Here is a 72,089-nt window from a genome sequence, read left to right on the forward strand (position 1 = left end):
TATAAGTGCATTCTGTACATATTTTTTGAAAAATTATGTATTAGATTATTCATTATGAACTGAACAATTAATCTTGTTAATTTTTAGTATTAATGTATATTGAACTACTTATCTAATTTTTAATATTAATCTATTTTAAACATTTTTAATATATTATATTTTTATAACAAAAATTACAAATTATCATTAATTCAAATAACTTTCAATTTATCAAGCTAACTTTTAAAATAATGTATCTAAACATAAACTTTATTATAACAATTAATTTTTATTAAATTAACTTTTGTCAAATGGACATTTGATAAACTAACTTTTACTTAATGAAAAACCAAACGCATTTTAAGTCTTTTACCAAGTAAGTTTAGACCTTAATACTAGAGTTAATAATATGAATTGGACTCATGAACCAAACCCATTTAACTCGTCAAAATGGCAAGTTGGGTTGGCTAAAAGCCGACCTTTTTAGAGATAGAACACTTATTTAACCTCCATCTTAACTTGAATTGGATAAATAGGGTGGCTCACTTTTCTTTTTTGGAAAAAAAAAATCTTCATTTTAATTTTGTTTATTTTAAGCTATGTAAATTCAAAACTCTTTCCAATGACTCTCTCTTGTCATCATATCCCTTCATGCCCCCTCCCTATTAAAATTCTCTATCATCAATATATATTAATAAATATTGTAAAATATTATTGATTGGTTAGAATCTCTATCATATTATTGGTATAGTCAACCTTAATATATTTTTAATTCTTCCATGTCATTGTTAATTTTGTTAAAAGATTTTTTTCACTTGAGAATGAGATTCATTTTTTTTTATTTTTATATATTTCTCAATTTTCCATTATGGGAGTAACGAGTCTAACCAATATATTTTCATATATTCAATTTTTAATGGCCTTTCAAATCACTTTTCCAAACCGAAGATGTCGATTCTCCCAGTCTCATTCCTCAGCTCTCGCCAGTTGTAAAGTCCGTCGTCTCTCGCTGTTCAAGGTACTCCATGCTTTTTCCTCTTCTTCTTACTAATATATATTTCTTGCGCATCGATTTGTCGATACATTGCTTAAGCTGTGATAGTAAAACCCTAGATCTGTGGTGCTTCATCTCCTTAAACGACGAGATTCTACTCAGAACAAGGTAACGATTTGTTAGAGCTTTTCCCTCAAGCAGAGAAGTATTTCAACGTTTTCTTGCCAATTAGAAATATTTGTTGTCATTTTTTTGCTGAGTTTCTCCCATGTCTCCTGTAATCAAGGGTTGGTGGAGCGAAGGTTTTGAGTATGGGCTATGGATTGGGAAGACGATGCACAAAGAAGAAGAAGAAGAATTAAAAAAAAAATTCCAATGAGTTCATAAAGAACATACCTGAAGTTCCTATTTCCGAGATACAGGGGTCAACTTATCTCCTGCTCTGGCAATCTTCGCTTCACTGTTCGTGCTACTTCATTGTTCCACTTCTTGATTCATGTATCATAACTCATGCTGATGATGCCCGTCACTTGAGTAGTCTGCAGGTATATATTTTTTCAGCTGTCTATTTTTGCAAGTATGTATCTATCTGTAAATTTTTTTTAAGGAACTAATCACTACCTGAATCATTTGCTTTATTTTTCTGTATAACCTTAAATATGCAGTCCCTACAAAATTTCAAGTTCATGACTAGCAATGCAGACATTTTATGATTTATTTTCAGTCCCCATAAGATGCAAAAGACACAGTTTTACTTCAATGAGAATTTAGGACCAGCTTACCCTAAAAGGAAGACTAGAGGATTCGTAAGCTTACTGATGAACTGTTTTGGAATCTCTTGGAACATCACCAAAATAAGGCAGCATCAAATTTTGTGTTAACGCTTCTGTTACCCCTCATTAGTAACTTTGACTGACTCAGTGGATTCTCCACAGGACATTTTGATACATACTCCAGTTACTCATTGATTTATGGGTCTGTGTATATTTTGGCTTGATTTTTGTCTTTCTTCAATTGATGTTTGGCACATGTTATCTCAAACTTGAACACAAAAATATCTTGCAAGTAGTTGCTATGACAATTTTGCAATTGTCTTCTTCTACAACTAAAGCTCCTGCTTCACTAGAATCTTGCAGGAAGTTGCTATGACAATTTTTCAATTATTAGCTATATGCACAATAATTTTGTATTAGCCAATTAAGAGAGTCTTTTGTTCATGGTAAAAAAGGTGCATGAAGAAAGTAGGACCTGTTAAAATCATTGCATAGTTTAATTTGAACCACCTCTTTATCCAATGGTAGGCTTTATATGTTGTACTTTTTCCTGTTAGTATTAACTGTCTCTTTTACTTGCACAACTTTCATTTGAACTTGTGATTTTAGTTTCTTAATCACTCTTGCCGAAGGTAAAGAGCAGAGACTTAGCCTAGCTTTTGGTCATACCTATTTTTACATCAAAATATAATAACATTCTTTTCAGGAGCAACTCATCTCTTCTTTGGCAATTAAAATTTCTGAAATCGTATGTTGGTAAGATTTTGCTGGTGCTATAAAACTCTAGAGGTTTTAATTTGTTCTACTATTATGTTGTTATTTTATTTTGATTTTAGAATCTGTTTGTTAATCTTTTAAACAGCTCATGCTTAGTCTGTGCTATTATGCACGAAACATTCTTGAATCTTTGACATTTGATATGTATCTGATGTTGCATTTAGAGATTTTATACGGACCTATGGGAACCAATATGCTTGCATTGATGAGCGTAAACTTCTTATCAATCGATCAGTTTTTAAAGATGGTGGAAAGGAAGAGAGAAAGTAGGACCCAACATCATTAGCCATGAAATGTTATTTTGTTAGGACATAATCTTGTGCATCAATTGATGAGTGGGATTCTTAAAAATTATCAATATTTGGCAAGTCAATTCTTGAAGTTCGATCTTTATTTATGCATGCTCACACATTACCCAGCTGGGACAAGTTTATGGCTTCATAGATGCTATTTTTAGTTTTATATCTTATGTTCTTCTTCCCTTCTACACCAAAAACAGTTGATCCAAGTTACTGACATCAAGTATTTTGTCCTCAACCTTAACAGTTGATATTGGCATGGAATATGTGGATGTTCAAACAATTAAAGATGTTTTTTTTTCAAGTATGATCAATTATTTTGTCACCTGTATATGGACTTTTTTTACCCCTTTTCTGTGTATGAGAAAACTGAGTTATGTTTTCATTTCCTTGTAGGATGAAAATGATGAAATTGTTTATCACAATGGAAAAGCACATATTCATACTGATGAAACTGGATTTATTTCTAAGGATTTAGTTGTGCTTTGCCCTAGAAATGTGTTTATAACAACATACTCCTATTTTTATCGGTATTACCCATGTGCTTTCTTCATAGATGACAATAATGCAAATGCTTGGAAAATTGTTCCTGTATTACTCATGCTAACTCAGATATCAGCAAAGGGGTCAGTGGCTGCATCATCTGGTTGGGAGATCTAAATGTAGAAGACAGGTTTCAGCTGCTGGGCGAGATCTATATATATATCCGATTGGCTGTTTCTGAAATATGTTTGATCCTTTATCGGTCATATGCTGATTATCTTTTGACAGCTTAACTACTTTATTTTTCTGTGCATTGATTGTTAATTTGATTAAGTGTAAAGCTAACCTTGAAGATATGCATTTGTTTTGTTCTGATCATGTGGAAATTTTTAGTAGTTGATTGTCTAATTGTCTTCTCTGTATTGAACTCCCATTTTCCATTACCCAATGATATGTTTGTGGTAGATTTAAGTTTCAAGGTTTAATATTGCCGATTAGATTTTACATCAGTTTTCTACGTTTTTGTAAATCTTATTTTATTATGTGGTGATTTCCATTTCGGCCAATAGCTTAGAGTGCTGCACTATTTATGTCATGCCTTAAAAATATAATGTGATTGGCATGAGATATATGCATAAACATACATCCAACTATAGGCAATGTGAAGCATCCTATATTGTGTTTTCAAAACATAATACATAAATTTTAGAATGTACATAAAAGGCAAGATATTCTCAAAAATTGATCTTCTAGTAAATTCAACAATGAGCTCGTCAGAGGTCAGCAGCAGGAGGTATAATGTCAACTATGTTATTTGAGGCTAAATAAAATATTTTTCAGTGAATAATATTCCAATATTTATCAATTTAAAATGATAAAATGAATAAATAACAATGATTATAAAAATTAGAGAGACAAAAATTTCACATAAAACATTTCATAAACTTTGAAATTAAGAAATTTTATATAGCATTAAATAAAATGTCAACCCTTAAATTTATAATATCAAATATCCTTGTCATTTAATCTTAAGAAGACAAATAAATATCGCCACATTTACTAATGAAATCAATGGAGTAGGTAATAACAAAATAATATAAAAATCATGTTTATGAGGACTTATTAGAATAATTAACAAACGTGGATATACAATCTATAAGGGTAAATAACCGAACACGGCTTATGTCATGAAAACAAACGTGGACACATAGTCCACAAGGGTAACCAAATGCAGACTGAACTATGAAATAAATGTGGATGTACAGTCTACAAGAATAAGTAACCAAATGCGGCTCGAAACCATGAAAAACAAACGTAAATGTTAGACCCATGAATAGCAAACGCGAGAACAAGGTTTACAAAAATCAAATTAGGTAGTCATTAACCATAGCACAATAAGGACTAATGGAACTACCATTAGCAATCAGTGTTCTGTATAAAGTTTCCTCCAAAACCATTTTTAAATATGTAAGAAAATCATTACTACTAAAATATAGTTTTCATTCTCAAAATCAAACTCGCATGAATAGTTACTACTACAAAAATAAGATTTGGTAGCATGCATTTTATAGCAATTAAAAATGAAATGCCACTAAAATGAAAGTTGAAATATATTCGGCAATAAAACAACACTGCTTATTAATTATTTTTTTATTTATAATTTTTTTAAAATAATAAGAGGTGTTGTTTCCTTTATGAAATGCCACACCTTGTTATTACTGAACAATTTTGTATGATAATATTGCAAAAATAATTTTATTTATTATGGTAATTATAATTATTACTACACTTATTAATACAATTATTATAGTAATTATTAAAAATTATTATTAATTTTAGAACATATTATAATATAAATTAAGTAGTTCATTAATAATCATTATTAATATATCACAATAATTTAAAACTAAAAATATAAAAATTATAAATATATTTTTTCAACATTTATTTCATAATAAATATAATATTTAAAATATAATTTATTTAACTAATCTTAGGTGGCGATCTTCTTGAGAAAATGCCACCTAATAATTTTTCTTTATTTAATTTAAATATTTATTACTTTTCATAATTATTTTGTAATATATATGATACTTAGTTCATATTTTATTTAATTAATATTAGGTGGCATTTCTTGAGTGAAAATGCCACCAAATTAACTTATATAAATATATATTATTTCAATAATCATTTTATAGTTTAATAGATATTTTTTTAAAAATAATTGTTGGTGTGTTTCTTACAATAGGGAACGCCACCAAAGAATTTTATTTTTTTGGTTAATTATTTTTTAAAAATATTTTTTCAGTAACTATTTTATTATAAGTATAATATTTAATAAATATTTTATTCACTTAATCTTATATGGTATTTTGAACGTGGTTTCAATTAATTTTTCTTTGATAGTTAATTCTTTTATTCTAAAATTTATTTTTTAATAAATATTTTATAATAAATATGATATTAAATAAATATTTAATAAATCTTAGTTGGCGTTTTTTGCTTGATGAAACGTCACCTAATAGTTTTCAATTAATTAATATTATTTTTTAAATATATAGTTATTAAATTTTATTTATTAAATATAAAATAATATAAAATTATTTAAATGAGAGACACTACAAAAAAAAAGACTTTTGATGGTGACTTTTAACGGCAGCAAAAAAGTCACCATCAAAGGTCTACTTTTAGAGGCGACAATAGTCGTCGCTAAAAGTTGACTTTTGGCAGCGACATTGTGTCGCCGCTAAAAATCGCCACAAGTCAATTTTTAGAGGAGACATTTAATTGTTTCCATCAAAGGCTCCCTTTTAACGATGATATTTAATTCTTGCCGCTAAAAATTACTTTTAGCGGTGACGGTTGTATTTTCATAAAAAATAATTTATGTAATTAATTTTTAGCTGTGCCAAATTATCACTGCCAAAAGTATTTTCATAAAAAATAATTTAAAAAATTTTATAATTACTTTTAACAGTGACAAACCTTCATCGCCAAAAGTATTTTTATAAAAAAATAATTAAAAAAGTAAAAGTAATTTATCTGATTACTTTGTAGTGGCAACAAATTGTCGCCGCTAAAAGTATTTCTATAAAAAATAATTTATGTAATAGCTTTTAGCGACAACAAGCCAAAAGTATTTTCATAAAAAATAATTTATGTAATTATTTTTTAGTGGCGACGAACTGTGGCTGCCAAAAGCTTTTCATAAAAAAATAATTAAAAAAATTAAAAAATAATTTATGTAATTACTTTTAGTGGCGACAAACAGTCACCGCCAAAAGTGTGTTCATTAAAAAATAATTAAAAATTTTCAAAAATAATCTTTGTAATTACTTTTAGCAGCCACAGTTTGTCACTGTCAAAAGTATTTTCATAAAAAAATTAAAAAACTAAAAAATATTTTATAAAAACTTTTAATAGCAAAATTTGTTGCCACTAAAGGTATTTATATGTAGAATGAGAAATAAATAATATTGGAATGTTAAAGTTATACATAAATATTAGAATTTTAAAGTTATATTAATGTTGTAAGATACAAATGGCATTACAGACCACTTGACACATTGCGCACTTGATACTTGACTTGGTATACAGATGGTGTCTACTTTATTTGCTGAGGTTTACTTTTCACTACCACAAGATTATTTAAATAAGATGCTCCATATTTGATGGTTATTTAAAACAAGCAACAAATAAAATAGGTAGAGACTACTTGACAATTTTTTGAATTATGAATGAAATTATGTATAAATCTATTAAAATTTGTTTATTTTAAATTGTAAAATTATTGGGAAGTATTTCCTATTAACTTAAGATTGACTCTAATAAAGAGATTTTAATGGAAGTCTAAACTAATTTAGATCGAGTCAAGACAATATTCCTTCTATTTTGATTATGAAATATCCACTTAAATTTTTAACTTGGAGTTTTTTGTGTTTAGCATCTACTTTGAGTTTATCACATGTTCACCCATTTTCTATCTCAAAGATAATAAAGAATAATTATCCAAAATGACTATTAACAAAATTTATATGATTAAGATAAATTTTTTATTAAAATATTTTTAAGATAATTGAAAATTATAGATAAAATTTATTTTTAATAAAAGATAGAGAAGCATTTAACTTGGGAGAAGATAACAGTTTAATAATTTATTTATTAATTTTTTTAAAAAAATATGGAAAAAAGTAAAAGATGTTTAACTTAAACTAATGTAATACATACTTATAAATAAATTATACACTTAATTATTTTCATTTAAAAAATAAAAATAAAAATTAAAAATGTTAAAAATGTTTATAAGAAAATTATTTAATATTTAAAAATTATTTCATTTTAAGTTCATTTTCCTAACAAAAATAATATTTTAGTAAAAAATATAATATATATACACTCAGAGAAATTATTTTAACATATTAATAAATGAATATAAAATAAAATATATATGTATATATTTTTAATAATATATTATTTGATATATGTGTATGTAGTTAAATAATATATATTTAATTTCAGATATAATAATTGCAGGTGCATTTTAGCTAAATTGGCAACAAAAGGGGACTTAAGACTTAGGAAGTGGAGGTCAAGGGCTTAAATCCTGACTTGGATATATTTCACAATGAATATGTGACATGGCATGTGGTAGCGATGTGACATGATGTGGCACAAGTTGTCAAGTAACTTGGCATAACATGGTGCACACATGGTGGGGTGATGTGGCATGTGTCGTGGCACGAGGAGGTGCATATGTGACAAGTGATGTGACATAAGGTGTTATATGATGTGGCATAAGGAGGCACTGACGTGATATGAGATGGCTTTTTTTTTTGAAAAAAAGTTGACTTTTGGCAGTGACTTTTTGCCGCCAAAGGGTCACTATCAAAAGTCTTGTCGCTAATAGTTTTTTATGGTGACAAATATAGTTGTCACCAAAAATATACCTTTAGTGGCCAAGGGTAAACTTTTGGTAGCAAAAAACTTGTCGCCGTTAAATGTATACTTTTGGCAGTGACTGTATTTGTTGCCATAAAAAACTATTAGGGACAAGACTTTTAATGGCGATCCTTTGAGGGTCAAAAGTCACTAGACTTTTGAACTTTTGTCATTACCAAAATTCATATTTTTTTTATAGTAAGAGGTGGTATTTTTAGGTAATAGAATTGCCACCTCTCTCATATATATTAAATTTTTATTAAATTAATATTATTTTTAAATATGTAGTTATTAAATTTTATTTATTAAATATAAAATAATTATTTAAATTGGCACTTTTAGGTGATGGAAACAGCACCTCTCCCTTATAGACTAATCTCTTTATAAATTATATTATTTTTTAAATATATATATATATATATATATAATAATGTCTACCGCATATTAAATATAAAAAATTACTTAAAATGAGAGAAGTGGTGTTTCCAAGTAATAGAAGCGCCACTTATATATATATATATATATTAAAATTTGATTAATTAATATTATTTTTTAAATATATGGCTATTAAATTTTATTTATTAAATATAAAATAATAAAAAATTATTTTAATGAGAGAGGTGGCGTTTCAAAGTAATAAAAATGCTACCTCACATAATATATATATATATATATTATATTTTTATTAATTAATATTAATTTAAAATATATAATTATTACTTTTTATTTATCAAATATAAAATAATAAAAAATTATTTAAATGAGAGAGGTGACATTTCCATCACCTCTCTCTTATAGATTAAGGGTGCATTTGGTTTCTTCACTTTTTACATTTAAAAAGCTATTTTTCACTTTGAAGAAGTTAAATGTTATTTGGGGATCATTTATGACATAAAACTGACTTCCCAAATGTGCTTTCCGGATGGGCTGAAACGGAAAAATTTGAAAAGCTCATATGAGTAGCTTTTAGAAAGTATGTTGAAGGAAGATGCATTATTAATGATACCTATTATTTTAAAATGACCATGATACCCCTCCCCTCATGTTTGTCTTTTTCTCCTACTCAAGCTCATGTGCATGTTTCAGAACCCATCTTCGTTCTCTCTTCTCTGTGTGTTGCTCGTCTTGTCTGCCTTGCTCCGTCGTCAGTCCACTGTCTCTCCTCCATATCTCTAGTGACTCTCGTCCTTCTCTCCTTTATCTCTCCCCCACCATCTAGTTATAGATCTGAGTCCATTCTTCCTTCCCCGAGCTCATGATCTCATTATGTTGTCCTTCCTTGCCATTCCAGTGGCCATTTTTTCGTTTGTAGCTCACGGATTGAGCTTGTTTTGGGTCTTGGTCGTCATTGCGAAGCTAACAGATGTGAAAACACCTAGGACCTGTTGAACTAAACTCGAACGCTCGAAACTAAACTCGGATGCTCTAACCCAATCTCCGATCTGCTCTTCCATCTAAAGGTATGATGTCGTCTAACCATTCTTTACTAGATCCAGAAATGGTGGTCCTCTGTTTTGGAAGAATATATGAAAATATATTGCCTGTATCTTCGATCGGTGGTCCTGTAATTTTTTCTCCAGATCGGGTTATGCTCTTTTTTTCCATTAAAGGTAGTTCTGCTCTGTTTCACCCGTTTCTTCCACTTGTATTGCTAATCTGAAACTTGAGAGCTTCTAAGAGAATCTGAACATTGAAGAAGCTAGTTTTGCTCTGTGTGTATGTTTCAAACTTTTCTTATACTTAATGAATAGGAACTGGAACATTGTGAATTTGAAAGTAGCTTGGTTCTGTTTTCAGCTCTTGCATTATTTAGTTCTGCTCTATGTATATGCTTCTAAGTTTTCTTATAATCAATGACTGATTAATTCTGGGTTTTGATCTCTTTCTTGAGAATGTATGTTTTAAAGTTTTCTTGTGCTCAATCAGTGGTGAATTATTTTGGGTTTTGATCCTTCTCTTGGAAATGTGTGATTATGTGTGTGTTTCTAAGATTTCTTGCATTCAATCAGTGTCGAATTTTGTGTGTTTATGTGTATATTTCCCTTTTTTTTTGCTCAAACCAATGTTGACTTATGGGTTTTGGTTTGGTTTCATAAATGAACATTGGATGGTTTTACTTAATTAATTAATAGTTGCTTTGTTTGCTATTAAATGTGGGTTGATATATAGGTCTAATTTATGTTAATTAATTATTGAGAATGTAATATTTCGATAGTAAATATAAGTAAAGAGAAGGCATTATGGACTACTGAAGAGATCGAACTGTTCATCAAATTAGCTCTCTAACAAGTTAAAAAAAATGAGGGTAAAGGCTTTACCTTATCAAAAGAAGGTTGGGAAGCGCTAATGCAACAGTTCAATGCTTTGAGCTCTAGAAGCTATGATAAGAAGCAGTTGAAGAACAAATAGGACAATTTGAGGAAAGACTGGAATATATGGGATAAAATGCTAAATAAAGAGACCGGCTTGGGATGGGATAGTAAAAAGAATACTGTATCAGCACTTGATGAGTAGTGGAATCAAAAGATTAAGGTATACAATTATATATGGCATGCTTATATATTTGATGCTTTATTTTGTAAATATATTGAACTCAGTTCTTGTAAATGTGCAGGAGAATCCTGAGTATAAAAAATTCACACATTAACCACTTCTATATGTACAAGAATTGACATAGTTGTTCCAGCTAGTTCCAGCACGGGGCACTTACATGTGGACACCTACGACAGATGACTCGCAAAATGTGTATAGGCCTCAACTGGATTTGACCGAAGGATCAGGAGACAGTGATGATGTAAGAAACATTATTGGAGGAGCTCTCTCAGAAATTAGGCAAGTCAACTTGAATAATGCATACAGTGGTAGTACTAATTCGAGGAGCAAGAGAAAGAGAGGTGAAAGTGGTCAAAACAAGAAGGGAAAACGTCTTGCAACTGTGATGATTGATTCAGTGAGTCGATTGGTGTCCACACAAGAGGATAGGGTGTCAACACTGAAGTCAATTCTTAATTCCATAAAGGGTGGAACAAAACCAGTTGATCAAAATGTGGTGGATGTTGCAAAGGAACTTTCTGGAATCGAGGATATTGCTTGTGATGAAGCGCTCCTTGAATAGTGTGCTGTGGCCTTGCTAGATAAGACCGCAAGGGACATGTATATTAGGCTTAGGGACAATAGAAGAGCATTAGTGGCCTATTTGAAGTGCTTGGCCAAAAAAGCAGATTAGACCAATCCTAGCTTGCCTTCTTAATGTTTAAAATCTAGCTAGTACTATTTATGTTGTTAACTTGTTTTGAAACTAACTATATTATTTGACTTTTGTTTTATGTTCTTTTAATGTCAAGTCATGAACAATGGTATAATAGTTGTTTAATTATGCTATGTAGTTTTTATGGATGAAAGTACGCAATCTCACTTATTACAATTACTTGTACATGCAAAAGACGATGAGGTTGAGGCTATTACTACAATAGTATCTAATTACTCAATAACTTTATTGAAAGAGCCTTGTAGAACCAGTTCATAATTAGGTCATGCATGGTTCAAGAAATTTTGCAAGGGCATCCTTAGTATTGTTATGACATGTTTCGCATGGAAAAAGATGTTTTTCTTCAACTTTGTGATGAACTAGTACAACATGGTTTGCGTCCAACTAGAAGAAAAGGGATTCATGAAATGGTCGATATGTTCCTAAATATTGTTAGACATGAGGTGGGGAATAGGATGGCACAAGAACGATTTTAACATTCAGTAGAGACTATTCACAGACATTTTAGAAATGTATTACATGCTTGTGAGAAGCTAGCAAAGAAATATATCCAACCAAAAGATTGCACTTTTCAAGATATTCATCCAAAAATTTTAGGTGATTCGCAATATTGGCCATTCTTTAAAGATGCCATAGGAGCAATTGATGGAATACATATCCCATACGTGGACAGTGTTGAAAAGAAGGGGAAATATATTAGAAGGAAAGGTATTCCAACACAAAATATAATAGCCACATGTGATTGGGATATGTGCTTCACTTATGTCATGGCTGGATAGGAAGGGACTAGCCATGATGCTCGTTTGTTTGACTATGCACTCACAAGGCCGGACATGAAATTTTCACATCCACCCCAAGGTATATTTCATATTTATCTAATTTAAAATAATTTTTTTAATATTTTTTGGGATCTTACAATTTTTATTTTTTTATTGATAGATAAATATTATTTGTTAGATGCCAGCTATCCAACGCCATGTGGATATTTATGTCCTTATAGATCTCATAGGTATCACCTCCCAAATTTCAAGTGTTCATCTAGATTTGCAAACAATAATGAGGTTTTCAATTATTATCATTCAAGCTTAAGGACCACGATTGAAAGGACTTTCGAGGTTTGGAAAAACAGATTCACAATCTTATGACACATGCTTAGCTATCTATTTGTGATGCAAGTTCGTATGGTTAGTGCAACAATGGTAATACGTAATTTTATTAGAAGAAAATCTGCAATTGATTTTGACTTTAGGCATTTTGAGGATGAAAATATGGTTAATACTAACGATGATAATAATGAGCATGCATTTTCATCAATAATTCCAAGTGTAATTTCAAGTGTAGCTTCTGATAGAGAGATGAATAGGGTTCGGGATTCTATTAGAGATTAGATTGTATATTATAGATTGAACCGTTAATCATGTAACCATTCAATATTAATGAATGTTTAACTATTTATTACATAATTTTTTTTCAAAATTAAATTGTATATTTTTTCTTATTATTTGACATTTTAAATTTTATTTTATTTTAAATTTATTTCACATTTTTTAAACATTGTTAATATATTATATTTGTATAATAAAAATTATAAATTATCATAAATCAATGTCCTTTTTGGTCATTAAATATTAAAAAATACATGTCAAAAGCACAAATTTTTATTAATCTAAACAACTTTCAGTTTGCCAAATTAACTTTTGAAAAAATGTATCCAAACACAAATTTCATTACAATAACTGACTTTCACTAAACTGACTTTTGCCAAATAAACTTTCATCAAACTAACTTTTGACAAACTGAAAACCAAATACACACTAATTTCTTTTTAAATTAATATAATTTTTAAAATATATATATATATATATATAAATAATTTTTACCAAATATTAAATATTAAAACAATTATTTAAATGAGAGAGATGGTGTTTTTAGGTAATATAAATGCCACCTCTCTCTTATATATTAATTTTTTTAATTAATATTATTTTTAAAATATGTAGTTATTAAATATTATTTATTAAATATAAAATAATTTTTGATTAATATTATTTTTAAAATATATAATTATTAAATATGATTTATTTAATATTAAATATTAAAAATTATTTAAATGAAAGGGGTGGTGTTTCCAAGTGATGGAAATGCCACCTCTCTCTTCAAAATTATTTTTTATTAATTAGTTTAATTTTTTTAAAAGTTATAGAGGTGGCGTTTCTTCCACGAAGAAATGCCATTGCTGTGAGTTTTAATTATTGTTAAAAATTGGGGATAGTTTATAACTTTTGTTAGAATTTTCAAACCCTAATTTTTTTTATTTTAGTCATTCTTTTAGTCTAGCTGCTCACTCTTTTCTCTTGCAATCTACAAGTTATCTATTCTCTAATTGCTAAAGGTGCTCTCATCATTTTCTCTAGCTAAGGTTGCTTGTATGAGTATACTAATAACATGTTTCTTTTTTTATTTTTATTATCTCTTTTCTACCTATCCATGTGTGTGTGTGTGTGTGTGGGGATCTTCACAATTTTGTTGTTGTTTATCTTTAGTTGACAATTTTTCTTTCCATTATTGAAGGGTTTATTCTTTTAATTTGCTAACAAGCATATATGTTGGTAAAAATAATTCTCTGGCTATAAAGCTTTATTCAGTTATGGGAAACAAACAGTGAAATTTTTAATCTTTATGCTTTCAATGATAAATGGTTTGGTTTTATTGAGTTTTAGATTTTCAAGAAGGTAGTGATGATAATCTTTGGTTATCATTAAGGAATTTTTTTTTAAACATTAGTCATAATTTTTTTTAATTTTATTGTTTATTTATTTTTGATGTAAGTATTGTTTTTTTTACAACTATATTGTGCGAACATTGTTGATAAATCTTATTATGTCTCTTAACTAATATTTAATTTATGTTTTTTCTTTATCTTTGATTTTTTATGACCTTGCCAAATTTATCATAATTTTATATAGTATGAAATTGATTATTTATTTTTGTTAATTATATGAATAAAGTTTATTGTATAAATTAATTATGTATTTACTAAGAAAATTATGTATATAAATTGATAGATATATAAGAAATTATATGTGTGTGTGTGTATTAAAAAGTGGTACTTTCTAATTTAAAAAAAAATAAAAGGAAGAAATGCTATCTATCTCCTTTTATTTTTTAAAATTAAGTAGAGAGGTGACGTTTCCTGCAAGAAATGCCACTTCTCTTCTTTTTTATTTTTTTTAAAAGTAAGTAGAGAGGTGGTGTTTCTCTCTTCCTTTTTATTTTTTAAAAGTAAGTAAAGAGGTGGCATTTTTTTGAGAGAATGTCACTGTTGTTGCTAGCTTCTTGCGGAGTTTCATAATTAATGAAACGTCATTTAAGATCTAAGATAGCATTAAATTTATAGCATTTTATAAACATCACCAAATTAAAATTTTGAATGTCATTAAAACCCATTTCTGTAGTAGTGAGTTTTAAACATTAAAACTTGCTGGAATAAAATATTTTGACTAATGTTCATGCTTGCATTTATTGAGAAATCAAAATTACCAGAGCTAATAAAAATAATTTCATCAATCTTAAAAGTGTACTTCATAAGGAAAAATACATGTGCATGCCATAATCTAATTATTCTTCACCATCACTTTATAATTTCACAAGATAAAAAAATTAAAAAAAAACCAATGCTTGACATGGTTGTTATTAAAATAATCTACAAAAAAAATATAATATTTTAAAAAAATAATTTTTTAGTAAATTAGTTGGGACATTATCTACTTACCTGATAGATTCTCAATATTCAAAATTCCCTCCTTACCCCTTCAATTAAGATTTCCTTCCTCTAAATCCCCTATTCAAAACAAAGGAGTTTTAATAAACTTGTCGAGAAGCGCGCACATACTTCATGCATATATTCAAGGTTGTACTTGATGGTCTTACTATCCCCAGTTATCATAAAGAACTTCAAGCTAAATTGTGCATTCATGAGTATCTTCTCCTGATGCCTAATCATCTATTTAAGATCAGGTTTGTGCTTGAGGTTAGACGTGAGTGGTGGCCCGTGGTTCAAGTTCGAGGTTAGTGTTTTGTTACAACATTAAAATAATCACTATTAAGAAGTATGACTACTGTTGTACCCAAATCGTGCCTTTCTCCGAAGATAAAAGATCGATAAATGTAGGAAAATGAAAGTCACTAACCAAGTATAGGAAAACCTTGGAAAACTATATAATGGAAACTGATAGTTTACGAAAAGGGTTCGGGAGTCAATTGTGTGTGGGCAAGGTGTTAGGCACCCCACGACACCCATTCATAAGGATTGTTACCCTAAGTTAATTGTGTAAAATTAATTGGCCTTTTAATAATATCTTAATTACCCTTTAATCACATGCAAAAATAAAGATTAAAAAGGAAAACATATTATTTATTTACAAAGGAGAACTTGACCTAGAAGTAAAGCTTAGGGCCTACATATCCTGTGATAGAGATCAAAATCTATGTAGTTCGAAATATTATTATTTAAGTTTTAAATTCTTTTAATTAATTTCTTTATTGAAAAGATTGATATTTTGTGTTATATTATTATATTTATTTGTTTTAAATAACAATTTGTTCCAAGAAAGTACCATTGGGTAAGAGAAAAATAATCAATATTGGAACCTGCGGTGATTTAGTTTCACTCACAGTCCACTGATTGACACTCTAAAGGCATACAGTGATTTAGTATCAATCATGGTAAACCCTAAAGGAATAAAAGGAATTTTCAAGAATAATTTTCTAGAAAATATTTTAATAAGGAAATTTTAATAGACATTTTTAGAGACCCATGATGACTTAATATCACTCATGGCATGACCCAAAATATGCCAATAAGGTTGTTATTTTTACCTGCGATGACTTAGTGTCATTCATGGCATCTCATTTGATATTTTTTTTTGGGATCCACGGTGATTTAATATCACTCATGACATAACCTAAAATATATTAAAAATTTGTTATTTTCAAGAGAATTTCTTTTGTTTGACGATTGCAATGATTTAGTATCACTCACGATGCATCAAAGTATTCAAGGTGATTTAGTATCACTTGTGAAAAATTAATAAAACAATTTAAAAACCATGCATCGCTCCTTTTATTATTGACAATACAATGAAGTAGGATGAGATCTAGGAAAAAGAAATTGTATTCCCATCCTGTTAATCTACATCATGTAAATGCATAGGTATTCTCATCAAGATTCATTATAATCAATGGCCATCAAAGGATGAAAGCAAAGTAATCTCAATGTCAATCAACGAGGGCCTTACACAAAGATAGATCCAAAAGCAATAGAGCTCAAGCATGTGGCCAGCCACTTTCAGATTTTTATTTTAAAATAATCACAACAAAGAAACAAATCATACACAACATGCAGGACCTACGTTAGCTCCACACACAATGAATTTGTATGCTACACCGTACTTTGTAGCCTTACTTGCATTCAAGCATAACCATTTCCTATTGAAAGAAGGAAAAAGTGGTGGCTAATCATTAGAGATGAAATGTTCACAGATGGGGAAAATGAACAAGAATTAATATGCGTATGATAACAACATACCTAGAGACTATTATGTGCTTTGCTTCACTGTCCCTTCGTCCATGCCTTTTTACTCCAAATTGTCCTCAATTTTCCTGTCAATTTTTTTACCATCCTCCTCTTGTGGCGTCTTTGCTATCCCTTTTATAGAGACTCAATTAGGGTTTTTTTTTCATTAATAACCCAATCAATTATAGTCATATCAAATCACTTATAAATTTCATTTGACTTTTGCTTTAATTATTTCAAATTCAAATTATAGCATTTAATTTAATGGGACCATAATTGTGGGGATTTGAAGGCCTCCAAAAAGGAAAAAAAATTTCTTTTAAATTATGAAGATATTATTTTTTTTATAAAATCCTATTTTTCCTTATTTATTTTATTCATTTAATTTACTCAATTTTATTGGGCTTTTTATTTATTTTTAATTTACATCTAGAAGCCCAGATAAAATATGGTGTTCATAAACTACCTGTAATTGTTGACTTGGTTTTTTTCCCAAATAATATAAACATGACAACACATTCTAGATTAGCAAAATACATGTAATAAATCATAAAAAATACATTAATATTAATATTAATAACAAAATTTGAAAAGTTAATTGCTTAATTTAACAATAAAGGCATGCTACCAAGTACTAATAAAGCTTGTAAGGGTTCAAATAATTTGAAAGTAAGTTTAATAATATATAATTGCATAATCCCTTCACAAAAAAGATGAAAATTTCACAATAAAGTTCAAAACATCATGTTGTCAATTTTTTCTCATTCCCTATTCTTCTTGACTCTCTTGATTGACATTGTCATTATCATCCGAAGCTACATTTGAACTCTCAATGGGCATATCAACGGGTGAAATATCTTCAGATGATTTCCTCTCATTTTCAATCACTATTTCATTATCTGCAATAAATGAACAAGTTTAGTAATATAATTTGATGAAATTTGCTTCCAATCAAGAAAGAAAAAATATACAAAAATAATCATATATTAACATCATCATGAAAACCACGCAACCAGTTACGGGTGCAAATAAAGGCTTGAAAATTATCAAGAAAAAGAGTGCTCCAGTATTTTGTAAGAACCCGTGAACCAATACTAAATGTAGACTCACTTGCAACTGTAGTGATTAGAATGCTAAGTATATCAGCTGCCATTTTTGAAAGAATTGAAAATCTACATTTATTAGTATTCCACCAATTAAGGACATACAACTCTTGATATACATGAGGTTGAAATATTGCTTCATCCAGATAAAATTCAAGCTTAGACTTGCCAACAGACATAAAATCCATACTTGTATAACTAATCCAATCCTGCATCATGCATAAATTTAAAGTAATATATGTCTTAAAAAATTAAAATAAGATTAAAAATATAAAAAAAAAACTTACATCTAAAATCCCTTAAATATTGCTTGTTTTTGTTGAAGCACTAGAAGTAATGAAGGATTGAGCTTGATACCCATGTATTGGCATTATTGAACTTGATCTAGCCCCAACATCGGAAATAGAAGTCATCTCTTTATATTGATTAAAAATATATTTCAATTTGCTTTGGATATTCCCAATCCTCGCATCGCAACTTATAGGATCAATTTTGGCATACATATACCATATCATTTGAAGCTTCATTCGTGGATCAAGCATAGCTGCAATTGCAAGGATAGTGCTATAATCATTCCAATACTTATCAAACTTGACTTTCATTCTTTTGGCCAGTTCACAAATCACAAGATCACCATTGAATATATTTTCATCCAACAAGAGTCAAATTTTTGACACTTGAGAGAAATACAAATTTGAAGTGGGATAAGATGACCCAGACATCAACCTTGTTATAACATCAAATGGCCTCAAGAAGTTGCACATCTCCTCTCCTCTCCTTCACTTTTCATGTGTTGGGCAAGATGTGAAACTTGTATCATGATAAGATAAGCTGGTAAAAGCATGGCGATATTTTAATGCACTTTCAAGCATTGCAAAAGTTGAATTCCATCTAGTGGGCACATCCATTCGCAAGCCCATTAAATAATCAATTCCACTAACTTCTTCAACACATTGCTTGAAAGCAATCATCCTTGCCTCTAATCCTCTCACATACTTAATGCTATCCCTAATCTTGTTTAAAGTGGTACTTGTTACTTTCAAACCCTCTTGAACTATCAGGTTTAGGATATGGGCACAGCACCTTATATGAAAAAACTCTCTTTCACAAATCAAGCTTGCACTGTCTTGCAAAGCTAGCCTCTCTTTCAATTTCTCCTGCATATTATCATTTGCAAAGGCATTGTCTAAAGTGATAGAAAATACTTTCTTATTGATCCCCCACTTCACCAAACAATCATACACTTTTCTAGCCAATTCTACTTCAAAATGTGGGGGTTCTATGTGACAAAAAGAAAGTATTTTACTATTTAACATTCAATTTTCATCAACAAAATGAGCAATCAAACATAAATACCCTTCAAAAGTTACAGCTGTCTAACAATCAAATGTCAAGGAAATTCTTCCAACATTATTTAACAATTTTTGTTTAAGGCTTCTTTGTGTCCATGATATACTTTCATGACATCACTTACTACTGTTTTTTCTAGTAATGCACTTCACACTAGGATTCAAGGTAGTAGAATAATGCCTAAACCATTTATATTCAACAATAGAATAAGGCAAATCATGTTCAATTATCATCATAGACAAAGAATTCCGCGCCTCCTTTTCATCAAGTTTCCTAGACCTCAACTTTCCTTCTTTATCCATCAATATTAACCCAACATCGTGATACTTAACTAGTTGAGGACAATTCTTAGCATGTCATGCTAGATGAGACGTGCCATTAGCTCCAGATCCTGCTAGATCTTTATTACAACCATCACATCTAGCCTTTGTTTTTCCATCAATTATAACTTTAGAAAAAGACTTCCAAACATCAGACGTGCAAGTTTTGACTCTTTTACTTACAAAAAGCTTCCCTTCTTATTCAGAAGCTATTCTTTTACTAGCACAAACAAATTTTTCCTTCTTATTCTGGGATGCAGACACAATCACAACATTATCCACTTTACTAGCGTGCAAATTATCATCCACCTTACTACCACTAGCGGCCACATTTCTATTACTAGCAGAACCCCCAATTTCAATATGTTTCTTTTGACTAGAAGACATTGTTTACTGCATATAATGGGACATATAGGATAATTAAATAAAATCAATTAGCCACCATTAGCTCACTAAACAAGTTAAAGAGAGAGCATGAAAAGAAAACATTTCATTCAAATTTTTGTCATCAATCTAATCACAGCTTAAGCTCAGCAAACAATTACAATTTCCATGCCAGTAATCAATTTATATAAAACATAATTGTTACCAATCCACATTTTTTCTGGTAATCAAACATCAAATTATAACTTGGTTGGAAAAGTCAAGTCACTGCAACTTAAATTAAAGCATATGTAAGGATTAAAATTTCTAATCCACCAAGGACACTAAATGCAGCAAGAATCAGTGAATCACATACCGATCAACCAAAAATTTTTATGTTGTTTGTATCCTATCGAGAATCACAGATCGATCAATCCATGAGATGAAAACAAAAAAAGAACTTAAAAAATTAGATGAAGAAAGCTCACTTGTGCTCCCAGGTATAGCTAGCAGTGATGCGAGGGAGATATGCCTAAAAGAGTATAGAGCCAAAACTAGAAGGAAAAGAGGGCAATGGCGAGGCAAGGAGATCTGAGATTTGCGACAGTGTGATGCAAGGAAAACTGCGATCTGGACAGGCCCAAAGAAGAGGAGAGTCACTGAACTCACTGGAGAGGCTGAGACGAGTCTTTTGAGATGAGAGGAGAGTCACAGAGTCACAATCGACAGATCTGCATTATCTTCGAGTGTCTGAGTCACAGTGAGAGGCTTGGCGATGGTGGCTTTAGCTGTCTCGGTCGTCTATGTCTCTTGTTCTTCTGAGTTACTCAATCTAAGCCATCGAGGGTCTGCATCGTGCTGTTGTCTATAGTCTCTCGTTCATCTCTACAAGGTGCTTGCTTTGCTTCAGTGCTTCTGGCTAGTCGTGTGTGCTTCTCACTTCTCAAGTTCTCTTTTTTTTTCCCCATGAGTGTGACTAAGGTCTGAGGCTCTGAGCACTGAGTCTTGAGTAGTGAGCTGACTGACTGTATGTGTCTGACTAAAAGCAACTAAAAAAAATAGATGGTAATGCGGGTATTTGGACTTGGCCTGAATTTTGTTGGGCTTATTCGGGTAGCCTGAATAAGCTCGAACATTAAAAAAATATTTTTTTTATTCGGGCTCGATCCTAAAATTTTTGGGGGGGTTCGGGTTGGCCCGTCATGCTTGGTCCAAATTATCAACTCTATATGGTATGCTCTTTTCTATCAGGGTAAGGTTTTAAAGTAATATCTTTTATTCTTTTCATTATATATGGTAAACCTTTTATTACCATGTTAAGGATTTGTAAAATTAACTTTTATTCTTTTCTACCATGTGGGCATATTAAAAGTTGAGTTCTGGGTTAATTATCATGTTTAGTGGAGAAAATTGGTTTGAAAATTTAGAGTATTACACCTTCTGTAACTTTCACGTGAGTCTTCTAGCGCGGTTACTACTGTTACGCAATGCTATCGGTCCCTCCCAATGCCAACTGGCACCTCCACATGTCCTGCTTGGTCATATGTTGCATCCACTCTAGTGGCTTCGTCATCAGCTTGATATATAGTCATGATAACGAAATTCAGTTTTTACCTGTATTGTAAATTAATTAGTATCCAAACATCAGTTCCATAATTATGAAATCTCCCCATGAATGTGAAAAGCATGACAACCATCTATGTGGGCTACGCTATTATAGCATTGACACACACATATACATTCCCTCCTATCCTAAATAACATGGAGAAAAATTTATATCAAGTAGAACTTTTAAATAAAAAATTATTGAAGAACTCCTTGCCTTATTGTCAACCAATAGATGGCGTTTATGTCTCATACTAAGATGGTATTTAACTATAATAATTATGTGTTTATGTCCTGTGGTTGCTTTCTACATGAACACACATAGTTAATTATTATACCTAGTAATGTCTACGTTAGAGTGATTTGTGTTTCCTCTCTCTTTGAAATAGCTCGTGTAATATGGAAACTACCTGACAAGATTTTATCTTATACATATACTTACTGTGCGTTCAAACCGAAAATAGCTTACTAAGTTTATATTGTCTACTATCATCAGCAGCGGCTATGAGCTATACACTCATTGGTAATTAATTTCTGTCATGCTTTTGTATACAGAACAAAATTAAGGGGGGGTTATTGGATGGTGAGTAGATATATTTGGTCATGCAAAGACTCAATTGTTCAAACCGATGGTCTTTTTATATGAAGATATAATGAATTTAATCCCTCAGGTTTCTGTTATAAGACAACTCTAACTATCTCAACCTAATTAGGAAGAGGTAAGTTATGAAATTTGTCTGAAAAATAAATTTTTAATTTTATCTCTATTTAAAAATAAAAAAATTCAAATTTATATTATATTGTTAATGAGTTTAAATAGGAGTAATATTAAAAAAATACAATTAATATCTCATCAAGTGTCTCATATTAAGAATTAAAAAATATGTTACCCCTCTATAGTGTAAAAAGCCTTTTTTACTCCTCTATAAATCACTTTGTTTATTTATTTTTTGCCAATGGTCTTATTAATTATGTTGTAGAAATAAATTAATAATAATTAAAATAAATTGATTCTAATTGGAAAACAATATTAACAAGTATAGTAATAATGTTTTAACAATTTTTAAACTATTTTAATTATTGTTTTTTAATTCTTGTGAAATAGTTAAAAGTGTATTTGAAAGGTAAAAGGGAGTTGATCACCACCATTACCTACCTCACTAAAATTAATTAAAGAAAAAAAGTTAAAACAATTAAACTCATTAAATTGTTATAAATTGTGGTTGTTTTCAAGATATGCCCCAATTAAATGGGTAAACTTCTACAATTAATTCAATAATCCTTAATTAACTTCAATAATCTCTCTAGGTGTTGGTGATGAAATTAGCATATTTATTAAAGGGCATGAGTGGTTTATCAAAAAAAAAAAAAAGGGCATGAGTGAAAACAAGACTAGTAATTTAATTTTTCATACATTGAGATTAATGATTCATAATTTGGACCATTACAATTCTCTCTCAAGCTAAGTGCAGCATATTTTTTAATGAAAAGAGACACATTAATTAAAAAAAATTACACGAAGTACTTCAATACAAAAGATCTTTTCGTCTCATCAACCACCACACCTCTACAGTAAGGTGGGATGTTGTCAACCAATAGATGGTGAAAATCAAAAGATTTATTAGGGTTGAGGGTTATATATATATATATTTTAAATATTAGTTATTATTTGATAATGTACTTTCTCAATTGAATCATTTGGGAAGCAACTTATAACTAACACCAATTGATTTTAGTGTCATCGGACCACAGATATGCTGGAAATATTTAAGTTATAACAAAGATACACAATTATAATATCTAAATGTTTTCATAAACATAACAGTATCGTATTAGTATGACACTACTGGTATATTTTGACAAAATCTCCGTTTAGAATTCTTAGTACATACTAACTGCATGAAATCAGTGAGTTAAATTTAACTATATTCAGTCAAAAAAAAAAATTAACCATATAAAACTCACTGATTTCATGCAGTTATTATGAATGACAACGGTCCTTCTTATAAACCTTATCCAATTTGTAACTGATAAAAAAATCCAAATGCAGGATGGAAGAACATGGACACAAGTTTTACAGTTTTCTGAAATATAACAAGGCATTATGAAGATAGTGACACCGTTTTTCACTACTCTCTCTCTCTCTCTGTCTGGGGATTATATTTTTTGAGCGCTGAAGGTGTCACTACATAATAATCCGCTTATAATAATTGTTATGATCATATTTCTATACCCATCGCCACGAACTTGGTTCCTTCTTCTTCTCTTCTCTTCTGCTGCCGCTGATACTGATATTGATTATGATTGTTAGAATGATCATGTGTAAGAGGATTTGAGTAGATGTGGGAAGTACGATGATGATGATGTTGATGAAGCCTCGTTGATCTCTCGACCATGACGTCCTTCTCTCTCTGATCTCTGATCATTTGATCAAGCCCCTCTTCCTTCTTCAAGTATGATCTTGACCCTTTTCCCGATCAAAATCCTATACTCTGTTCACTCTTCAACATCTCTTGTCACCCGTTCACTGCTAGAAATGGAAGCATCACAGGCCACAATAGCAATCTGCGTTGCGGTAGCGATTCAAGCTCTGGTATGGGCGTGGAAGATGGTGAACTGGCTGTGGCTGAGGCCGAAGAAGCTGGAGAGGCTAATTAGACAAACATGATACTACACACTTAAACCTCATTTGTAAGGAGAGGCATAAGGTTGTCCATAATGTGGATTATGTGAAATTTCATTATGTTGTATATTAATGCAAACCCACACCGTTTGTCAGTGACCCAACCACAGGACTAATTGGAGTTATCTTTAAAACTAATTTTTTTAAAAAAATATTTAAATAAAAAAATCTCAAGGATAAGTCATTCAATTTTTTGTGAGAGCAACAAATTGTCAGTGACAGCAATTATTTGGATAACTCCAACTAGTCGTGTGGTTGGGTTAATTAAGACGTCTTAAAATTTGACACTGGGGTTGCAAGTAAAAACCGCATTCTATCCAATAATCTTGCTAACTGAGATGCTTTATCCAAATTGTAACATCTTTTCCTGCTCTATATCTTAATGCAGCTGAAAACGACTAAGCTAAGGTCCTAGTCTTTACAGCTAAGGGACAAAAATATTAACAAATCAAGCTTAAAGAACTTCAATAAGAGCCTGACTAAGATTATTTATGCATGTAGGCAATTGTGGTGAACAACTTAAATATTATCAACATAACAGTATCGTATTAGTATGACACTACTGTTATATTTTAAGGTAAACTGAAGCTAGGGTTTTTTTTCAAACTGTGTCTATTGTTAGCTGTAAAGACACATTCATTAAAACAATTAATGTGTATTAATATATATCTACGTTAGAGTGATTGAAAACTTATATAGCCGACAAAACTTTTAACCTAATGATGATAATATAAGTTTTTTTTTTTGGACAAAGATGATAATATAAGTTAATGATAACAATTTGTAAGGTTTTCAAAAAAAATTTATAGTAATTTCACATAATCCACATTATTAGTTAAAGTTGAGGTCAATATAAGGGCATTAATGAAACTTAAACTTCATTTTCCCTCTAACAATTCTCAACAATTGACAATTTCCATCTACCGCAAATAATTAAGTTACAGATTAAGTGAGTTACACCGTCTATTGGTTGGCTTGATGATATTTAAAATGGTATCATTTCACTTAACATAGTAAATGACAGCGGTTCAATATTAATGAAAGAAGATGAATCCAAATAAATGTTAGAGATTTTCTTGAGAAAATTGGACGAATTATATACTGAACACACACACTATTAGACTCTATATACTATATCAGAGTTCTCAAAGTTCTCTTTCACATTTATATGTAAATAAATATCCATATAATTTACTTGTCTTGTAGATGAAAGGTCATTGATGAGCATTCCCATATTACACGAGCTATTTCAAAGAGAGAGCTCATTGAGTACAGACCTTCCCACAATTCCTTTACTCGTGACTCAACAGAGCACTCATCATTTTACAGAAGGTTCTAAATTGGGAGAAGGTGGATTTGGTCCTGTTTATAAGGTGCGGACATATTAAATCTGAAAGTTATGGTTATTTAATGGTTTAGTTATTTTGTTTTTCTTCAGAGAAAATAACATTTAAGGACCCTACTAGAACATTGATTACAATTAAGGATAATAAATTTTGAAAATTAAAAAGATACCAAGATCCTTTGATGGAATCAAATGTTGAAATGAAACTTACATTAAATTAAACTTTCCCCTTTCTTATTTCAAATAATTTAGATAATGTTAAAGGGCACTAAAAAGAATTAAGTTAAAATTTAGATAAAGATCTAAAATTAATGGAACAACATAATTTAATTTTATGACGGGTCAACGATGAGGGATTAATATAGAGATGAGAATTTACAAAGATGGTACAGAAGTTAAAATATTAAATAATTTATGTTGGTATTGACTCTCATCCATGTGTAGAGGTCAAGTAACACTAGAGATCTTAAATTTATTTATTGTGCTATTTATTCCCTCAACTTTTGAATTCATAGCAACCTCCCCCTGACATTAAGTAGAAAGCATCTGTTACTTTATGGTGGTGGGGCTCACTGGTTCAAATGGCACTCATTTTTACCTGACATGTGGTGGGCCCCTATCATTTAAGTGATAAATCATGTGTTTTCTTACTACAAAAAAAATTGACTTTTAGTGGCCACAAAAGTCACTGCTGAAAGCTGAAAAGTTGTCACTGAAAGTTTTTAGCAGTGAAAAAAATCGCCGCGATGTCATTGCAAGAGTTGTTGTCACTGATTCTATCTGCGGCGGCAATAAAAGTTGCCACTGAAAGTTGAAAATCAACGATGACAAATGTCGTCGTAGAAAAGAAAATTTGCCACCGCAAAAATCACATATCAGCGGCGACTATTTAGTCATCACTGAATATTAAGTATCAATGTCGCCATAGAAACTACCAATCAGTAGCAACTTTTTTGTTGCCATTAAAAAGTAATGTTAGTTTTACCTACCCTGTGGCACCACGTCACCTCTCCATGTGGCGCCACATTACCACACATGTCGCCATGTCACCCCCACGCCATGTGGTGCTATGTCACCTCTATGTGTAGCCCCCACCTCACGTCACGTGTCATCATGTCATCAATTTATATTTTTATTTTTCAAGTTACCTCCTCCAAGGTTTGAATCCATGATCTCCTCCTTTTGTGTCCCACCATTTTTCCCCTGAGTTGGAATGAACCTTGTCACCGTAGAAACTGCCAATCAACAGCGACTTTTTTGTTGTCATTAAAAAGTAATATTAGTTTTACCCACCCCGTGGCCCACGTCACCTCTCCATGTGGCGCCACATTACCACACCTGTTACCATGTCACCCCCACGCCACATGGTGCTATGTCACCTCCATGTGTAGCCCCTACCTCACGTCACGTGTCATCATGTCATCAATTTATATTTTCATTTTTCAAGTTACCTCCTCCAAGGTTTGAATCCATGACCTCCTTCTTTTGTGTCCCACCATTTTGCCACTGAGTTGGAATGAACCTGCAGTCTATTATTACATAATTAAATACATACATACATACATACATATATTATTAAACTATACAAACACACACATATTAAATATTAAATATTATAAAATATCATCACTATCATTAAATACTTCTATTTAATTCTTTTAATTTATTAAAATTGTAAATTATATTATTTATTTTGTCTAAAGTAAACTTTAAATATAGGTCGTACAATATTATTTGTATTATTTATTTTAACTTTTTCTACTTCTTGAGGTTATTATATTATTTATTTTAATATTCATATTTATAATTATAATATAAAAAATATCTAAGAATAAATAGTAAAAATATAGATGATTATACATTAGTTCATAATTATTTATTTTTCTAGCTAGCTAATTTTATTTAAAATTTTATTTTTACTTTTAATTAACAATAACTCTTAAGTAATGTAATTGGCTTGTTTTTACATTACACTTTACTTTTTTAATTAGTTTTCATTGTTAAATTATAATTTTATAAGAAAATTATACACTATATTATCTAATTTTTTTTAATATTTATCTTGCAAGATAGCATCAGAAAAAAAAAAATCATATCGCATCACATACATAGATATATTTTGTATATTGTAAAAGTGAAAAATGAAATTTTAGTTATCTCATTTTTCTTCTTTTCATCTTTCTTTTTCCTATCATTAGTGATCAAATTAGGAATATCTAAACTAGTATCAAGCTCTAAAGTTACTAGTATTAAATGAAGAATTTGAATTGAAAAATTATATTAGATGAAATATCATTCAATGAATGAATAAATTTAACTATCACATGGCTAATTATTATAAATAAGTAGTGTTATTATTTAAAATATTAATTTAATCATAAAATATTTTAAAAATAGAGACTCAGTACCACATTATATGCATTCCAAATTAAAAAAAAATCAAACATTAAATTTTTAAATGAATTTATCACTTCACATAGGGATACCCATTGGTCAATTCAGTTAGATTTGATGTTAATTGACCAAAATCAATTAACTAAACTAGCCTAAATAATTGGATTGAATCAAACCAAACATTACTTAATAACAAAAATTGACATAAAATAATATGGTTTGATTTAATTCTTTACTCTGGCTCATTAGCATTAAATAATACCTTAACCTTATCTTAAAATGATTTTATTATTTTAAGTTACAATTTAACCATAAAATATATTAAATGAAAACTCATTATGTTATTTTATATATTTATTATAAAAATAAAATAATATAACAAAATCTCATTATGTTATTTTATATATTCATTATAAAATTACAATAATACAACAAAATTAATGTCTTAAAAAGTTAAATATTAGATTAAACAAAAATAAAAAATTAGGATGAAAATATAAAATCAAACTTTCAGTGGTAACTTATATGTCGCCGCTGAAACTTATAACATATTTATTATAACATAATTTTTATGAAATTATAACATATTTTAAAATATGTTGACAATCAATGGCGACTCTAAAAAATCGCTGTTGATTGTTAACTTTTAACGGTGACAAAAACTTAGACCTTCAGCAGTGACATGCACTTGTCACAGCTAAAAGTATGACAATCAACGGCGACTATAAATTGTTGCCACAGAAAGTCAGCCTTTTTATTGTCATCACAGAAAGTCAAACTTTCAACAGTGATTTTTTAGAGTCACCGCTAAAAGTTGTTGTTGAAAGTCAGTTTTTTTTTTGTAATATATTAGCAGTTATTTAAAAATATTTTCTTATTGAATGTAAAACATTTAAAAAACAAAAATCATAACTAGGGCTATTAAGAGATATAGTCAAACTATTGAGTTTCTGACCTACATTATAAAGATAGGGACACCGTTTTTCACCACAGAAACAATTGGGGTTGACGTGAAAAGTGGATAAGCAACTTATGACTAACACCATCTATTGATTTTAACTACATCTATTGGTGAGATCTCGCATGTGTTTCATTTGTTGTATTCAATTGAAAAAAATACATTTTAAATATTAAAAGACTCACCTAAATATATATATATATATATATATGACTAACGCCATCTATTGGTTGACAATAAGGCAAGGAGTTCTTCAAATCTTTTGTAAGGCATATTTATAATAATTATGTTGATCTTTAATTTGGTACCCACTCAAGACATAATTTTTTATATCAAATTATTTTCAGCATGAGACAACCATCTATTCTCAAGCGAGCAAAACCAAAACCGTGGGAGTTAAAAGTGAGGCAAGGCTGAAAAAGTTGGTCCATTATGAGATAGGTTTGTTGGTTCATAGGATTTGGGAAGCAAAGAAGATAATGGAAGTGAGTAGAGAGCAAAGTAAAGTGAAGTTCGGTTAGGTGATAGAAAATCCAGTAAGTGAGGAAAGGCGTAGGACACATGATAAAGTACTTGGGGGCTGCAAATAAATAGAAGAGGGAAGGCACCTGAGAATAGATGGTTAAGTGGGTTGGAGATGAAGCGATGCATCACCAAAAGGGTGAAGAACAATAACTTTGCCACTGATATGAGCCAATGAGAGTGATAAGGAAATCTCGAAAAAGAAGAGTGCAGCTTGAGTGAAGGCTTAGAGAAAGAAGAGCCGACCTGGGTACAGGTAATGAAAGCAAATAATGGTTACAAAATGGGATTAATTGGTTTTGGGAAGAAGAGGACCAATAAGGGAGTAGGAGGGGTTAGGAGAAAGATAAATACGGCAAGTAAAGGATCCAAAAGTTAGAGTAAGCCTAATGTAAAAACAAAGTAGAGTGTTGATAAGGGGTGAAATTAGATTGAAAGAGGGAACTGATCGGAAAAAAAGTTAGGTTGATAGATGAACAATCAAGAAAGAAGCAAAGCAAATGCTCTTCTCTTTTTTAGAGAGAAGGGAGAGGTTACGTTGTTCTCTCTCTAGGAGGTAAGTATTGATTGTTGTTCGTGTTGACCAATCATTCTCAGTATAATATTAATATTGAGCTGAGCCCATTATCTACATAAAAAAAAAATAGTAAGATTCATAATATACTAATTTGAACTACACTAACTTGCTCCAAATTCCTCTCACGGTCTCACTTTTTGTTTTCTCCTTTTCTTATTCTAAAGTCTAAAAACATTGACAAATATCAGTATCAAGATCTTGTATAGTTTTGGACCATCAAGGCGACATCTTTAAGCCTTATTAAAATCTTATTGATAATATATATATATATATATATATATATTTAAGTTTTATTGGTTTTTCACATTAATCATTAATATTATTAGTCTTAATTATATCATTTTTATGTATTGCCACCTCATATCAATATTAATATTCACATTTTATCCCAATATATAAGATGAAGTAGGAGCACTTTGCCAACACTAATTTTCATCTCACTATTGAATTAATTTAGTATTTTATTAGAATCACTATATTATAAAATTTTATTATATGATTTTGTAAAAAAAGAAGAGTGGATTTTTTTTGAAGAGGTAATTACACATGCTAGGCTTTACTAATAACTTCACTTGAGGTCTCAAAACTTCTTCACACGGCCCTGAATACCAGCATCTCTATTAACATCATTAGTATTTCACGTCAAATAATTTAATATAGTTAGTGCCACATCATCTTTCTAGCAACATTTAAGAGTAGATGGACTAAATTTGCATAGAAAAAATTAGAAGGACTTGAACATCAAAAAAACTACAAGGACCAATGATAAAACATTTTTTTTTTCATTTTTAATTCTTTTTCTTGGTAATGGTGGGATCCTAATATCTTTGTAGAATTGTGGGCATATGACAAAGAGACGATCTATCGAAGTCTTCATTATAGGCACTCATTATGAATATGCATGAGTACTTTATTTTATATATATATATATATATATATAGGGAGAGAGAGCAAATAAATTCTTAGGTAAAGTCAGAGCACCACCTCATTTATGCACTGACCTACTAGAGTATGACATAGCAGGCAATTACTTGACATTTATATTTCTCTTATTCATCCTCTTTCTTCCAAGTCAAACTAGTACTCCCTGAGGTTAATGGTGGCGAGGCAGAAATGAAGAAGGCAAGGGTCAACAGAGTAAAAACGATGCACATAACCATTTGGAGCATTATGATTCCCATGGCGGTGATGCAGGACATCATCATTGTCGCTGTGATTCATGGGAATCTTTGATTGGATATATTTGTGTATGATTGATTCGAAGTAGATCTTGAAAGAGTACAAAGTTGTGTGTGAAAATGGAAATAATGGCTGTCACGCCCTAGTCGTGACATCCCTGAAGAGAGAAAGGTTAATACAAGTAGAAAAATAGAAATCATCACTAAAATTTTTAAAAAAACCTTAAAAAATCATATAATGGTAAAAGGTGGCCTGTGAAAAAGGTTCGAAAGTTAATTGTGTGTGGGAAAGGTGTTAATCACCCACGATATCCGTTTATGAGAACGGTTACTTTAAGTTGATTATATAAAATTAATTAACCTTTTAATAATATCTTAATTACCTCTTATGGTCACATGCCAAAATAAAAATGAAGAAATAAATGACAAATTAATGAAAACAAATTATTTATTTATATAGAAGGACTTGATCTAGGATCAATATCTAAGACATACATATCCTATGATAGGAATCAAAATCCATGCAGTTCAATAACTATTAATTAAGTTTTTAATTCTTTTAATTAATTTGTTTTATGAAAAGAATGCTATTTTGGATTATATTGTTATACTTATTTTTTAAAATAAAAATTTTTTCCATGGAAATACCTTTAGGTAAGAGGAAAATAACTAGTCTAGAACCTACAGTGACCTAGTATCACTTGCAGTCTACTGGTTGACACTCTAAGTATACATGGTGATTTAGTATCACTTATGACAAACTCTAAAGAAATTTTCAAATTAAAGGGATTTTAGAGAGACCTTGCAAGACAATAATTTGATTATATTAGAAAATTTTAATAAGAAATTTAATACCAGCGATGACTAGATATCATTCACAATATCTTGATCAATATTTTTAGGGATACATAGTGATTTAATATCACTCATAACATAGCCTGAAATATGCTAAAAATTTTGTTCCTTTTTGTTAAATATTGCACAGAGAGAATTTTCTTGACACAATTGCAATAATTTAGTATCACTCACATTATGTATCAAATATTCATAGTGATTTAGTATCACTCATGAAAAATTTAAAAAACATAAATATTTTTATATATAATTATATTTATTTGTTTTTCACAGATAAGTGATAATGAGATTGCTACTAAAACAAATAGAGCATGATTTGATTTCACTCATGCTACATTAAATAGCAAATCATGCTACATTAAATAGCGCCTTATGTGCCCTCGACAAGTAGAAATAAGATTCAAATGAAAGGCTAAATGTATTTTAACGAATCCGATGTTTGCTCAAGTATACAACTGAACATGTATCACATGGGCTAAAATGAGAAGGCACAGAACCTGAAAACATCTAAACTTTAGCGACATGATCATCACATACGTATAGCCAACAAGAGGGACAAGCAAATGGGGAAGTGAAGCCATGATGATATTTTTATTTTTTAATTTTATTAGGCTTTTTATTTATTTTTAATTTACATTTAAAAGCTCAGACAAAATAGAATGGCTGAGAGATGATTGGGGATGAAGGAATGCTGATCGGCGGAGGCGCCAGAATATCAAAACTATAAAAAAGAGCTGATGAAAAAAAAATTAAAATGGTTAAAATAATATAGCTTAAATAAGAGAAATATAAATGCCAAAAAATGCTAATCGATTCCTCTGGCTGATCAGTGCGTAGATAAGATAATGTTCTGAGTCTACCTAAAAATTCCTCCTAGTTTGTGATTTTATTTCCTCAATTGGAGTTAAAAATTGGGGTTGTAAATACTCTGAAAAGATTTCATAAATCAACTCTTCATTTTCCAGTAATAATTAAATTATTGAATTGGAGTTGTAAATTATACTTTGAACACATTTGTAATTATTGGTATTCTATTTCATTTATTACAACAATTAATTAATTATTTTAATTTTCAATATGCATATATTTAGCATTGACATAATCTCAAATTGTACGTTCCCCAGAAATAAATCGCAAATGTTGCATAATTTGTTCCCCCCCCCCCCCCGGCGGGGGACGCTAGTAGTATTCTGGATCCAAGTAACCAACACTCCCCCTTTGACTAATGTGCTTACGTGAGACTTGGACATCCCTGTGGGTCCTATTTTGGACAATCCAAAATCAGAAACCTTAGCCACCTATTTCTCATCTATTAAGGTATTTGTGGATTTCACATCACGGTTAATGATATTGCGGTCGGCACCAGTATGAAGATAATGCAGTCCACGTGCGGCACCAAGGCACATCCCCAACCTTTGCTTCCAGGAGAGTGGAGGGTTACCTGAATCATAAAAATGGTCACAGAGGGTCCCATGAGCCATGAACTCGTAGACCAGGATCAACTCGTTGCCATCGTTGCAGTAACCAATGAGAGACACTAATTAAATGATTTTGATGAAGTTGAGAGAGCATTTCAATCTCAGTTTGAAACTTATGCAACCCTTGTTGGGAACCTTGTTTGAGTCGTTTGATTGACACAGGGAACGTACCGTCATCAATGTAGCCTTTATAGACATTACCAAACCCTCCAACACCCACAACGAAAATATCGTCAAAATCACTCGTGGCTGCTTTTATCTCATCTATTGAAAAGTAGTGACACAATTTGGACGGCAATGATGAACCATGAGATTTGTTCTTTTCGACAATTCTACTGTTTTTTTTTCCCCACCATGAACTTCCTTCATTGACCAGGTCTCTAATCAAACGCCAGAAAATCATCAAAACAATAAGAGACAGCACAACGGTAAAAACCCAGAAAAAAGTAATTTAATTCAAAATTCATGACAAGATATATTAAATATATTTTTATATATTTTGGGGTAAATTTGTCAAGGAAAACTGAAGGTTTAGTGGCAAGTATTATTGATATTGTAATAACTCAAAAATTTTAAGTAAATTTATATTTGTCTTAATGTATTTTAATTATAATTATATTAATTCTTGGACTATTACGGCAAAACGAAAAAGCTGGTACAGTGAAAGTCATGCAAGTAAAGTAACTCACACTAGATCCCAGGTTCGAATTGAAGGCCAAATGGGGTAGTTTATTTTTACTTTTTGCTCTTTAAAATTACCGAATTGCCCTTTCTTTAACTGAAGTATATTTCCTCCTGTTCTTCGATCATTCCAGACCTGTCAAGAAGAGAGAGTGCTCTAATGTTTTTTTTTTTTATTCCTTCGTTCTCTTCTGTACCATCACCTTCTTCGCTTTCGTTTTTTAACTGTCGCCAGCGTGAAGCTCGCCGCTATTTCGTCCATCTGCCGTTGATAGGGGATGAAGTTCGTTTGCCGCTGCTGTGTGACTGCTAAATTTCCTTGCGGGCTCACCGTGAACCACCTTGTTGAGGTGCAGATCGTGGGTCTGTTTCCTTGTGTGCCATTGGTTTGAGTGAAGATCTGAGTTGCTGAAGCTGGACGATTCTGCTCTTGAATTTTTCCTCGCCTGTTCAGTTGTTGTCTCGCCTACTTCTCTGCTTCCAACTGCACCGAACAGGTGAAGAAGTTTTGAGCCCACTTATTTCTTATACTTTCTGTGCGTGAATGCCTTAATGGTTAATTGAAGTTGCAATTTCTCCCTTTGGTGGCTGCTATCCATGCTCGTGTCTGTTGTGCAAGGAGTGCAAGCTTAGTTGAAATTTGCAGTTAAAAAAAAAAAAACAAGAAGAGGAGAAGATAACGGTGTGGATTTGGGCTTTAGTTGAATTTGATTGGATTATTAGTTATAATACTAATAATGTAAAATTTTAAGAAAGTAAAATTAAAAGGAAAAAGTTAATATTTGTTTAATGATAAATGTCCACGTAGTGTTCGAGGAGAGTTTTGTTCAATTTTGATATTTTTTTTAAAATTCTGTTGATTATTATGAGAAGTATGTTTAAAATGGGTGTTGTTATTGATCTATAAACTTAGAAGTTACAAGGGAGATGTGACTAAGGAATTAATAATATGTTATTATTTGAATTCTTGAAAATGGATAGTTTATTGAGAAAATATTTAAATGCTAGAATTTTTATGAGTGACTTGAAAATGAAATATATAATCAATGCTTTGACCAAATGGTTAGGATGATTTTAAAGTGTAAAGCCTTGATTTCTAAAGTCTCAAATGTATTATAATTTAATATTGGTGGTGATGAGGTCGGAAAGGAATTATTATACTAATTAAATATTTAATAAAAAATCTTAATATGATTTATAGGGTATTTGGAAAAGGAGAAATTTGATTGAAGCTAAGTGATAAATTTTGAACTCTAATAAGAATTTCAAGTACGTAGATAGTGTTCCAACTGATTTATCAATAAGATTCTATCTCCAAGATATTTTTTAACATAAATCATTCAATAATAATTATGTTACGTATTTAATACTTTGTTAATTAAATTATTTTTATCTTGGAAAATTATAAAAGATGTTGAAGGATATTTGAATTATGGCATGTGTATGTGTTTTTCCTTACCAAGGGTACTTTCAAAATTAATGAGATTATTTTTATCAACTTTGGTTATTTTTGGGTTACTCAATAAATGCTAAGTATGGACATTAATTATGAAATTTAATTTTGAAAAGTTTTTAACACACAAAATTATTCATGCTTGTTTGACTTGAAGAATGAGAACTGTATTTTTATAGTGATGAATTTCTTACATATTTGAAAATAGATTTGAAGGGAATTTTATACAGAACACTGATTGCTAACGACAGTCCCATTAGCCCTAGGCACGTCATGTTCAATGATTAGCTAGTTCAATTTTCGTGATCTTTATTCTCACGTTTGTTATTCGTGGGTCTTGTATTTATGTTTGTTTTTGTGACTTCAAACCACGTTTGGTTAGTATTACCCTCATGGATTGTGTGTTCATATTTATTTTATAGCTCAGGTTGCGTTTGGTTACTTACTTTTGTGGATTGTGTGTCTATGTTTGTTTTTGTAATTTAAGCTGCGTTTGGTTATTTATCATCATAGATTGTGCGTCTACATTTGTGAATTGTTTCGATAAATCCCCCAAAAAAATATGTGAATTTTTAATTAATTGGTAATTTCATATGTAATGGCTTTTAATTTAGTAAATATTATTATTTTTATTATTTAATCATTTTAACCTGTCAATATGAAATGTTAAAGCTGCTTTGTCATTATATATTTAAATGTTCTTGTTATTAAAGTTATATAGACCTTTTATTCTAAACTTTTAAATTTGTTTACAAGGAATTGCTTTCTAATTTAATTTATATAACTATTGTATTTTATTTAATTTGATTCTACAAAATGTTAAAGTTGGGACGTTATTCACTGAAAATTATTATTTTGATCTCAAATGCATTAGCTAATACTATGTCTTCCATTGACCATTGAGGGGCTGTAGTACCCAATTGAAGTGAGGAATTGTAGATTTCTTTTAATGTAAACTTAAATCCATGTATTATATTTTGTTAATTCTTATGTCAAGTGCTCCACATAAGCGATAGTTTGGGTCCTCATCCTTATTATTTATATTTTTGTTATCTACTGATGAAAATAGAGTTTCTTGCTGCTATTGTTGTTTTGTAAAATGGTTGTTGATTTGTTTTTGGGAGGCTTTTATTGAGAGGGGAGATTTTGCTGAAATTTTTACAAAAAGTCTGGAAATCTTTAATTTATATAAAAGTATTGCAATGAATTCCAATCTTATGTTAAATAAATTAAAATATCATATAAGAGTTTTCTTGATCAAGCCTTAAGGGATATATGTTTGTGTATATCTCATGCTGGTCACTTCTAATTTTTGGGACGTGACATATTGATATCAGAAATTAGGTTTCCTATAGCTATGTGGAATAAGAATTTTTTAAATGGGTCTCAATTATCATTATAAACCCAAGGCATAATCATAATTGAGGCATTATTGAAGTCCTTATAGAGGGTTCTTGAATGTCATTCCTTTCCTTATTGTTTGCCCCCTTAATATATAGTTTTATACCTTGAGCTAAACATTTCCTATTGATGCTCACAAATATGTAATGAATTCCGTAAGTGTACAGTTCTTAAAATAGTAAGTAATTAATTAAGGTTGATTTCATAGAGAATCAAGTTAATCAATAATTAGGCAATAAATTTTTTATTTTCATTTAAGTCAAACAAAAAAATTTGAATTTGAAATTGCAAAATAAATATTGAAATTAGAAAAATGCACTAAAATTAAAATTTCAATAATCACAAATAGTCAAGGCAACTTAGGGTGGTTAATTTCTTCTTCAATTCATAGAGTATGTAATTACCCAAATAAATTCACTTAATATTAATTTGTCAATCTAGAGTATTAATAGGAATAATTTTCTTTTAATTAATTACACCCTTCTCTTGAATTAATATGTTATTCCTAACATAATTACCTAAGAGTCAAAAAGGCACAAATTCACTCTAATGTGATTATATGGGTCTAATAGATATATTCCTATCCTATTAGCAAATTAGAATAAATTCTAATCTCACATTACTCAATTTAATGGTCAAATTTAGATTTCCTCTTTCAAGGCAAAACTAAACCACCAAATTCACACTCAATGATGGCCAAGCATTAAGTAGACAAATAAGCACAAGATTAAGTAAATAAAACTAGTATTAAGCTCAAATAAATGGTTCAAACATGTTCTAATTTAAGAATTAGTTCATAACTACCCTATGTTAAGAAAAAATCAGTCACACATGGCTTCTATGAGAGCAAAATCGGCAATATATATAGCAAAGTAAAGAGAAGGAGAAGAAAAGCTTAATCGAAGCAATCTTGACCAAAAGCCTTGATTTTCCACCAAACCCAAGATTCTCCAACCCTCCTTTGGCTCCTTTTGCTCTCCTTGGACGTTCTGCAGTTGCTAATGCACAAAAATGAGGTGTCAAAACCCTAAAAGTTTGCTAAAGATCAAAACTGTGTGTTTTATTAAAATCACGCTTCGCTATAGCGAAACATGTTTTCGCTGTAGTGAACATGCCTTATTTAGATTTTCTTTTCAGATATAATTTCTTTGACTTGGGTTCTAAATTTTTCATCTTTGGGCCCCTAAATTGGGCCTCCCTACATGCATAAAACCTATATTAATGCTAGAATTGGTCCACTAATTTCTAACATATTTCTAAGCCCATTTTCACACAATATTATCCACTTCATCATATTTTTGCTAAAAAATTTAAATAAATGACTTCTAATTACATTGAAAACACCAATAAATTTAATAAAATATTGGAAGTCATCACTTATGTCTTTTTGTGTAGTGAGAAATCCCTTCTAGACACTAAGTATCAAGTAGAAGGATTTGTAGCTAGAGAGTTTCTTATAGACCCTGAACCTAATTTAGTGATATGTTCTTATTTTTTAAACTCATGCTCTTCTTATGTTATAAATTATGTTGAGTCTGACAATTTTTGTATTTTTATTTTAGTGATCAAGGTATATCCAAGATCACAAGTGCTATAGGGGCACAACTAAAGTGGTAAAACTCTAGCACTCTTAATAGAGGCTTGTTCTCAAAGTGCAGAAGGATCTCTCCTCAATGTCAATATAGAAATACAACATTTACTCAAGAAATAAAAAGGCAAAAGGTTTATGTAGGAATTATTACAATTTATAATTGTAAGAATAGCTCTGTAAATCAATTAGTTTTCTTCCTATTTTGTAAAAGTGGGTGCATTAAACCTCGACTATAGCTCTTTAGTTGTCCTATGGTGTGTCAATTTGATGGTGGTAGGTTAAAAAGTTTCACCTTCCTTTGTTGTGTTTATGTGAAATGTTATTTATCTGAATTGTTATCTTCTTCTCTTTTCTTCCTTGAATGTCGTTGTTGTGTGTGGATGTCTTGGTGTGCCGCTTGGTCTCTGTTATTTCTATTTGCTATTGTAGTTTCATTTGAATAAGTGAAGGAATGAGGTGGATATTCAAGTGAGGAGAGAGAAGGCAGGAAGGAGCTTTTAAAGGTATTATTCTTCAACAGAAAAAAAAACTTATATATATGTGCTCTAGTCTAAGAGGAACAAAAGGAACTTGAGTTTTGTTCTATGATCATAAATTAATATATGCTAAGAATTGCAGTTTAAGAACTCTTGTGACTTTGTGTTAGTAGTTGAAGGTTATTTATTGGTTTGTATTTTGAAGATTATAAATTAAGTTATAGGTAGGATTTTGGGTTGCATGCCAAATGTTTAATGAACTAATTAAGTGAAAGATGAATCTTAGATATATTGAGTCAACCAAATGTGATGAAGGTATCGTTGAATACCTTATGAAATTATAGTTAACTATTTTTCATGGTGAAGCTAAGGAATTGCTTAAAGACATATAGATATGTATTGGAAAGTGTTAAGGAAAAATTATAAAAATTGTTGGTTCAACTTGGGTTTTGAAGCGCATTGGAATAAGGAAAAGAAAAGGGAAGAAAGAAACCATTATGCTTGATGAGGTTAATTACCTTGAATTAAAGGTGATCTGAGAGTTGTAAGTGTAGAATAAGAAATTATACATGCTTTGAATATAGTATACTTGTAAAGAATTGTTCAAGAGTCTTAATAACAAATCACTTACTCTATGCCAAGGAGAGGAGGTATGAGTGACATAGAGACGGAGAATACTTTAATATGTCTAAATAGGATATTGGATTAGTGAATATTTGTGGGAGATTAACTAAGCCATCATTACTTGGATAAGAGATTTATAAGTTTGAAACACCAAATTTTAGGCCAAGAACAAATCGTGGGGAATGAAGTTTAGAAATTTAGACTTTTGGTATATAATGATGCTTCAAATGAGTTTGTTGAGGGTTAAATAGGTCATGTATGATGTGAGAATAAGATTTGGAATCCAAGTGATGAGGAACTCAAATTATGGCTTAAAGTGGATTATAGGAGCTAATGTGATTTATTATGAATTATTTATTATTTAATACTTGTTAGTGCCATTCAAGTGATTACTTTGAGTTATAATGCCAATCTTAAACATGGAGCTAGGTTTAACTGTCATGTGCATGTTTAGAAATTCGTTTATGATAAAGAATTACAAGAGAATGCAAGTTCAAGTATTTGAGCTTTCACAATAGAACCAAATAACTAGGAAAACATATATCCACACTTAATGGCCCTAAATATTGAGTTTGGAGCTGAAATTTGGCATGAGCTTATAAGACATGATACGTTTCTTTCACCCAAATATGGTAATTTTTTTAGCTACATAAAATATTTTATGAATTTTTGAATTTGGTTCATAAAGCTGTCATAAAATAGTTTTGCAGCTTTTGTAACAAATCTAATATTTTAGGATTTTTCTGGACTAAATGGACTTCATGATTTTAAAATTTTAACAGTAGATATTACATGAATATATCTTTCTAGGGAGTCCTAATTTGTTTTAATTGGATGTTTCTAGTTCAAGTTATGATCATCCAAAGTTTAAGATCAATTATATGTTTATAACATGCTAAACTAGGTGAAGAGGAATTAAGGTTTATTGTTCTTTATATTGGTTACTACTAAGATGCTGTAAGCATCATAAGTGAGTTGACATGGTCTTTAGTGGTAAATGGTGGAAAGAGCAAGTGGGTAAAAAACAAAAGAATATATGAGTATGAGCAAGAACAGTAATTTTTATGAATGGGATGAGTATGATATTTAGATAATTTCTTGATAAATTTATGATAAAATGCATAGATGAAACTTCGACCTAATTAAAGGAGTCCATAATAATTTGAACAATATTTATATGCAAAATTCTTGAAACATGAATTATGGTATGTCAAGTAATCTTTTATGTTATGTTATGCCAAAGATGGAATTGCTCATGGTTTATGGTTGCACTATTTTTGTCATTTTGGAAGAGCTAATATAATAACAAATTATTTAAGCAAAAAATCTATGAATATCTTGGAAGATATATAGTAGTTGTGGTAGCAAAGAGCTAGATGATTGATAAAAGAGACTTATGAGTTATAACAAAATGGAATAAATTTTAAATTTGAGACAAGAGTAGTTTGATTTGTGTGAAAACTGATTCTTCTTTAGTTGGCAAGGTTACACGTACTTGAATTGCAATCCAAACCTATGCAAGCTTTCGATAGTGGAAAGAGAATGGAGTGATGTTAAAATTGTTGTAACTAGAAGGGAATATTAAGATGTAATAGTAGAATATGGATGCCATAAATGGAGAGTATTGTAAGGAGTAGATTGAATTCATTGTAGATCAAATAATATTCACAAGGTCAACAGAGGTGTACTAAAATTTATAAAAGAAAAAAAAACTATATTTGTATTGTGGGATAGTATGAGGAAGGAAATATTGGACTTTATCTTATATTACTTAGCTTGTGTGCAAGTTAAGGTCAAGCATCAGAAAATTTACATGAATGCATGATTAGAAGAATTTAGAAAATTGCATAGAATTTCACTATCTTAGTTTCGGATCAAGGATCTCATTAACTTTGTGCATTTGGTAAGTCTTTCAAGAATATTTGGGTACCATCACAAATTAATGATTGATATGAAGGGATAATTTGAATTTTATACAATATGTTAAGATCTTGTATTTTGTCCTTAGTAAAAGTTGGAGAACTAAATGGCTTTGGTGGAAAGTGTGTATAATAATAGTTATGCATTTCTAATGTTGAGGGTTGTAGAATAGGACAATGAAGATTTACATTTGAGTGGTGTATTGTAAACAAAGTTGGAATTGAATTTGATGCAAGATTGCCATTATAAAGGTAAAGGTAATAGAAGAGAGGCTCCTAACAGCTCAAAATTGTCAAAATTTGTATGTTGATAACCATTGTCAACAATTAGAATTTATAGTTGGAGATGAACTATTTCTTAAGGTGTCTTCTATGAAAGGTGTAATGAAATTTAAAAAAAAAAAGACAAATTGAGTCCAAAGTATATCAACCCATTTAAGATCTTAGAAAAAATTGGCCCTATTGCTTATCTTTTGGCATTGCAACTTGAGTTATTAGGCATTCATGTGTTATTTTGTGTTTCGAAGATGTAGAAATTTTTGTACAATCCATCTTATGTTATTGAAACTTAAGAAGCTTAAGTTAATGATCATTTATCATTTGAAGAAATTCATGTAGTCATCTTAGACGAAGAATTAAGTAAATATAGAAGAAAGGAATGGTTTTCATGAAAGTGTTGACCATTCTCAATAAGTTACATGGGAAGTTTAAAGTGAAATGTGTACTAAATGTTCATGCTTATTTGAAGACTAAGATAAGTATATATTTAAATTTAGAAGACCGAATTTTTTTTAAGGAAAGGAGAATGTAAAAACCCAAAAAAAATATTATTTAATTCAAAATTTATGACAAGATATGTTAAATATATTTTTATATATTTTGGAGTAAATTTGTCAAGGCAAACTAAAGATTTAGTGACAAGAATTTTTAATATTGTAATAACATAAAAATTTTAAGTAAATTTAAATGTGTGTATTTTAATTATAATTATATTAATTCTTAAAAAAATTATGACAAAATGAAAAAGCTGGTACAATGAAAGGTACGCAAGGAACTCACACACAAGCTCCCAAGTTTAAATCTGGTGGAGGCCAGATGGGGTAATTTTTTTTTTTTTAATAACTTTTTGCTCTTTAAAATTATTGAATTGCCCTTTCTTTAAATCTGAAATCTATTTTCTCCTCTTCTTCGATCATTCCAGACCTGTCAAGAGGAGCGAGAGTGCTGTAAATTTTTTTTTTTTTCATTCCTTCGTTCTCCTCTGTACCATCACCTTCTTCCCTTTCATTTTTACCTATTGCCAGCGTGAAGCTCGCCGCTATTTCATCCACCTTCCGTTGATAAGGGATGAATTTCGTTTTCCGATGCTGTGTGACTGCTAAATTTCCCCTGTTCTTCCCAATTTCGGGCTCACCGTGAACAATCTTGTTGAGGTGCAGATTGTGGGTCTGTTTCCTTGCGTGCCATTGGTGTGAGTGAAGACCTGAGTTGTTGAAGCGGGACGATTCTGCTCTTGAATTTTTCCTTGCCTGTTCAGTTGTTGTCTCGCCTACTTCTTTGCTTCCAACTGCACCGAACAGAGGTAAAGAAGTTTTGAGCCCACTTATTTTTTATAGTTTCTGTGCGTGAATGCCTTAATGGTTAATTGAAGTTGCAATTTCTCCCTTTCGTGGCTGCTATCCATGATCGCGTTTGTTGTGTAAGGAGTGGAAGCTTAGTTGAAATTTGCAGTTAAAAAAAAAAAAAACAAAAAGAAGAAGAAGAGGAGGAGAAGATAACGGTGTGACTTGAGCTTTAGTTGAATTTGATTGGATTATTGATTATAATACTGATAATGTAAAATTTTAAGAAAGTGAAATTAAAAGGAAGAGGTTAATATTTGTTTAATAATAAATGTCCATGAGGTGTTTGATAAAATATTTATTAAAAAAATTTTGTCTAATTTTCGTATTTTTTAAAATTTTATTGATTATTATGAGAAGTATGTTTAAAATGGGTGTTGTTATTGATCTATAAACTTAGAAGTTGCAAGGGAGAGGTGACTAAGGAATTAATAATATGCTATTGTTTGAATTCTTGAAAGTGGATAGTTTATTGAGGAAATTCTTGAAAGCTAGAATTTTTATGAGTAGGTTTGCAATGAGATATATAATCAATGCCTTAACCAAATGCTAACGAGAATTTTAAAGTGTAAAGCCTTGATTTCTAAAGTCTTAAATGTATTATAGTTTAATATTGGTGGTGATGAGGTTGGAAATGAATTATTATCTTAATTAAATACTTAATAAAAAAATCTTTATATGATTTATAGGGTATTTGAAAAAGGAGAAATTTGATTAAAGCTAAGTGATAAATTTTGAACTCTGAGAATTTCAAGTAAGTAAATAGCATTTCAACTGATTTATCAATAAGATTCTTTTTCCAACATTTTTTTTTACATAGATCATTCTATAACAATTATGTTACGTATTTAATACTTTATTAATTAAATTATTTATCTTGGGAAATTATGAAAGATGTTGAAGGATATTTGAATTATGACATGTGTATGTGTTTTTTCTTATCAAGGGTACTTTCAAAATTGATGAGATTATTTTTATCAACTCTGGTTATTTTTAGATTGCTTAATAAATGCCAAATATGGACATTAGTTATGAAATTTAATTTTGGCAAGTTTTTAATGGTCAAAGTTATTCATGTGAGTTTCACTTTAAGAATGGGAATTGTATTTTTATAGTGATAAATTTCTTACATGTTTGAAAATAGATTTGAAGGGGATTTTATATAGAACACTAGTTGCTAACGGCAGTCCCGTTAGCCCTTGGTGCACCATGGTCAATGACTAGCTAATTCAATTTTCGTGAGCTCTATTCTCATGTTTGTTATTCGTGGGTCTCGTACTCGCGTTTGTTTTTGTGGCTTTGAGCTGTGTTTGATAAGAATTACCCTCGTGAATTGTGTGTCAACGTTTGTTTCGTAGCTCAGGCTGCGTTTGGTTACTTACCTTTGTAAATTGTGTATTTACATTTGTTTTCATAGCTAAGGCTACGTTTGATTATTTATCCTTATGAACTAGGTGTTCACTTTGTCAATTCTCAATTGTTCTAATAAATGCCCTAAAAATATATGTTCCAATGAAAACTACTATTCCAATGAAAACTCCTGAGACACAGACGAAGCCTGACGCTAAGAAGGTTGCCATTGAAGTTCAACCAACATTGGGGATTCCATCTTTCAAAGACAAGCTGCTGGGCTCTGGGAAGACAGATAATGGGACTGAGGAAGACGAGGATGACATTAAGTTAGGCAAGGGAGACATTACCATCGATATGAAAAATGGTATCCCTACAATTACTTTTTCATACCAGGTTCTTGAGGTTTTAACTAGGAAAATGGGATTTGCTGTCATGGTCAAATTGTTGGGACGAAAAATTGGTTATCGATAACTGAAGTATCAACTTCGAAACATCTGGAAGCCCTCAGATCAACTCCAAGTTCAAGATCTTGATGAAGAATGTTTCATAGTCAAGTTTAGAGAGGAATTGAAGTGTACTTCCAAAAGGTGTTGCTCACTGGCCCTTGGATGGTTTTTGGCCATTACCTAACAGTTCAACCATGGACGGCATCCTTCAAACCTCAGGAGCATGTTATTAATCAAATAGTAGGTTGGGTCAGACTCCCAAGCTTTCTGGCTCGCTATTACCACAAAAGTATTATCCTCTCCATTGATAGTATTTTTGGCAAGGTAATACGCGTTGACTATAGCAGAGATTCAAGAGACAGAGGGAAATTTGCTCAGATGGCTATAGCGATATATCTCACACAGTCTCTAACTTCCAAGATCCAAGTTGACGGAGAAATAATTTACGTCAAGTACAAAGGTCTACCTCATATATGCTTCCATTGTGGTCGTTATGGCCACCTGGAGGAGCGTTGCCTGGAGAAAATGGAGAACACGGTGGTGCAACCACCACCAACAACTGCTACTGCAACTCTGGTGACAGAAGATGATCGAACCAAGTCAAAGTACGGTTCATGGATGCAAAATCTGTTCCGACAAAGGCGCAAGTATGATAGTATGTACAAAGGGGCACGCAAAGATGACAGTGGTAATGGTGTGGGCATTACAACCCACTCATAGTGTGGTGCTCTTGAAAAAGCTAATGACATGAAAAAGCAAGGATAAGAGGTGTACGATTACGTGCGAATTGTCCCTTCAAGCCACCCTCCCGTTATCAGGAGAAATGGAAAAGAGTAGCACAATAACAAAAAGGCAGATTCAGGAAACAAAAAAAAAGAAAAAAGAGCTTTCTACGACAACTCCCAATAAGGATTCCATTTTCAATTCGACAGCTTATAAAGCAGTGCAGGCAACCACGTCTTTGAATCAGGCAACACACTCAGCCGTCTTAATCACAGATAATCGAGTCCTACCCAGAAAAGAACTACACGGAACCACAATCAGCCCATCCACTTTGGTCCCGATGACCAACACTGCTAGTCGACATCTGCCCATCTTGAAACCCAAGCCTCCTGATCCTAAAGTGGATGCATGTGGCTTTAAACTCTCGTCTGGGCTCCACTTCCACAATCTCAAGAGTAAGCCTAATGAGAATGTGGTGGGCCTATCAGTCAGAGTCAAAAGAAATTGTTAAAGAGATGTGTAAGGTAGCTATAGAGAAGGTGACAGATACCAATGTCAAAATGTTAGTGGAAGGGGTGGATTTTTGTTCAGCCCCCTGTGTGAATACTCTATTTTATTCGACATTTTTTTTATTTTAATAAAAATAATAATAAATGATTAAAAATATATAAAAATATAAAAATAAAATTTAATTCTTTTTAAGATTATATTTTCAAAAAAATAAATAATTAATAGGGTTTAATTTTAACCTTTTGTTAGTTAGGGTTTTATTTTTCTTAATTCATTAAAATAATCAAAATAAAAATAAAAATACAAAAAAAATAAAATTTAATCCCTTTTTAGGATTATATTTTTAAAAAAATAAAAAATATAATAATCTAACAAAATTAAAAAAAAATCTTGCTTAAATTTAAGAAAAAAAAATCTATCTCAAATTATCCTAACCATTCAAAACATTGGAATTAACTTTTAAAAGTTAACTCTTTTAAATTAACTTTAAAATTAGATTAACAAAATATATATATATATATATATATACTAATAAAAAATATACTAATAAAAACAAAGGGGTGGGTGATAAGAATTGCTTGTCACGGCAAGCAGAGGAGACACGACAGAAGGAAGCACGCACACACACACAGTCAGAGGAAGACGAGACCAGCGAAGGAAGAAGAAGCAAAGGCTAGACACAGAACAAGAAGCAAAGAAGCAGAGCAGCACCATACGGTGAGATCAGAGGAGACACAACAGAAACATGCAGCAGCACACACGCAGAAACACAAAAACAGCAAGATGAGAGACCAAACGCAGAAACGCAGAAAGTAAATGCAGAACAAAAAGAAACAAAGCTAGACACACGTAAACACAGCCATGCAAACGCAGCACTCACACGCAAAGGAAAGAGAGTCAGATGTAGAGAGAAAAGAAAGCACACACACAGCCAGAGGAGGCAGAAACAGAGCAGAGAGCAGACGGCGAAGGTGAATCATGCACGCGAGTGAAGAAAGGAAGCACACACACGCAGAAAATGCAGCGGAAAAGAAGGGAAAAGGAAGAAGCAGAGCAGGGGAGTAATCATTCACCTCTTCCATTCTCTATATAAGGCTAAAAAAAAGAGAGAAGAGGAGAAAAAACGTTGATAGAGAAGAGAGAGACCGAAGGAGTTGAAAAACAGAGCACGAACGAGAGAGAAGAAAAACGGTGACAGAGAAGAGAGAGACCGAAGGAGTTGAAAAACAGAGCACGAACGAGAGAGAAGAAGAACGGTGACAGAGAAGAGAGAGACCGAGAGTATAAAAAGAACAGAAAACAAGAGCACAGGAGGACGACGGAAAAAACGCAGAAAAACAGAGCACGAAAAAAGAAGCAGAACAGGAGGAGAAGAGAGGGATCGAAGGAAAAAAACAGAGGCTGAGAGAGGAAGAGACTGAGACGAAGAGAGAGGGACCGAAGGGGCTGTTCTGGCTGGAGAAAAAAAAGAGAAACCGAGAGGACCGAAGGAGCTGTTCTGGTTGGAGAAAAAAAAGAGAAACCGAGGCCACGAGAGTGAGTGTTTTCTCAAAAGAGAGGAGGAGTTGTTCTTGCTGGAGAAAAAGTACCGAGAAGAGAGGAGAAGGAGAGCATCGAGAGACACGAGTTTTTCCTAAAAAAAAAGAGAGACAGAGGAGACTGATCAGAAGGAGTTTTCTGACAGACGGGGAGAAGAAAATAGAAAGAAAGAGACGAGGAAAATGGTTTATCTTTGAGATTGAGAGTGATCTGGCCAGAAGCAGAGGAAGCAACCCAAGACTGATCGAGTCAAGGTTTGAAGGAGGAGAAGACGTCATTCGACATTGTCATTTTTTCTTCTTTCTCTTAATGATCACTGCTGGCTGGTTTGTTGTTGAATGAACAGGATATCATGCATGTGATTTGCGTTGCTTTTTTCCTTCTGAATTTAAAATGCACATGTTTGATTTAGATTTATTTTTTTTAAAATAAATTTTATGTTTAAATATCTGTCATACATTTTTCAATTTTCAAATAAAAATCAATGTGATTGTCATTTTTTTTAAATAAAAAAAAGAGAGTGTAAAAAATAAAGGATAAAGTGATTGCAAATAATAATTTTTGCTTGCTATCATAACTAAGTTTAATTTGATTTTAGGCATAATCTCATTTCAAATAATGAAAGAATTAGTGCAATTATTAGGCAGGGTCTTTAAATATGTTTTTTACATGAAAGGGCATATTAATATGTATGGGCATAATTTTTTCATCTCCATTAGTCCTAAGGTCCTTTCTTGTCAATAATATTGTTACACTCATATCGTATGGCACTTTCCATCATGATTACATGTACGGTTTCAATTATTATGACGAACCTATTTTATAAAAGGTGGAGGGGAGAGAATTCGATTCTTACCTAATTGAAAAACATGAAATGAATAAGAGAAAATTTATTTTTAATTATTTACTTGTCGTATGAGATTTTAAGAATTTTCGCCGACATTTAAAATGATCTCATACCATGTAACTCAATAAGATTTCACAGGCATAGAGATCCAATTTATATAAAGTAATAAAACCTCACAGATATAGTGATTCTCAATTTTTATAATAAATAAATAATTTTAGTAAATAATAATGTAATACACAATTTAGAAAATTAATTAATCAAAATAATGTATTTAAATTGTAATCATATTTATCGATTATATTTTTTTAAGTCATGTGAGGTTTTTGAATCTCCATAGACTTCTAAGATAATCGTATTATCGTATGAGCCAATAAGACTCTACAGATATAACGATTAAGTTTTTAAAATATATATATATATATATAAATTATATATTAAATTAATCAAATTAAAGATGCATTTAAATAAATTAAATTCCTTTATCGTGTGAGATTACGGAATCTCCGCAGATATTTAAGACAATCATATTACCGTATAAGTCAATAAGGCTTTGCAGGTATGATGGTTGATATTTTTCTAAAAAAAAAACATGTATATACACATTTAAAATATCTTATTGACACTTAAAAAAATATACATAAGAATATAAATAAATAAATTAAATTGCTAAATTCTTTTATCATATGAGATTTCAAAATCTCGACAGATATTTAGAACAACTGCATTACCGTATGAACTAATAAGGCTCTGCAGGTATAGCAATTAAAATTTTCAATCATAAAACATAAAGAAAAATAATTTTAAACCCTTTTCTTTCTTTATTCCAAAAATTGAAAAATTGAGAAAATAATTAAAATTAAATTACTTTTTGCAATTTAAAACACACATATCAAAATTTCAGAAATTATTTTATTTGCAAAATGGTGAATTATTTCTAATTAATTTCTCTTCAAAAATATATTTTTACTAATAACTTTTAAGCCTAAACTACGTGGACTTTGATCTCCATCATAGGGTATGTAGGCCTCAGAATCAGATTCTGAGTCAAGTCCTCCCTCGTAAATAAATAAATATTTCTCATTTAATTCTTATCATTTTTATCAAACACATGAATATAAAAGGAATAATTAAAATAATTTTAAAACCATATTAATATAGCACAACAAACTTCACATAACCGTTCTGACGAACGGGTGTTGTGGAGTACCTAATACCTTCCCCATACTTAACCAACTCCTGAACTTATTCTCTGATTTCGCAGAGCACCCTTATCCTCCATTAATCGATTTCTCGAGATTTTCCTCAAAATCTTAGTGGCGACTCCTCATTCGATTCAGTTCTCGCTGCGAAGGCCGGGAACTCCGCTCGTGCACCGTCCGCGTCGCATTTTTCCGGGTGCGACACACTGAGCAATAAATCAATCTCTTTATATCGATCATAACCTAGAATTGCCAAGGGGCTCTTGATAAAAGAATCCCTTCTACAGTTAAAGCTTTAGTTGCAGGTTACAAAGTAGATATTTTTGTTATGATGGAACCTCAGGTCTCAGGGACCAAAGCTGATACAGTCATTAAAATTTGGGTTTCCCCCACTCACAGAGAGTAGAAGCATCAGATTTCCTGGAGGAATATGGTTATTATGGAACCATAAAGTAACAATTCAAATCCTTTCTAGCCACTTTCAATTCATACACGCTGAAGTCACAATGTTGAAACTCCAGAACCTTCCTTTTCCTTGTTGTTTATGGTAGACCTCAAGCCAAATGGCGTAAGTTACTCTGGCATGATCTCTCCTTTATTGCTCCTAATCTCACATGCCCTTGGTTATTAGCAGGTGATTTCAATGCAATACTTTCTACTGATGATTACTCTGGATCCACTAATCCTAGAAGATTGGGCTGCAAATCTTTTAATTCTTTCCTTCATCATAACATGCTAATTGACTTGGGCTTTAGCGGCCCAAAACAACCATGGAGGCGAGGAGCTCTCATGATCCGCCTAGATAGAGGCATAGCTAATCAAGCATGGGTTAATCTCTTCAGCAATAACACTGTGGATCATCTACCCAAGTTACTCTTTGACTATAGGCCCATTTTGATTAATTTGGGCTCATATGATCCTTAAAGAACGCACTCCTTCAAGTTCTTGGCAGCATGGATCACGCATTCAAATTTCCCTAAGCTTGTTAAGAGTTGTTGGGACTTAGATAAGAGCATTACTGAGAATATGGCTTGTTTCACAAGAAACGTCCAGCAATGGAATTCAAGTGTCTTTCGGAATATCGGCAGAAAGAAACGAAGGCTGCCATCATGTCTTACTGGAGTTCAAAAGAAGCTCAAAACCTCCCCTGATTTGAATTTCTTTCTCACTTTGGAACAAGATCTTCGAGCTGAATTTGAAGATGTTTGCTTCAACAAAGAAATCTTATGGCTCCAAAAATCAACCTCAGATTGGCTTTATCTTGGAGATCGGAACACCTCATTCTTCCATACCAAAGCTATCCTCAATCGCCATCGCAACCAGGTCACCTAGCTTCGTTTTGATCAAGGTGAATGGATCAACAATGATGACGAGCTCTCAGACATGGTCACTGATTATTTCAAGAAGTTATACTCGCTGGAAAATGATAGCTACACTCCTTATGGCGTTTCAGGTATGTTCCCTAAACTCTCAAACCAAACTTTCTTTGAGTTAGATCGAATAATTACATTTAAGGAGGTCAAGCAAGCTCTTTTTGACATGAAACCACTCAAATCCCCTAGGATTGATGCTTGCAAGCAGTTTTTTCCAAAGCCAATGGGAGACTGTGGGATTTAGTCTCTTTTCCTTCATCAATCATATTTGGCTTAGCGGAAATCTGGACTCACTGTTAAATCGTACACTCATTGCCTCAATTCCTAAGGTTAGCAAGCCTTAGTATATAAAGGAATTCAAGCCAATCAGTCTTTGCTTTGTGGTCTACAAAGTGGTCACTAAAGTAATTGCTAATCAACTGAAGATTATCCTGCCAAATGTAATCTTGCCATCTCAAACAAGTTTCATACAAGGCAAAAATATCATTGACAGTATTATTATAGCACAAGAGATTATGCATTCAATGAGGAAGCGAGCTCGAAAGAAGGGTTGGATGGCCATTAAAGTGGACCTAGAAAATGCCTTTGACAAGCTTAGATGGGACTTCATCAAAGACACTCTTAAAGATGTTGGTTTACCCTCGAGGATGATCTCTGCCATAATGCAATGTATTACAACCCCTACTATGCAGATTCTTTGCAAGGGTAAGCCACTGAGATCCTTTTCTCCTCAAAGAGGCATTCGCCAAGGAGATCGTTGTCTCCATATATCTTCATCTTGTGTATGAAAAGACTTTTGCAAGCTATTGTTGCTGAAATAAATAAAAAGAATTGGCAGACCATTCAGCTAGATAGAGGAGGTATTCCTCTCTCGCATTTGTTTTTTGCGGATGACCTTGTGCTTTTCAGTGAAACTTTTGCTGCTCAAATTGCTGTCATCCAGAGAGTTTTGAATCAATTCTGCCTTTCTTCAGGACAGAAAGTTAGCCATGACAAAACTCAAATCTATTTCTCTAAAGATTTCCCAACTTATGTGAGCAATGTGATATGCCAACTGCTAGGCTTCCATTGTACTGAATCCCTTGGAAGATATCTGGGTGTGCCACTTATTACAGGGCGGGTCACCACTCGTACCTACAATTATATCATAGAAAAGTTGCAGCAAAAACTCTCCGGATGGAAGTCTAAATGTCTATCCTTAGCTGGAAGAATTACTTTGGCTAAGTCAGTTCTCTCCTCCGTCCCACCTTACACAACGCAGAGTACTATGCTCTCAACATCTTGCTGTTCTGATATTGAAAAAATAATTAGAAAATTCATTTGGGGGTATTCGGATGATCACCGTGGTATTAATTTGGTTAATTGGAAGGATTTATGCCAACCTGTAAATCGTGGAGGTTGCGGAATTATTTCACTGGAAGAGCAAAACAAAGCCTTTCTCTCGAAATTGGCTTACAAAATAATAGCCCAGCCTGATTTGTTGTGGATACGTGTGCTCAAAGCTAAATACCATGTACCTGAGGGTTCCATTCACGACATATCCAAAAAGGGCTGCTCCTACTTTTGGCGTAATCTTACCAAAATTTGGCAAGATACTATGAAGCATGTTAAATGGTTGCCGGGAAATGGACGACACATCAAGTTCTGGTCCGACTTTTGGGTTGGGCATTTAGGCCCTCTGAAATTCTTGTCTTCTGATGATATTGATGAACAGGTCTTAAAAAACCCAATCTCTGACTTCATGAATTCTCAAGGTTGATGGAGATGGGACCTATTTGAAAATTACTTGCCTCCTAACCCTCTAGATCAGATTGCATATTTAACCATTGATTTGCACTCCTTTGAAGACCCAACTTGCTTTTGGAATCTCAATAATGATGGGAAGTTCACCGTTAAATCTACCTATTATGCGAGCCAAAACATGGAGTGGAATGATATAAACAAAGAATGGTTCAAAGTGAGTTAGGGGCCTCTAATGTGCCCTTCTCTAATGTCTCTTGTAATGCCCCAATTTTTCAATTTCATTTTTTATTTTTCTTTAGATCATTGGCTTATACATAAAATAAGAGACATTTGGATATGTTGATGTCCTAAAATGGTGAAGATTTGTATTTTTTTTATTTTTTAAAGAAAAATATCACAAATACACCCTTTTATTTTAGAAAAATCATAAAAAATATAAATTTTCACCATTTTGGGACATCAAGATATTCAAATGTCTCTTATTTTATGTAGAAGCCAATAATCTAAAGAAAAATAAAAAATAAAATTGAAAAGTTGGGGCATTACAATGGGCATTAGAGAAGGACACATTAGAGACCCCTAGCCCGTCCAAAGTTTGGAAATTACCCATGGCTTAGAGGATAAGAACATTTATCTGGTTACTCCTCAAAGGAAGATTATTAACAAATGCTGAGAGATACATAAGGAAAATGGCACAGGAGCAACATTGCTGGCGATGTAACCATCCCATTGAAAATATAAACCATGTGTTTAAAGACTGTCCTTTTGCAGCCTCGGCGTGGAGGAAAATTCTACCCAACGACATGCACACCGATTTCTATGGTGAGGAAATTGCTTCCTGGATTACGAAATTCCTGTCAAATGTTAATCTCAACGTTTCCTGGAAGATTGGAATCTGCATTACTTGCTGGAGACTTTGGGATGTTAGGAATAGAACCATTTTTTCCAATGTATCTTTTAATATTGATGCTATTTTATCTCAGATTAGAGCTACCGTGGACCATACTCTTAAGTCCTGGTCTACTCATAGATTTCTTCTGTAATTTCCTTGTCTCTGTGCATATACTATTTTGATTTATTGAAGCTTCCTTTCATTCAAAAAATAAAAAAAATCTTCGGCAATTTATTGAGCAATATCTGTATTTTATTTTTTTTAATACAGCAATATCTGTATTTTAATATATAGGTTCCTTACATTTTTTTAAAAGAAGCATACTTTGGCCAAATTTAAGTTTTTAATAACTTTGACTTTTTAAAGTTGCAATAGGTTATACTGCAAATTTTTCATTGTAATTGCTTTACGGTTTAGGCATTTTTTAAAACGTTTGAAGTAAATTTAAATAGATTTTACAAGTTATTATACCTAGGTTTAAATAATTGGATTCAATTGTATATAAATTTTGGTTGAAATTAGATTATTCTTTTGCTGGTGTTTTTCTGAAATGCTGTGTATTTGTTTTGTGGGGGGCTTGCTCGAAGTGCAAGCTCCCTATTAAAAACAAATTTAAACTATATAACAGTTATTTAAAAATAACCTCTTCAAGTAACCGCTTAACATACATAACTATTTAGCGTTTATTCATAAATAATAGCTAAATTGATTCTGACCACCTCATGCAAATTGACCAAAACAAGATAATTCTATTTAACGGTTTTTTCCAAATAAGTGTCATACATTGAATCTATTTAACGGTTTTTTTTAATATTCACTAAATAGTTTTGTTGCTACCATTCTACACCGAAAAATTGGATACAAAATATTCAACGCTTTTTTATAAATGATTGTTATATATGATTAAACTATTTAACGGTTGAAAACTACTATATGTTTGGCATTAGACTATAGAGCGCCTCACTATATGGCAAAAATAATCGCTATATAGATTCTTATTTTTAGTAATAATGTTTCACTGGAATTAAGAATAACCTTAAAACTTATGAATTTTGTATAAAAATTTATTAATTTCTCAATTTTGCCCCTGTTAAATTTATATGTTTTAACAACATATTTTATCTCTCCAAAATTCAAGGAAGGGAAAATAAAAAAACAAAAAAAATTCTTATTTCTCTGCCTTATAAATATGATTAGAAGGAATATAACTTTAAAGATAGATTTTTTTTGGTAAAAAAAAATAGTTGAATGGAGTTTCAAGAGTTCATGAAGGTTTGAGAATATCTCTAGGCTCCAAAAGTACTTGTACAGAGGTATTTATCAATAATTCACTAATAAGCTCTCTACATCACAATGGAATTTTAGAAATACAATTGTGATATTACTGACGACTTAACTCAGTACTTGGAATTCCTATATATTAAGAAAATTATATTTTAGCTGGGATTTCCTTGCGGTCGTGTAGTACGTAACAAGCACGAAGCATCATGAAACGTTCACAGACAACATGCCGAAAAGACTCGTGGACGATCTGACTTTGAATATTCAAAACTCTAATTATGTTAGCACTAAGATCCATTTGCATTGTCTGTCCCCTTCTATATTCTGCAACTTGCTTGGAAGGAGCAATATAGATTTTGAAGTAAAATAATACTAAAATAAATTATGATAATTACTTTAAAGCATGTTATGATTCATGGATGCTCCATGTCAATGATTGGTGAAGAGAGAATGCACTGCTTAAAGAGAGGAAGTAACTCACTTAGAACACATGCTGATGGCAAGACAAAAACTTGCTGGGGCAAAATCTATTTAAATTGCTCGTCATATAATTTAATGATCAACATGCCCCTAGCTTTTTCGTAAATAGGATCACTAATTGATGGGATACATAATTAATGGATTTAAGATTTTTATGTTATTAGAATCATCTTAGAATTTGATTTCAATAAATGTAATCTTTTAAATTACTAGGTTATTTATTAAATTATTTTATAGTATTTGCATTTAATTGTTTATCGAACATTCTACTTTTAATACTTTTATTTTTAAGGTTAGGCTAAGGCCTACAAATAATGTCTTAACATATTTGCTTTGTACAACTTTTTAGATGAATAAAAATTAATATTGATTTGCTTCTAAGTTTCATCTTTTGTCTCTACTACTATTGCTATCTTTTCTCTATTATCTTCTCATTTTCCCTTCTCCCGTCTTGCATCAACTAGCATCAAAGCCAAGTTCCTACTCCACTTTAACTAGCAAACTCTCTCTAAAAGATCTTCCTAATGCCATACCCTTTCACTGATCATAAAACACAAAATTTTGCATGTTCAACTCATTGCTGCCACAAGTTAGATCGCCCACATCCACCAATCAAATCTTCAAACCACTATCATCGTTGTGTCCCACCTCCAAATGTTGCCTATCTATCAAACATCCCTACTAGACGTTGCTACATGTGCCATCATATGTTGACTATGGAATCTCCTATTTACATCTTGCTTCCTTGAAGCCATTATCAATTTTACTCTCCAGAGGAGAGTTTCTTCAAACAAGGAGAAATGATGGGATACATAATTATTCATAGATTTAAGATTCTTATTTTATTAGAATGATATCAGGATTTGATTTGAATAAATGTAATCTTTTAGATTAATAATTTATCTTTTAAATTATTTTATAATATTTGCATCTAAGTGTTAGGACTTATATGATATTCTACTTTTAAAATTTTTATTTCTAGGGTTAGGTTAAGGCTTATAAATAACATTATAACATATTTACTTTGTATGCATTCTTTAATGAGTAAGAATTTATATTGATTTACTTCCCTCTAAGTTTCTCTCTTTTGTCTCTACTACTCTTTCTATCTTTTCACTATTCTCTTCTCTCTTTCCCCTCCTCCATCCTGCATCACTAATAACATATATATGTATATGTGTGTGTGTGTTCTATATGTTTGGAGTCTCTTTTGATACATTTAATTAAATATTTCAATCTATTATGGTTTATTCAATTAGACTCAATCCATTTCAATATATATAGTGCCTAATATAACATAAAAATTACTTACTATTCACAATATTATTTTGGTTAGGAATTTGTAATTTATTAACGCTAATCCTTAAATATTCCGACAGCTTTAGCTTTGGAAATAGTCAAGGATAGATTCGCCTTTCTAAAATAAGTCTTGTACGTAAGATTATATATATCCCATGCAATATGTCAAGCAACATCAAACAAGTAAACGATTATATAATATTCCTTGTCCGCTTATTAGATAGAGCATATTCTTTTTAAGTTATGTATTATAGAATGGAAAGACTTCGTTTTTCGAAAATGTACATTTTTTTTGAAATAAAACAACTTTTAATTAAAGAAAATGAATCAGTAAAACAAAATAATTTTTTCTTTGTCCTCTTCCCATGGAAAATGTACACATGTGAAGACTTAAATGAATGAAACGACTCCGATCACGTACGTAAATTTATGCCAAATGAAGATTATGAATATAATATTCGAAACTCCGATTCTACAAGCACAAAGCGCCACGTGCATTGTCTCCTTTTTTTGGCTTTGCTACTTGCTTTATTGGAAGGTGCGATCACTTTGGACTTAGTCATCCAACTGCTTCCCAATAACAAATATATGAGCAAATTTTCATGATTTTTTTATAAAATTCTTTTGATATTTTTCCAATTTATTATATCTTTTATAAAATTTAAATTTTTTTTTTAAAAGACAAACTTCATATTAACATATTCTCAACTTCAAATGATTCATTTCCCAACAAATATATGCAATGATTGGCCGGTAGAGAAGTCCTGTCCTTTAAAATTAAAATGAGAAATATGCTTAAATAACTTTCTTTTTATATACTCCCTCCGTTAAAAAATATAAAGTATTTTTAATTGAATTTCATTTCTTAATAAATTAGTTACTTACTTTTCAACTAACCCTATCTTTTTATATTTATTCATATTAAATACCCTATAATAAATATAAAGTCATTATCAATAGGGGTACTTTAAAAAAAAAAGTAATGATTACACTTCAAAAGATTAAAAATATCTTATATTTTTAAATATCTAACTTCTTAAAAAATGTTTTATATTTTTAAAAGGAAGGAGAACACTTTTTATATATTTTTTTTAAAAAATAGTTTTCGGCATACCAAATCTTATTGTTGTAGTGTTCATGAAAAAGTGGTACCCACAAGATTAACTGGTAAACGCGAAGTAACATCACATCAAACTACCTAGCTAAATAGCTAGAAAACGTCAGACTTTTAGGCCTCTTGATCTCTTGGAAAGATTTGAATTGGTCGTCCTCGTAAAAAACATGTGCTGTAAAGACTTGAATGAATGGAACGACTTGGGTCGTCTAATTTATGAAAGAAGATTCTTACATTCACAATATGAAACGGTGCACATCACCATTTGTCTCATCTTTTGTTTTCGTCTCATTATTTGAATATTAAAATGTTTTAGGTAGGTTGCTTGGCTTTATGTTTAATCTTTCACAGAGATTTAAAACAATGGTTGATAGGTTTCAAGGGGCTACTCCCCCCCCCCCCTCCTTTCACTCGCTTTTTATCTCAACACTCATGCGTGGCATGTCATAAGGTACTTTGTTTGTTTGGCTTCTGTTGAATTGAAAGAATCTGAAACGGGAATGAGCATGAGCATATGGATTCATATACTAATGTAGAGGGCAAGTAGACAAACAAAAATATGTATACACGCTAATAATTCAGCAACATGACCATATGCTTTTATAGTCCATTACCATCAAAATCACGGCAAAAACATCAACAAAAACAAAAAGAAGAAGCCTGCTGGGACTGGAGATAAAGAAACTCGTTCGAGCCATAAAATAAACCAGCAGGTATCTTGCATTTTTTTTTTTTTGCTCAGTATCCCAAACTAACCTGGTCGGTAGCTTGTTGGCAACATTTTAAGGAGCATACCTCCAACCAAGAGTTTATTTAATCAATGTTGCATATCTAACACTCAAACTCAACACTTCTACTTAAGCTAGATCAACTCCTAACCAGTTTACACAAGCAATCGAGATAGAACTTGTACATTTACACCAAAAGAAAATAATTTCATCATATGTGCCCATCATTACAAATCAATCTTCAACACTAATCTACATGCTTTTACACTCTTGAGATCCACCAAGAGTTAGCTCCTTCGTTTCTGTCAACATCTCTACCATAGACTCTAGGTCCAACATCACATCGCACATAGATGGTCGTTCATTCCCACCATCAGATAGGCACTTCAATGCAATTTCAGTGTATGCCTTTAAGCACTCCGTTGTCATACTTTCCCTCAAATATGGATCAACTGCGAGATGAATCTCACCCACATTAACACATTTTCGAACCCAATCTACCAAGCTTTGTTGTTGTCTTCCCACCGAACGCAAGATTGGAGGCCCCCCACACATTGCCTCTAGTAACACCACTCCAAACAAGTACCTGTCAGACTTCTTTGTTAATCTTTGGCACATGTAGTATTCTGGATCCAAATATCCAATACTTTCTTTTACTACTGTGCTTACATTGATGTTAGATCTCCAGATAACCCCGGGTCCTACTTTAGACAATCCAAAATTTGAAATCTTAGCCATCCATTTTTCATCTAATAAAATGTTTGTCGTCTTGATGTCTCAGTGTATGATAGCATGTTTTGAACCCGTATGCAAATAATGCAATCCCCGTGCTGCGCCTAAGCAAATCTCCAACCTTTGATTCCAAGAAAGTGGTTGATTGTCAGAATTGTAAAGATGCTCACAGAGGGTCCCACCAGCCATGAACTCGTAGACGAGGATCATCTCATTTCCGTCATTGCAATAACCAATGAGAGATACCAAATGAAGGTGACGAAATTGTGAGAGCATTTCTCAGTCTGGAAGTCGTGGAGCCCTTATTGTGAAGCTTGTTTGAGTCGTTTTATGACGACAGGAACCGTACCATCATCAATGAAAAATGTTTGTACACATTACCGAACCCTCCAACACCCAAAATAAAAATATCATCAAATTATTAGTGGCTGCTCTTATCTCTTCTATTGAAAAGCAGTGAAACAAATCTGATGGAAATGATGATCCTTGGACTTTGTTGATTTTGGACATGGCTACTGTTTTCTGCCCCCAACATGAATTCTCTTGGTTGACCAGACCTTTAGCTAATGCCCGGGAAGTAATTAAAACAACAAAAGAATGCAAAACTAAGCCTAAAGCTGCCCCCACAACAACGGAAATTACCCTTGTTTTCGATGGTAACGTGGATGGCAGTAAGGGATATGGATGTGGATTGTGATTGGAACCTTTGATACGGTCTCTGAAGTTAATTATTTTTAGAATTTCAATACCGTTCAATAGAACATCTCTGTAAGTGCTTCTTGCAAATGGGTGTGGTTGCAACTTGATTGAAAGATTCAGTTTCTTCAAGATTCCTCCTCCCTGCATGGAAACCACATAGTCCCTGTGGACAGGAACTAGAATCTGCTCACCACTCCATAACATCACATCCGCTATAGGTTCCACCAAAACATCATCTATGAAGATCTGAAAAACTGTCTCCAACACTTTGAATGTGTTCGTCAAACTCACAAAAATGCAATCTTAATAGAACTGAGTCCACTTGAAACTCCCAGGTCAAATTAAATTTGGACGTTTCTTTCATCCCGAAGTTTCGCATAGTCCTGTACAATTCATCTGGTGCAAAATAATTTTGACCATGTTTGTAGGTTCGACTGGAATTGCCAAAAGCTGTTGATATACTTTATGGGCGTTCGCTCTCCAAGTACGGATTATCTGGGTCCCAATTTCTAAACATGCCAGTATCATTAGTGGGAGGTATCTACCTCCCACCAACATTGATTCAGTACGTAGTCTCGAGAGCACTGTTGCTTTCGATCGAAAACTTTCGGCCACCAAATAGCAGCATCCCATGTGGGTTGTTTGGGTTGGTGTAATAAAGAAAGGTGGGCATAGAGACAACCTCGATCCCATTGATGAAAGCATAGGCCTTTGGATGAGATAGGCTGGGCATGAAGGTTATGTTTTAGCCTGTGACCTAGTTCAACGTTGACGAAGTATTCTTGTAAAATGGTTTCTTGCCCAGCGTGGTCAGCGGCAAGTGAAGTGTTAAAGTTCTTAAGAAGGTAGTGGGATCCTGCTTTGACGGAGAAGAGAGAATCATAGTGAAGAAAGTCTGGGAAGAAAGATTGGTGAAAGTGGAGGCGAACGAACTTTGGGCCGTTGGTCACCGGAAACGAGTAAGAGAATTCGAAGTGAGAGAATCGGGCGGTGCCGCAGGGGATTTCTTTCCTAACTGGTGCGTGGACTTTGACTGAGTGGGTGGTGTTGTCGGATTCACTGAGAGAGAACAGTGTAGAGCCAATGTCGCTGGTCCAGTTCCGATGAGTCCACAAGGTATAGATGGAGTTACCACAGTTAATTGTGAAATGATTGACTGGAGCGTAGGAGGTGGCGCTGGTAGTGAAAAGGATTTGGATGAACAAGACTAATAAAAGGAACAATACAGCTATTGCTAGCTAAGTCTTCACTTGAACAACGTTTTGCTTTATGATGGACTTGTTTTACAGCTTTATGGTAGGAACAAAAAAAAGAGGAAGAGACAAAGACCGTTAACCATACGTGTTTTCGCAGCAGCTTCGAGTCTTCGAGTTGACCTTTTTTTTCCCCCTTTGTGGCGCACATATTCAAAGTAACCAAAATAAAGATGCCCCACAGGCAAAAAGGACTCGCTTTTGGACATTTCAATATAAATTTACTTGATGAGCTTGTTTATCATATGATTATATGATGAGCTTGTTTATCATGTGATTATACAATATAGCCCTTTTTAACCATATTAGCTCTGAAAATATAAAAAAAAAAATTTAAACAGAAGCATTAATTTTAATTTTTCTCTGTAATTCTCTTGTTTTGCACGTGTACCCAACAACTCTCTCCATAGCACTAACTTGGACAATCGCACGGTTCATCATTACTCTGTTTAACATTTGGACAGCAGGACAAGGGAAGATTGTGTTTTTTTTTTTTTTTTATGTCAAGTCAAAAGTTAGCATAACCATAATATACTGGAAAAAGTCAAGCATTACCAAAATAAAAAATGAAGAAGAAAAGCTAAACACAGAAAATAGAAATCTTCCTGAACAACTTGAAAATGATGTTAAAACTTACGAAGCAAATTATTTATGTCCAAGATGGTGGTATTGAAACTATAACCAAAGAATGCTGTTGGAGAAAAATGTTGTTCATGAATGCTATTGATTTTAACTGCAATATTAAAAAGATCTTGATGAGCACACAAAAAGTTAATCCACCAAAGAGCGCCCCTTAAACAGAGGAAAGAAAACTGAAATGCATCTGAGACTACTTCCTCACAAGCCTTCCATTGATAAATTGAGAATTAAGGTAAATAGCAGTATAGTAGAAAAGCTTTCTATCCTTTTTAAATTTCTCAAGCCAAATTGTCCACAAATTACCGTGAGCAACACAAGTGGAAAATTTAAAAGATTGTGTTTATAAACTATATCAAAGAACGAAGTTTGGCCTTAAAACAAAAGTGTAAGGATTGATTTACGAAAAATTTAAGTAAATCAGTCAAATTCAAAATTCAAATTAATGTAACGTATAAGAATAAAAATTAATTTTTGAAAACCATTTTATGATACGAAATTAAAAATTAAAAAATTGTTATATTTATAAGAGATAAACTATGTATAAACCACATCCAAAAGAATATATGTATGTATGTATTTATGTTATGTATAAATTAAATATAACTGAATTAGCTTCATCAGGAGATAATCTCTGCTATCGATGAAGCTTGCTCCTTATATTATAAAAAACATATGTTATCATATAGAACATATTTTTTGATGACGTGTTTCTCTTAATGGTCGTTGATCGATAAAAGTTTCAAATATTACCAAAAAAAATTTCATTATTTGGGAAAAAACAGAATGGAACACAAACAATTTTCTAAAACAACTCAATCTAAAAAGTGAAAGTCATATGTATATACTTGATGTTTTTCTAAAGAGAGAGAGAGAAGTGTTAGGATAGGATGGCATTCAAAAGGGGGGTGATTGGGTGACGCTTAAAGACTTTTGAAAACTTAAAAGAGTGAAAAACTTTAGTACAAAGGAAGAAAATGAGACACGCAAGTTTTATACTAGTTCAACCTCAACTTTGGCCTACATCCAGTCCTCAAGATCACATTTGAGATTTTCAATTAAATTCACAAGCTTCAATGGGTGCTTGCTACCACAACACAATTCACAAGACTTAACTAGTCTTGAAGTAACCAATAAACCTTACTACAATCTAGCAAGTTATTACAAACATTTGAAAAATAAATTTTCAAGATTCCTGAGTAATGAAATGAACTTTCATAGAAAATTCTCTTAAAGAGTAGATGAAATTACAATTGAAAATTGATAAACTTATGAGAGCTTTTTTACAATTCTTTTCAAGAATAATGAATGAATGCAAGATGTTAAAGCACAATTTGAAAGCATTTCAAATGCTCAAATAAAGATTAGCTCGCTCAAAGATCATTAGTTCTTGTTCAGGCTCAAAATAAATCACATATATAGTTTTGATTGTTGATAGACCGTTGGAACAGTGATTCTATCTGTTGATGCAATTTTGTGTGAGTGACCTACTGAATCACAAGTGAAATTGTACTTGGCTAATTCCAGATATATATATGTAATAAATCACACGTGAACCTCATGAACTCTCACGCGTGGTTTTGCATCTACGAATATGCATTTAGTTCTGTGTGCTAGATCTTGCGAGTGAACCTTTAGCTCTCATGTGTGGTTTAGCATATGCAAAACCATCATCAGTTTTGTGTGAACAAACTCGTGTGGAACCTCTTTGTTTTCATGCATGAAATGGCTGGTAGAATGCTAAAGCCAATACTTGTGAACAAAAATCGCGTGGAAGCAGAAGGTTATCGCACATGAAATAACCATTTCCAGACTCAATCCATTCGAGAGGACAAATCTTGCGTGGATCACATCTTCACTCACGCGTGAAAAGGCAGGTAATAATGCAAAACTAGTCTGGGTCCATTTTCATGTATGGAATTGCACACGACTCAAGTAAGATTTTGCATGATCAAGAGATGGATTTATGAATCACGAATCATACAAGTGAATAAATGGAACTTGGCTTGAAATGACTTAAGACTCAATATAGCAATATGTGATTGTGACATATCACGTGTGGCTACCATCAGATTTCACGCGTGAAATAGCAGTTCACATAATGTAATGAAGCACAGTTGCTAAAACTTGCGTAGACAACAATGATTCTCACGCGTGATTTTGCATATAGAAGCAAGGCTTAAGGTATCACATAATACAAGTGATAAATTACGCGTGAATCATTTCTTGACTCTTGCGTAATTCATCAGCCAATGTACCCAACCTGTAGATTCTCATGAGTGACTAGCAGAATCACGCGTGATTCTGCAACTTTCATAGATTTCAGCCACAATGATTTTTAACACGCAAGAAAGATATTACTTGCAAGCTTTAATATAACTAGATGAGTCTTAATGTATACAAATGAGACATGTGATGCATTCATTTTAATGATTATGAAAAGTAATTAAGCTCTCAAAGTTTTCACATTGAATCAAAGAGAATTTAAATAACTTATCATAAAGTACTTCATCTTCTCTTGATTTTTCATGCTCTTGAGTTTTTGTTTTCATCCATGATTCTCTATATTGGCACACATAACAAATACCTCTTCTCTTGATTTTGTAATTATCAAAATACATGATCCAGCAAGAAGGCCCTCTAGAGAGATATAATTGCAAGGGAGAATTTCATTATAGAACAAATTACAAATGAGACCCAATCAAATTTGAAATTTTATTGTAGGATATATAGGAGGACTAAAATAAAATAGATTTTCTTGGTTAGATGAACAAAGTTTCCTTAATAGAAATGAAAAAAGAGAATGTGAATAATTGCTTAACATGACTTGTTAAATGCATAATATGACTTGTTAAATCCCTTACATTACTTGTGAATTTATGAGGCCCCAATTAAATACACGTAACTTGTTAAACTATTATCTTGTTAAAAAATGTTACATTACTTGTTAATTTCCTTATGTTACTTGATAAGTCCATACATATTTAATTGGGACCTAACAAATTTATAGGTAATGTAAGTGATTTAAAAAATCATGTTATGCATTTAACAAGTCATGTTAAGCAATGATTCACATTCTCTTTTTTCATTTCTATCAAGTGCATTTTAATCATTTTAACCAATAAAATTTATTTCATTTCAGTCCTCTTATATATCTTGTAGTGAAATTTCATATTAGATTGGGCTTCATTTGTAATATTGTCACATTCATGGTCCTATAATGAAATTCACCCTAATTGCAATAAAGACTCAAAGGCTCAAAATTTTCTAAAAAAATTATTGTAAAAATTGAACAAATTAATCTATGGATGCTGACAACTTATCTAAAGGGAAAAATATTAATCGGGCCCTGTAGAAAAGACATAATTATGATTAAGCCCAAAGCTTTTAAAAAAAATCACTACAAAAATGGAAGAAGTTAATCTTTATATTTGACAACTTATTTTTTACAAATTGATAAGTTGAAGTTTGAATTTGAAAAAATTGTTATTTGATGGGTCGTTGAATAGACAAGTAATTTGTTGAATTTTGACAACTTAACTAAAATGAATTGACAACAATACTTTTAAAACAGGTTAAGGGTTATTTTTATTCCTGAACTGTACACAAAAGGTCACAAATACTCTTAAACTTAACTATAGGTTAATTCTATCCTTCAAATTTAAAGATTCCCTTCATCATCTTATTGTTTTCTCACCATTAGTTGACTCTTAGTGGGCCCCACATTATATTTTTTTTAAATATTTATTATTATAAAATATTTGAGTTTAAGGGTAAAAATGACCCTTAACTTGATAAAAAATATTAAAAAAATAGTAGGACTCACTGATAATTAATGGATGCTAAGTGCTTTTAACGTTAAGATGATGATGGAGGGAATCTTTTAAGTTGAGGGACAAAATTGACTCATAGTTGAGTTTAGAAGTATTTGTGACATTTTGTATATAATTTAGGAAAAAAATGACCATTAACCCCTTTTAAACTTAACAACTTTTATAAAAAAGAAAAAGGCTTTGATACTAAATCTATAATATATATATATATATATATATTATTATGAACAATGATTTAAAGACTTTGTTAATTCAATAATCATCAAAATTTTGGTAAACAAATAAGAGATAATGAGTTCATACTCCACCCCCCTTATTAACTGAGTTTTGGCCCTATAATTGACCAACGCATCAAAGCTTTGGTGGCAGTATAGTCTCCAACGGCAATGGAGATTTGGCGGCCACTAGCCGTAATAATGGTGGCAAGTATTTTTTAAAATTAAAAACTATGAAAATGGGTATTTTTGTAATTGACATACAAAATTTACATTATAATTGAGGATTAACATACAAAATTTTATTATAATTGAAGACCTTGGAGTTTATAGTGATTTTTCATAAAGCTTTGGGTCTTAATTGCAATATTTCAAAGGATCCTAATTGATTATTTTTTAAAAAAAAAAAAAGTGATCAAAATTTGACCCCAAGAGTCCAAAACATATATTTAGAGTTTTAGACCCAAAAAAAAAAGGTCTATATTAAGTAGTCCCATTTTCTACACAAAATGTGCAAAGGCAAAACTGTAGATTAGATTTTTTTTGTTTTTTATGAAACAAAAACAAAAAATGTAACACCCTAATCTTACCAATCAGAAGTTTAACGAAACACCATGGTAATAAAAATGTTTTAAACCAATGAAAAATTGCCATGGTATAAAAAGTTTGAAACTAGTTTTCTCAATTTTATTTAAAATGGTAACCATAGTAAAAAGAGTTAAAATTAAATTTAGAGCCACAATGGTCATAACAATTTTCTCTTAATAAATCAAGTAATTGAAAACTAACCTTGGTAGAAAAAGATTGAACTAATTTAAAGCCTACCAAGGTTATCAATGTTTGAGTTTAATATTTAAAATAATAAATATGCCCTACCATAGTAGAAAAGAATGTACCGTGATAGATAGAAAAGAACTAGTAAATAATTATTTGATTACACAAAATTTGAGCTTAGCCAAATTGATAGACATACATGTTATAACTCTAATTAGTTACTCAATTATTTATTTTCAAATCAATGACTTGACACGATCTCATAACAAAACAATTAAATATGTAAAATAAATCTCAATAATTATGAATCCTAAATTGGTAGATAACATTATTCTTCAAACTAAATAAATGGTCCCAAAGCTTACTCAAGCTAAGCCTCAAACTTCCACACACTTTCCCTTTACTCTATTAGACTCCTCTAAAAATGTTATAGTAAGGGGTGAGCACGAACATCTCAATAACCTAGAATTCTATCACATGTGAACAAACAACCATACATAAATAACACTAAAGGTACACACATAATTTCATCAACATTATTCCATTATGAGCATAACAATTTATGGGTCATCATTCATGATAGTTTATGCACACATGATAATATGAACACTACTACAGAAAAGGGAATATTGGACGGTTATTTTTGCCTATATTAGACGATTATAAACCGTCCAACATGAGACCGTTATATATTGATAAAATAAATACTGGATGGTTATTAGAACCGTCCAATATTTAATATTGGACCGTTCAAAGACTTGTCCAATATAGTGTCAAAATGGGTGGTACAGGGAAAAAATATATTGGACGGTTATTTTAAGAACCGTCCAATATATGGATATATTAGATGGTTTTGGTCATAACTGTCCAATATAGTGGCACATATTGGACGGTTTTGATAATAACCATCCAATATATAATTATATTGGATGGTTATTTTATTTTGTTATATTGGACGGTTATAGTAAACAATCGTCCAATATATTGCAATTTTTTTAACACGTTAGCTGCATTTCTTGCAACCTTCCTGCAACAATAAAATGCAAATACAGACCAGTCCAATCCAATTCAGTTCAATCCATAATTATACTAAACTAAATTGAATTGCTAGACTTAACCAAAATTATTCTAAATTATAAAAACTAAAATGAAAAAGTACAATTTACTTATTTCTGGCCCACAGCTGAAAAATATACTCACACCATTCCTCAATAACTTCATTGATGTGACAATCCCCGAATTCTTCACAATATGAATCGGGATAATATTGTAATAATGTAATATGACAATAAAGTTAATTATTTCAACAAATTAAAAATTAAAATTCATAATCACATATAATTTAATGTAAATAACATACATACTGTAGGGGGGATTAGAGTCATCCCATGAGTGATGATGTTTTTAAGAAATCTCATGACACAATATCCACAATCCTCGCTATATGCTATTTGTCGTGGGCACTGCATAGAAAAACCAATAAACATGTTATTGAATTAATTAGAAAACTAAAATTGATTGTTAAAATTAATAGTAAGAAGTACCTTTATTATCTTCCAATTAGGGTAGGCTAGATTATATAACTTGTACCTTAATGGTACAAGTAATTCTTTTCAGTGCGATAAAGCACTATGGCCCTGATAAGAAAGAAAATAAGTTAAAACTAGAAATTTAAAATGAAAAATATAGAAATGTTAATCAAAATATAAACTTACAAATTAAATAATTCCATCATATCTGGCCTATTATCTAGCTGCCTACTAGCAGAATCCAAGTAGTAAAACTTTGCAGTTTTAACAGCAGCCAGCATAATGCCGATCAGCATCCAGTAGCTCCTAAAACAATTTGAAAACATATGTTATGAAACTTAAAATGACAAGATAAATTAAATAAATTAGGATACTACTGAACTCACCCTTGTACATAAGGTATCAGAAATAACGTCCCCACAGTAGAGTTTTTTCCTCAAAGTACTTTGCTAATGTTTGAGCTTGGCTATACCGCACCTCGATAGTGATGTTGTAATGAGCAGAGATATCATGAGGACAGACAAAGAAAAATTTTAACGCAAGATCACCATGGGATGATAAAATTTTCATATAGGTACCTAAATGAAAAAAATAAACAAATTATTATATTATATTAAGTTTAAAATATAATAAAAAGTCATATAAACAATATGTACCTCATATAATAATGAACCGTGTTTTGGCTAATCGAAACTCGCTTGAGGACTTCGTTGACCATCTCAACCCTAATCACATCATGTTGTTCTCTGCCTTACATGCTTTGGTCAAAGCTGATAAGTACTGCAGAATCAGCGAACAACTTTGCATATGCCTCAAGTGCGCTTTGGTTGGTTTTTGGCAATTGGTTTGGCACGGCTGTTTTAACCTTGGATAATTAGCCCGATTGTTTAGTGATGCCCTTCCCCTTAAATTGCGCACCAATTATATAGTTAGAGACCAATTATGTGACATATACATAAAAAGGCAACTAGCATACCTATTGATTTTGTGCCACATCTTCTACACAGAAGCAAACCCTAGGACATGCAATAAAGTTGCCACTTGCTTCTCCAACAGTAAATGCATCTAAGGTTGGAATGGGCAATGGAGTTGGCATCACTGGGTTCAAGAATCAACCCTCACAAATAGTCTGCAAGCATCAGCACATTGTGTATAGTATTTTTCCTAGGGATATTAAACATAGGGCCTCTTGCTACTTTGTATCTACCAGGGCTATTTGCCCTAAAAAAGCAATTGTACTCACCCTAAATAAAAATAAGTATAAGTTAATAAAATAATGGTCAACCAAAGTTAAGGAATAAAAATAATATATACCTTAGGAATTTGACCAGATGGCTGGGCCATAGTACAACTATCTATCTTACTGGGACTTATGTGCTCAAAGGGCGACTTCCCAGAATCATTAGCCCTAAACAGTACCTGAATCATTTTTTTATTGCACTTTTACTTGTTATTTTAGAGCATTAAATTCAGCTGAAGAAGGCACATCTTTTGGAGTCTTTTTTCCCCCTACTATTTGTTTCCTTGAAACCCCCATACCAATACCTCTAATACAACATGGGTGATCACGATTCCCCAATGCCTTTTCTAAGACATCTTCATCCTGGGGAAGTTTGCCTTTAGAAACTTCTTCTGAGATGACACTCTATTTATCATAATTTGGAAAACACAAGTTATTAAAATAGCAATTATTAGCATGTTATTCAAAGTTGAGAATGAAAATACTTATAACTTTTTTAGCAAGTTCTCAAACATGTTCACCCATATAGTTGCCATCTTTATCAATCTGACCTAATATAAAGAGTCTGAGCCATGATATAGAGCTCTCTGGTGTGCCCTCTTTGTCAATCTATGCATTAAAATACATTTGTGATATCACATATTGCATATCAATTAATAAATTCAAAACATACCACTTGTTGCTCGATCCTTGAATACCCTAAGAACCTTTTTAAGAAGGGAAAAAGATTTTTTGCCCTTAAATCTTTATTCTTCTGGCTCAGTTCCTAAAAAAAATAAAAAGTTCCATGATTTTAGTGATCAATTCATATAAAATTATTACACAAAATATCATGATCCTTACCAAGAATGATTTGTCAAGGCGCTTAGCAACAAAAGTATCCCAATGCTCTTATTTAACAATGGGTCTTATCAACTCAGGGACTGTAGGACTAATATGGCCACCGGCATGAGTAATGTATTTTGATCCTATAAAATATCAGAAGGCATGATGTGCCTTACATGCTACTTCCATGACAAAATGCCTTCAACTAGCATCAATCTTAAATGTTGACTGCTCAATCAACAAATTTAAGATATAAGTTAGAAAATTGACATGATAATATAATAAATCAATTAATATTATAAATACATATATATTACCTTAACTTGTTCCCATATGAAATCCATGGATGCTGAATCCACATCATGCCAACTATTAATTGATAATCCTAAATGCCCTCTGGTCACAGCCCCAATGTAGCTTGAGAATTTATGCTTGTTAGTCCTAATTGGTTGACCCTTCGAATTCTATTGAAGAGAATATTTCTGTCTAGCCAACCATCTTCGATTAACATCACCCATCAATACCAAGCCTTTTCTAATTAATGTAGCCACAGTTTCTTGAGTATTTTTAGCCATAGGCTGACTAGTGGATGTAGAGGGATGATCACCCGTCGGCAGGTCAGGAAGTGGGTCAGTCGGCGAGTTAGGGGGTGAACTAGTAGCACTGAGAGGATTATTGAATAGGTTATTGGTCAGAGTGGGGTCACCAAGTCTCCTAGGTGGTATTTTAGGAGCCATTTACCTGTAATGAAATAGTTAAAAGATAAAACAGAAATAGTAATTAAGAAAATTAAAATACACAAGGCACAAATAAAACACAAATAGTAATTAAGTAAATTAAAATATACAAGGCACAAATAAAATAGAAATAGTAATTAAGTAAATTAAAATACACAAGGCACAAATAAAACACAAATAGTAATTAAGAAAATTGATCACCATAAGATTAAGTCGATCGTTTTCTTTTTCTTGTCTTCTTTTGAACTTTTTCTACCTTGATAGCTCGATTTAATTTCATAATCTTCTCTTTCATTCTTTTGTACCTTTTTGAAATCCAAATACCTTCATTGTGATCATATCTTATATAGTTGGTACCATCTTTGATGAGATTGCTTTCAAGCGCAGTCCCCTCAAATGGATCATCCTCAGCAACATCAATCATCTCTCCGATTATTTTGTTTGACAATAAAACAATGGACCAATTTTGTTTTGCAGGATTAGGAACATAGAACACTTGTTT

At 31.5% G+C, this 72,089-nt stretch overlaps 1 protein-coding gene, 1 long non-coding RNA gene and 1 pseudogene across 3 annotated transcripts; 2 read left to right on the forward strand and 1 right to left on the reverse strand.

Moving 5' to 3' along the window:
• The first annotated feature begins 906 nt into the window (after positions 1 to 906).
• On the forward strand, positions 907 to 3,790 carry LOC129303241 (uncharacterized). Of its 2 annotated transcripts, XR_008591441.1 has the most exons (3): positions 910 to 997; positions 1,093 to 1,141; positions 1,260 to 3,790. It is a non-coding gene; the product is annotated as an uncharacterized LOC129303241 (long non-coding RNA). The 2 variants fall into 2 exon arrangements; XR_008591440.1 differs by lacking the exon at positions 1,093 to 1,141 and having other exon boundaries at positions 907 to 997.
• A 29,728-nt stretch (positions 3,791 to 33,518) lies between these two features.
• Positions 33,519 to 34,220, reverse strand: LOC129285082 (receptor-like protein kinase FERONIA; annotated as a pseudogene).
• Positions 34,221 to 51,587: 17,367 nt separating this feature from the next.
• On the forward strand, positions 51,588 to 53,336 carry LOC129285164 (uncharacterized). Its single transcript, XM_054920770.1, has 4 exons — positions 51,588 to 51,657; positions 51,767 to 51,906; positions 52,003 to 52,359; positions 52,416 to 53,336. The coding sequence occupies exons 1-4, from the start codon at positions 51,588 to 51,590 to the stop codon at positions 53,334 to 53,336; spliced, it is 1,488 nt and encodes a 495-aa protein (XP_054776745.1).
• The last annotated feature ends 18,753 nt before the right edge of the window (positions 53,337 to 72,089 follow it).

Source organism: Prosopis cineraria, unplaced genomic scaffold (genome assembly GCF_029017545.1).
Source record: "Prosopis cineraria cultivar Desert tree isolate PC_DT_omini unplaced genomic scaffold, ASM2901754v1 PC1, whole genome shotgun sequence".
In the NCBI taxonomy this organism is placed as follows: Eukaryota; Viridiplantae; Streptophyta; class Magnoliopsida; order Fabales; family Fabaceae; genus Prosopis; species Prosopis cineraria.

Excerpts from the sequence above, each read along its gene's own strand:
- LOC129285164 (XM_054920770.1), top strand. The coding sequence starts at position 51,588 with ATGGTCACTGATTATTTCAAGAAGTTATACTCGCTGGAAAATGATAGC. Across the intron at positions 51,907-52,002 it reads TCATTGCCTCAATTCCTAAG|ATTATCCTGCCAAATGTAAT; the intron begins GTTAGCAAGCCT and ends AATCAACTGAAG. Across the intron at positions 52,360-52,415 it reads TCCATATATCTTCATCTTGT|ACCATTCAGCTAGATAGAGG; the intron begins GTATGAAAAGAC and ends AAGAATTGGCAG.